Source organism: Piliocolobus tephrosceles, chromosome 10 (assembly GCF_002776525.5).
Source record: "Piliocolobus tephrosceles isolate RC106 chromosome 10, ASM277652v3, whole genome shotgun sequence".
Classification (NCBI taxonomy): domain Eukaryota; kingdom Metazoa; phylum Chordata; class Mammalia; order Primates; family Cercopithecidae; genus Piliocolobus; species Piliocolobus tephrosceles.
This window is the reverse complement of record NC_045443.1, coordinates 97,799,798-97,871,886: the sequence shown is the minus strand read 5'-3', so window position 1 is coordinate 97,871,886 and position 72,089 is coordinate 97,799,798. Positions and strand designations below refer to the sequence as shown.

General features: G+C 41.7%; 2 protein-coding genes across 3 annotated transcripts in view; one reads left to right on the top strand and one right to left on the bottom strand.

Annotated features, from left to right (window-relative positions):
- The window catches only part of DEPDC4 (DEP domain containing 4), a 10,893-nt gene extending 9,601 nt beyond the window's left edge, over nt 1-1,292 (top strand). Inside the window, 1 exon segment of the mRNA XM_023185159.1 lies at nt 1,108-1,292. Coding sequence (XP_023040927.1) covers nt 1,108-1,292 — 185 coding nt within the window.
- A 31,010-nt stretch (nt 1,293-32,302) lies between these two features.
- Nucleotides 32,303-55,238, bottom strand: ACTR6 (actin related protein 6). Of its 2 annotated transcripts, none has more exons than XM_026454615.1 (11): nt 55,060-55,238; nt 51,124-51,241; nt 50,440-50,508; nt 48,372-48,495; nt 45,913-46,048; nt 45,770-45,826; nt 43,762-43,860; nt 43,588-43,666; nt 37,314-37,485; nt 35,758-35,836; nt 32,303-32,950 (listed from the first exon to the last, which is right to left on the bottom strand). In XM_026454615.1, the coding sequence occupies exons 1-11, from the start codon at nt 55,221-55,223 to the stop codon at nt 32,821-32,823; spliced, it is 1,227 nt and encodes a 408-aa protein (XP_026310400.1). In that variant the 5' UTR covers nt 55,224-55,238; the 3' UTR covers nt 32,303-32,820. The 2 variants fall into 2 exon arrangements, with proteins under 2 accessions (XP_026310400.1, XP_026310398.1); XM_026454613.1 differs by having other exon boundaries at nt 32,304-32,950; nt 35,758-35,896.
- Between the last annotated feature and the right edge of the window lie 16,851 nt (nt 55,239-72,089).

Here is a 72,089-nt window from a genome sequence, read left to right as displayed (position 1 = left end):
GGGCACAGTGGCTCACGCCTGTAATCTCAGCACTTTGGGAGGCCAAGGCAGGCAGATCACCTGAGGTCAGGAGTTCAAGACCAGCCTGACCAACATGGAGAAACCCTGTCTTTACCAAAAACATAAAATTAGCCGTGTGTGGTGGCGCATGCCTGTAATCCCAGTTCCTCAGTAGGCTGAGGCAGGAGAAATTGCCTGAACCCAGGAGGTGGAGGCTGTGGTGTGCCATTGCACTCCAGCCTGAGCAATAAGAGCAAAACTCCATCTCAAAAATAAATAAATAAATAAAAACAGGCCGGGTGCTGTGGCTCACACCTGTAATCCCAGCGCTTTGGGAGGCCAAGGCAGGTGGATCACTTGAGGTCAGAAGTTTGAGACCAGCCTGGCCAACATGGTGAAACCCCATCTCTACTAAAAATACAAAAAATTAGTCTGGCGTGGTGGTGCACACCTGTAGTCCCAGCTACTCTGGAGGCTGAGGCAGGAGAATCACTTCAGCAGGGGAGGTAGATGTTGCAGTGAGCCGAGACTGCACCACTGCATTCCAGCCTGGGCAGAGTGACACTCTGTCTCAAAAAATAAGTAAATAAATAAAAATAAAATAAAAATAAAGGAAAAACAAAGTATTAATTATGATGATGGTTAGGGTGATGAAAAACTTAACAGGAACTTAACAGGAATGACTGGAAATCCAAGATAAAATTGGCCTAATATTGTATTTTAGTTTAAAAACAACGAACTACAATTATCTGTGTTACTCTAAATACAAAGATAAATAATTAGTAATCTTATATTCTCTCAGATGTGTAATATAAGTTATAAGCATGACCAGTAGTTTTTTATTTTTGGAATATATCTTTATGATCAGCATAACAGAAAATAAAATTAATATGGCTCATAACTCTGATGTTTAAGATCAATCTTGAAAAATTGTAATATAACAAGTGTAAATTATCTAATCATTAAATTAACCCATTATATTACTACTGAACTAGTTTTGCTTTTGTATTATTTATAAATAGAATTATTTTATAATATTGGTTGAATGTGTATGTTTTATTTGCCGATCTTGATCATTGCATTACTTTCCTTTTCAAGTTATACAAGATGTTTGGAAAGAACAAACATTATTATGTCTTCTTTAATTGATTCACCTTCCATTCTTGGACAATGTTTTGGAGCCTCCAGTTAAAACACAAAACCTTCTATTAAACAAAGAGGAAGATCTTGTTACCGCTAATACTTGCCTAGACAGAGAACTTATTCCAAGTTTATGTCTACTGAATAAGTGACCGTTTTTATTGTCAAATAATTTATAAACAGTTTTTTCACATATTTGCCCTTGCTATTTTAAAATGTGAGAAAATATTCATGTTATAAGCTGATACCATCTCTCTTTTATAAATTATCATTATGAATCCCCATTTGATCTAGCAAAGCCATTGGTCATGACCTACAAGATCACTGGAAATTAGAGTGGTTTGGTTCATATGAATTCATTTATATGTCAGTCGTCTTCTCCCTGCACCATCCAAAATTCTGTCATTTCCATTTTATTATCCTAAATAATATAGCCATCCCAGTTTCTACCAGCTTATTTATCCCTGCCCTAGAAGAATCCATAGTCTAGAAGGGGAGACATACACGAGAGAAAAAATTATAATCTGACGAGATAAGTCCTATCATAAAATCAGCCTAATTTGTAGATAAGAGATTAAGGGAACCCTGAATGAGCCTCCTTTCCCGTTTACTCCCAACTCCAAGCTATTTCTCACTTCTGAATAAAGCAGCTGATGGAAACTATAGGCATTAGACCTTGAGTACTGTTGGGATTCCAGCAGGGAGAACTGATATAGTGCTTCCTCCTATGTGAGCCAAACAAGAAAAGAAGATTAGACACCAAGGCTGAGGACCAGAAAACTTCAGATCTTGTGAAGAGATTAGTGATCAGAGACCTCTGGACCCTCTTAGTCAATTGTGGTCCTGTTTGTACATGGCAGATTTCTCTTATTCGCAATAGGCCAAGAAAGACCCAAACAAAGGGCTGAGTCTTCCTTCCCTTGAGTCAGGGGTAGTATAGGAACACCAGAAAAGAAACAGGATTTCTGCAGGTGCCTCTGCAGGGAACCCACAGGAGCCAGTCTGTCTTAAAAAGCTTCCAGGCAGAAGGGGCAGGTTATCTGTAAAAGAAAAGCAATCAAACTTTCATTAGTCTTTTCATCTGCAATATGTCTAGAAGACAATCACACATATTAGGCAAGATGTACTATTCATCTGTCAGGAGAAAAAAAAAGAAAGAAGGAAAGAAGGGCCAAAGGACCTGTAATCCTAGCAACTTGGGAGGCTAAGGTGAGAAGATCGCTTGAGGCCAGGAATTCAAGGAAGACAACATAGTGTGAGACCCTGTCTCTCTAAAAAAAAAAAAAAAAAAAAAAAAGATTTAATTAGCTAGGCATGACAGCACATGTCTGTAGTCTGAGCTGCCCAAGAAGCTGAGGTGAAAGGATCACATGAGCCCAGGAGTTGTAAGTTAGAGTGAGCTATGACTATGTCACCGCACTCTAGCTGGGTGACATAGCGAGACCCTGTGTCATATTTAAAAAAGAAGAAAGAGAGGGAAGGAGGGAGGGAGAAAGAAAGGAACAAAAGGAGAGAGGGAGGGAGGGAGGAAAGAAAGAAAGATATTTGAGGAATTCTAAGAGGATTATAAAGAATTCAGGCCAGGCTCAGTTGCCCACACCTATAATCCTAGCACTTTGGAAGCCCAAGGCAGATGGATCACTTGAGTCCAGACGTTTGAGACCAGCCTGAGCAACCACAGCAAACCCCCATCTCTATAAAAAATACAAAAATCAGTCAGGCGTGATGGTGCACGCCTATAGTCCCAGCTACTCGGGAGGCTGAAGTGAGAGGATTGCTTGAGCCTGGGAGGTGGAGGTTGCAGTGAGCTGAGATCATGCCACTGTACTCCAGCCTTGGCAACAGAGTAAGACTCTGCATCAAAAAAAAAAAAAAAAGAAAGTCAAAAAAAAGGGACATACCCTTAAGGGAAATTACAATAAATACTAACCTATCTTGGCAAGACCTGGGGATTGGGAGGGCAGCAGATATGGAAAAGGGAGAAATAAAGGCCTTCTAAAGGAGTCACTGGAGGGCAGGGGAGTGACAGGACCCTAAATTTCTTACCTTATTATGGAAACAATGTATGGTGGGGTAAATAGTACATCTAGGTTAGGGAAATATTTGATATCTTACTTTCAAATAATAATAGAACCATATGCATCTCATCGGAGCAGGAAAAGGCAGGGTAACTACTAACAAAATTAGAAATAAATAATAAAGCGTTCATTAAAAATTATTTTAACTTCTTGAAAATAAAGGTCCGTAAAGGTGTGGTGGTATTCAGTAAGGAATACAGCCGTTCCCTCTCATACAGTCCTTCACTCATCCAGCGAAACGTATTGAAATGCTTCTCCCAAAAAATAATTTCTTCTTTAGATTTATCTAGCTATAATAAGCTAGTTTTTATCATGTTTTATCAAATAATGCTTTAGTTAAATGGAAATGTTAACCGTTGCTTTATTTTGGTTTGCATTCTCCCTCTAGGATCAATAACTGGCTTAATGCAGCAATTGAATGCTTGGGGTATTTCCCTGACCAGTTAGTAGTTACAGTTAGTCAGCAGTTACTGCAAAATGGAAATGAAGAGACAAGATTGAACAGCCAGAAGATACTCTTTGATGTCATAGCAAAATACTATGCTCAAGAGAGAGATTGCCTATTAACTGATGAGTATTTTGATATTCATTCAGGAATTATTGAACGTTGAGGTAAGACAGGATGTTTATACTTTAATTTTTAGTGTAATAAAATATTTTAAAATATACAAGTTGAAATAGAAAATTGTGTATACTATATGAGTATTACATTTTAATATTTTTCTTCTATGATATCAAGGTACTTCAGGAAGTCTTGTTTTACTTCACTACCATTGCCTACCTTGTAAATTCTATTAGCAAACGTAACTAATATAGTATAGTGCATAAATCTAAGGAATACATCACAGGGACATCGCAGGGACATTCTAAGAAACATGATATAGCCGGGCACGGTGACTCACACCTGTAATCCCAGCATTTTGGGAGGCCGAGGCAGGGGTGAGTCACCTGAGGTCAGGAGTTTGAGATCAGCCTGGCCAACATGGTGAAACCCCGTCTCTACTAAAAGTACCAAAAATTAGCCAGGTGTAGTGGCGGGCGCCTGTAGTTGCAGCTACTCTGGAGGCTGAGGGAGGAGAATGGCATGAACCCGGGAGGCAGAGCTTGTAGTGAGCCGAGATCGTGCCACTGCACTCCAGCCTGGGTAACAGCAAGACTCCGTCTCAAAAAAAAACAAAGAAAAGCATATGATGTAGTATAAGGATTTAAGAACTGAGGTACCTAGAAATACTAACTTCTGAGTTATTAATCTGATGAACTTTCAGCAAAATAAAAAGTGAATGACATGTCATTTTTTAGCTATGTAAGTGGCCATATAATTTCATGTTAAAAACAAAATAATGTTCGATAATGCTGGATATAGCTACATCGCATATTACATAGAATTATATAGATAATTTCCTGTGTTTGAAATATTCCATAATAAAAAATTTTAATTGTGGAAAAGAACCTGCAAACCAATACAACATTGTAGCATTTTAATTGACTACTAAATAAATACTTACTGTACTCTCCATTTTTCATCCTATGCTTTGTTTTCTTTGTAACCCATGTAACAGAAAATGAGAAAAGGGCAGAAGCACTTGAAGCAATACAACTATATCTAAGATTGCTGTTGCCGAACATTAGAGAAGAATTACGATGGCTACTTACTTTTATGGTGTGGCGTCAGAGCCTACAAGTTGCAAAAACAGGTGAAAAATTTTGCAATAAGTTTTACCATTTTTTTGCTATTTTTTTCCTTTAAAAACCATTTATGCTAATGTTAATGTTTCTGTTTACAGTATGATAATAAAACAGTGGTCCTGAAAACTCTTGCCAAATCAGTTTTGCAGACCAAATCATTATTAAAAGTGTGGGCAGAACAACTGGTCTGGTTTCTACTGGAGTACCACTCCGAGCTCGTCAAGCTATCTCTGGCATTTTGCCTGGGCACTTTTATTACCAAGCTACTTGTGTCAAGCAAAAAAGAAAATCATTCACTCAGTAAATAATTTACTAAGTACCTATAATGTGCAAAGTTTAAAGAAATGCTGACTCCCCACACCCATAAAAGAGAAGGAAGAAGACTTAAAACCATTTTGTTGGCTGGGCACAGTGGCTCATACTTGTAATCCCAGCACTTTGGGAGGCCGAGGCAGGTGGATCACTAGAGCCTAGGAGTTCGAGACCAGCCTGGGCAACATAGCAAAACCCCATCTATACAGAAAAATAACAGACCGAGCACAGTGGCTCTTGCCTGTAATCCCAGCATTTTGGGAGGCCCAGGTGGGTGGATCACCTGAGATCAGGAGTTCGAGACCAGCCTGGCCAACATGGCAGAACCCCGTCTCTACTAAAAATACAAAAATTAGCCAGGTGTGGTGGCACGTGCCTATAATCCCAGCTACTCAGGAGACTGAAGCAGGAGAATCGCTTGAACCTGGGAGGCCAGAGGTTGCAGTAAGCCAAGACTGCGTCACTGCACTCCAGCCTGGGCAACAGAACAAGACTCTGTCTCAAAAAAAAAAAAAAAAAAAAAAAAAAAAGCAAGGCGTAGTGGCATACACCTGTGGTCCCAGCTACTAGGGAGGCTGAGGTGGGAGGGTCAGTTGAGCCCGTGAGGTTGAGGCTGCAGTGAGCCATGATCACACCATTGCACTCCAGCGTGGGTGACAGAGTGAGACCCTGTCTCAAAACAAAGCAAAACACTTAGGAGTAGCAGTAGCATTAGTAAAACATGGTCTTAATATATTTTGAAGTATTTTTGAAAGATATTTTTTTTAGCCTCACTATTATATTTTAGTACCAGATAATAGTATGAATACTTTTAATGGTGTTATTTCTCCAAAGCCTCTATAAAGAATTCTCTTTCTTCTGTTTCTTTGCTTAAAAATGTGTCCAACTGCGCACAGTGATACATGCCTTTAACCCCAGCTACTCTGGAGGCTGGGGTGGGATGACTTGAGCCCAGGAGTTTTCAACTAGCCTGGGCAACATTGCAAGGCCCCATTTTATTTTTAAAAAATTTTTTGTCTCATGTCATAATGCAACATATTGATCCAAATTTTGTGACAGTTCTGTGACCTTAACTGAACTTTTTTTTCTGTTATTTACAAGAAAAAGGTGGCACTAAGTATATACAATAGAGGCAATCCTCATTAACATTAAACATTTAAAAATGTTTCATTCCCCTGAATTTTGAATGAAACATATTTTAAAAGGTCATTTGTAAGTCAATTGTTAGGTACTCTACACCTAGTTTTTCATCCAAAGAAATAAATAACAGATGGTAGTAAGGGCCCAGGTTATGTAAATGTTTAATACTACAGTCACTAAAGTAAAATTCTCATACTGTACTTTTTCTCATATGTAGTTTACCTGCTAAAATGGGTCCCAGATTTCAACTAGCAATTTAGAAAGAACACTTCCTCTCCTCTATCCTCTTCTGTACTACGCAGCCTCTCTCTGCTTTCTTCTTTCTCACTCTACCCGCTCCTCTGCATAAATGAGTCTGCCTCTTTCCTACACGTGGTACAGATATTAGGAAGGACTTTTTTTCATCTTTCTACCTCCCCCTTCATGTTCAAACTAGCAGTGTCATAAGGAAACATACTAGTTCAGGTCAGGTGCAGTGGCTCATGCCTGTAATCCCAGCATTTTGGGAGGCCAAGGCGGGTACATCACTGGAAGTCAGGAATTCGAGACCATCCTGGCCAACATGATGAAACCCAGTCTCTACTAAAAATACAAAAACATTAGCCAGGCGTGGCGGCAGGCACCTGTAATCCCAGCTACTTGGGAGGCAGAGGCAGGAGAATCGCTCGAACCCGGAAGGCGGAGGCTGCAGAAAGCCAAGATCGCGCCACTGCACTCCAGCCTGAGCGACAGCACGAGACTCCATCTAAAAAAACAGAAACATACTGGTTCAAGTTTTGTACCAGGCCACAAATGGAGAAAAGCAACTTGACATGGGCTGGAGGAAGTGGGGGTATGAGAATCAGGAAGCAGGGAGAAGGGCCCTGATGGTTGGTTTCTAGAGATTAGAGGCTGACGTATTTCAGGGAGGCTGAGGTGGGGATATTTATGACAGGGGCTCTGGAACATGCCACGCTTGTTCCTGTTACAGGGCTTTCCCTGTTCTGTTTACCTTTGGCCACTGCTTTCACTCTAGCCTCTTTCTCTACTTTGTTTTCTTTTTTTTTTTTTTTTGAGACGGAGTATCGCTCTGTCGCCCAGGCTGGAGTGCAGTGGCCGGATCTCAGCTCATTGCAAGCTCCGCCTCCCGGGTTCACGCCATTCTCCTGCCTCAGCCTCCTGAGTAGCTGGGACTACAGGCGCCTGCCACCTCGCCCGGCTAGTTTTTCGTATTTTTTAGTAGAGACGGGGTTTCACCGTGTTAGCCAGGATGGTCTCGATCTCCTGACCTCGTGATCCGCCCGTCTCGGCCTCCCAAAGTGCTGGGATTACAGGCTTGAGCCACCGCACCCAGCCTACTTTGTTTTCACAGTGGCATTTACCACTACCTGAAATTATATGTATTATGTATTTGCCTATTTTGTTGTTGTTGTTGTTGTTAAATTGTCTTTCTCTCCTATGAGAATGTAACTTCCCATAAATTTGGGAACTTGATCTATTCATTCATCACCTGTAACAATACCTGGCACATAACAATCACTCAATTTTTATTGAGTGACAGAATGAATTAATGGGGACAGCATCATGGCTGGAAAGTGGCAGGATGAGTGGAAGCTAATGAAAAGGTAGCGTGTGAGCCAGGATGAAGGAGCTATCTAGACATGAGCTTCAGGATTGTAGGGCTAGGGCATGCCCTCTGTAACAGTATTAGTCAATGGATTATTTCTCCAGATACGTGTAGTAGTCTGGGATTACCTTTGCTATAACCAAATTAGAAAAGAAATAGATACCTATTTTGTTTGGGGATTTTTGTTGTTGTTATTAGAGACAGGATCTTGCTGTGTTGCCCAGATGGGTCTTGAACTTCTGGACTCAAGTGATCCTCCCACTTCAGCCTCCCAAAGTACTGGGATTACAGGTGTGAGCCACCATGGCTGGCCTATTTGCGTATTTTAAGATAAAAATTTTAATGTATTTTAGAGCTACTACTTACATATGGACTGTGTAATGTTATTTAAATAAATGCTATAATTAAATAAAAATAATTTTTATTGTTATAGGAGAACATTTCCCTAAGGATGGGGTAACCTAATTTTAAATGTAATACATACATGAAAGCAGAAAAGATTTTAAGAGTGCTAAAAAAATTTCAAGAATTTATAATTCAGAGGCCTTCTACCACCCACCCTTTCCACTCATCTATGATCCTCTCCTTCTACTCATTGGTCAAAAATATGGAGATGTTTTTCTTTGTATGTTGAAATGCTGGCTAGAAAAAATTATATTAAATATTTGAAACTACCTGTTTTGTGTAGACACCAGTTACTTTTATTGGATCTGGTTAGTAAGAAACTTAAGAAGCTTCTACATGGAGAAGATGCACATGCCATATCAGGTATGGATTCCAGCTTGTTCCTCTTTTATCGTTAAGTGACTGTTGTGGCCAAATGAGTTGGGAAGGCATCAAAGATGAGTATGTAATAAATGTATGTAAAGTGTTGTAAAAAGTGGTTATAGTAAGGTTATTTTTTAGTATCTCCTGGGCAAGTTCTTCTCTAGTTCTTTTTTGAAGCCCTTTATTTACCTTTTCTACTAAGAAGGCAAGAACTTTCTGTCTCTCACTGCTGCTCCCAGTTCTCACCTCCCCTTCAATTATCACCCACATGCCTGCTTCTTTGCTCCTGTGCTCTCTGTTTTGTCTTTTTCTGACTCTCAGATTCTTTGATTCTTTTTCTTGTTTTTCATCCTCTCTCCCTTGCTCGCTTCTTTTCTAGGGGAAGGATCAAATTTTATAGAGGAGTAGCCTGACTCCCAGTTGAATAGAGTCCATGATTTCATTCAGTGTCTTTAGGCTATTGGTCTTATTTTTTTTTTTTTTTTGAGACGGAGTTTTGCTGTCGTTGCCCAGGCTGGAGTGCAGTGGCACAATCTCGGCTCACTGCAACCTCCGCATTCTGGTTTCAAGCGATTCTCCTGCCTCAGCCTCCGAAGTAGCTGGGATTACAGGCTCCCGCCGCCACACCCAGCTACTTTTTTTGTGTTTTTAGTAGAGACGGGGTTTTACCATGTTGGTCAGGCTGCTCTTGAACTGCTGACTTTGTGATCCACCCACCTCGGCCTGCCGAAGTGCTGGGATTATGGGCATGAGCCACCGTGCCTGGCCCTAATTGGTCTGATTCTTTAACTTATAATTGTTTAAAACTGTAACATATTTTTAATCCAAGTTTATTAAGATTGTCGGCCGGGCGCGGTGGCTCAAGCCTGTAATCCCAGCACTTTGGGAGGCCGAGACGGGCGGATCACGAGGTCAGGAGATTGAGACCATCCTGGCTAACACGGTGAAACCCCGTCTCTACTAAAAAAAAATACAAAAAACTAGCCAGGCGAGGTGGCGGGCGCCTGTAGTCCCAGCTGCTCGGAGGCTGAGGCAGGAGAATGGCGTGAACCCGGGAGGCGGAGCTTGCAGTGAGCTGAGAACCGGCCACTGCACTCTAGCCCGGGCGACAAAGCGAGACTCCGTCTCAAAAAAAAAAAAAAAAAAAAAAAAAAAAGATTGTCATGCAGGAAACAAAATAGCTTAATAAATATATCTGTGAGTGCCCACACCAAATTGTCTGGGCACCTTTTTGCCTCAGTTTCCTCAACTACCAAATAGGAATGATAATAGTTATTTCATTGTGCAATTAAATACTCAATATTTATTCTATTAATGGGATATTAAATGTTTATTAATATATAATGCTGGTTGTAATTATGATTAATATATCTGAATTAATATGACATTAGCTGACACATATACTGAGCCCTACTATGTATCAGTAACTGTGTTGAAGATTAACATAGACTTATGCAATTATTTAATCTTCACAATAATCTACTGTGTAGGCATATTAATATTATTATTATTATTTGATTTTATAGGGTAGGTAACTGAAGCTTAGAGAGGTTATGTAACTTGGTGAACTAGAAAGATAGGTGACTCTTTTTCTTTAAAAAATGTTTCAAGGGTTGTGGCGGGGAAAAAAATGATTCAAAGGCATTATTAATTGTTGGAAAGAACATTTACAGAGGAGGGCATAAGTGTACTTGCTTGAATTACTTGGAATTTCTTAGCTAATAGATGCCATTTTATCTCATTCCCTTCTTTGAATACAGAGTATATGGCAACAAGTATGTTGCCACATGCATCCTATTTGATGTAAGTAAGTATTGATACTAATGAAGTATTCTGAAACTAGTACTTAGAATCTTTTGGATTAATTTAATCTTCTCTGTCTAATTTCAAAACAAACATTAATTGGCTGCCATTACTGTATTGTCTTTTCACATTCAACTTTTCATTACTTTTGACTTTTGAGGAAAATAGAAGGATTGTCAACATTTTACTCTTTATTTCTATTCAACAATATATGCTAGGCTGGGCGCAGTGGCTCCCGCCTGTAATACCAGCACTTTGCGAGACTGAGGTGGGTAGATCACCTGAGGTTAGGACTTCGAGACCAGTTTGGCCAACATGGTAAAACCCCGTCTCTACTAAAAATACAAAAAGTAGCCAGGTATGGTGGTGCATACCTGTAATCCATACTTCTTGGGAGACTGAGGCAGAAGAATCACTTGAACCCGGGAGGCAGAGGTTACAGTGAGCCAAGATCATGCCACTGCACTCCAGCCTAGGCGACAGAGCAAGACTCTGTCTCAAAAACAAAAACAAATACAAAAACGAATACACTAAGGGGGGATTATAAATATAAGTGTTTTGCACAATGCCATATACTACAAGTACTTGGAAAGTGAAGAGTTTTCTGATAATATTTTTCCCTAAATAACTTGCCTATTTTATCTCTTCTTGAACCTTATCTCTTACTCAGTAAAACTGTCAGAGTATATCAGTAAACAACTTTAAATTTTTAAATTGCCTCCATGCTTTGTATTGTATGCTTTTTTCTCCGTAGATGGCTTGAAATTTATTTTCTTTTGTTTTCTTTTTTTTGAGACAGAGTCTCGCTCTGTCACACAGGCTGGAGTGCAATGGTGCATCTCTGCTCACTGCAACCTCTGCCTCCTGGGTTCAGGTAATTCTCCTGACTCAGCCTCCCAAGTAGCGGGAATACAGGCAAGCGCCACCACGCCCAGCTAATTTTTGTATTTTTAGGTAGAGACAGGGTTTCCTCATGTTGGCCAGACTGGTCTCGAACTCTCAACTTCAAGTGATCCACCCACCTCGGCCTTCCAAAGTGCTGGGATTACAGGTGTGAGCCACCGTGCCTGGCCTGAGTACTTGAAATTCATGAGTATTGATTTAAAATGCTTCTGACAGCCAGGATTTGTCTATCTGATCATTCAGTTATTCACTTAACATTTTTTGAATATCTGCAGTTGTGCCAGAACTTGTATAAGCACCACAAAACACAAAGATGTGTAAGATAATGCCACTGCTTGCAATAAGCTCACATTCTAACATTCAAAATAACTTGCACATAGTAGATGTTCAATAAACATTTGTTGACTAAATTCAGTGGAAGAGTTGATAAATGAGAGACAGCCATATCAATGAATCATAAAATTCTGACAGGGATATGTTCAAGCCAGAGGAGATTATGGAAGCTTGGAGGAGGATTACCTGACCACCTAGTCTGAGGGAATCAAAGTTCGTAGAAGAGATAATGCATAACAGGAGTCTTGACGAATAGGAGCTTAAAGAATTAGAACAGTGTGAGCAAAAATAGGTAAGCACTAGAAACAGCAGTCAGGCATAAGGCAAAACAAAATGAAACAAAAATGACCAAAAGAAAAAAAAAAAAAAAAGCCAGGCATGGTGGCATATGCCTGTGGTCCTAGCTGCTTGGGAGGCAGATGTGGGAGGACTGCTTGAGCTCAGTAGGTCAAGGCTGCAGTGAGCATTGATCATGCCACTGCACTCCAGCCTGAGTGACAGAGTGAGATTCTGTCTCAGAAAACCAAAAAATTTAAAAATAAAAATAAATAAATAAAAAGAAACTGCTGCCAGGGAGACAGTAGAAATGGAAACTAGAGAGATTGATAGGTATCATCTTATGAAGGGCCATGTCATCATCTTATGAACATGTCTCTAACTTATTGGCCATGTCACTTAAATTTTTTATGTATTTCTCTTGAAACTGGGATACTGGTTTCTTGCTTCTCTTGCTTCTAGTTATTTTGGAGATCAAATAATGTGTGTAAAATAACATCATGTATGTTTTGCTAAAGTAAAAGCACTTTTGAAAGAAACTGGAACGAAGAAAGCCTAGACATAGGTAATGTACCATAAGACCAGTTTGGGTAAGGACAGTTTAGTTGGTTTTTTAACTTGCTTTTCCAGTGGTACTTTTTTTTGTTTTTTTCAGGCTTTACATTTTGCCAACCCTTGATATACAAGGAGTTTGAAAAGCGAAAGGGAAGGACAATTCAATATCTACATCAGTTGGCTCTTGAGATTAATAGTAACTCCAGCATCTCTCTGAAATGAAAAAAGAAATTAATTAAGGAATTTCAAAAACACCATCCAGAAGCTTTGAATTAACCATTTCTGGTACAAGAAACTACAATTTGTAAATACAAACATTTCTCTGGTGGTTTTCTCAAATTGCCATACTTACACTTCAAAGAAAGCATAATCTCAAAAAATTTTAAGTGTTTTATTTTTTATTTTTATTTTGTAGAGACAGGGGTCCCACTATGTTGCCCAAGCTGGTCTCAAACTCCTGGCATCAAGTCATCCTCCTGCCTTGGCCTCTTAAAGTGCTGGGATTATAGGCATGAGTCACTGTACTTGGCCATTATTTTATTTTTATAAAATATTAATTTTAATTTAATCATGCTTAAAATATGTTAAGGAAGTTTTTAACTTCAAGAAGGAATACAAGTTAGCCTTCATGTTTGCTGATTCACTTAACTATTATGCTGCTAAAATCACTTAATAAATGTGCTGCTATTATTCGGGAACTAGTACAGTTAATTTCCTTTTTTTTCCACAGGAAAGGAACTTTTCATACACGAGCTTCCTGAAGAAAGCATGCACTTTCCTTAGTATATGATTATTTTCAAGCAACCCCCTTAAGCTGCTGTAGTGTAGCTTAAATGACTATGAATCATTGAAATAGGGAAAGATGCATGAAGTAGTATTTTTTTTTTTTTTTTTTTTGAGGTGGAGTCTTGCTCTGTCCCAGGCTGGAATGCAGTGGCACCATCTTCTCAGCTCACTGCAATCTCTGCCTCCCGGGTTCAAGCAATTCTCCCTGTCTCAGCCTCCCGAGTAGCTGGGATTACAGGCGCCTGCCACTAGGCCCAGCTAATTTTTGTAGTTTTAATAGAGATGGGGTTTCACCATGTTGGTCAGGCTGGTCTTGAACTCCTGACCTCAGGTGATCTGCCCGCCTCAGCCTCCAAAGGTGCTGGGATTACAGGCATGAGCCACCATACCCGGCCGCATGAAGTAGATTTGAAAGGCCACAAATTAAAAATTCGTAAACATCAAAACTGTGATTTCTGTCTCTAATTCTTCTTCAGTCCATGTTTTATGGTTATCTTCTTTCCTTCACATTCTTTCTCTGCTCCTTCCTTTTCTTTCCTCTTCCTCTCTTTCTCTTTCCAGCTCTTTCACTTTTTTCTTGCCTGCTTCTCTCTGTCTCTTTCTTTGTTTTAAACTGGTTAGTTCACTCTATGGCATCATTCCCTAATGTAGCAGGGAGTCAATACCTATGGAAAGTTTTACACAGAAAAATTCTTTTGGGCCAAGCATAGTGGCCCATGCCTGTAGTCCCAGAACTTTGAGAGGCCAAGGAGGGGGGATTGCTTAAGGCCAGGAGTTCAAGACCAGCCTGAGTAATAGTGAAACCCTGCCCCTATCTCTACAAAAATTACCAAAAAAATTTAGCCAGGTGTGGCAGCTCACACCTATAGTCCCAGCCACTCAGGAGGCTGAGGTGGGAGGGTCTCTTGAGCCCAGGAGTTTTAGGCTGCAGTGTGCTATGATTGCGCCACTGTACTACAGCCTGGGCAATAAAGCAAGACCCTGTCTCAAAAAAAAAAAAAAAGAAGAAGGAAAAAATATTTTGTGGTAATCTTAATTTATATCATTGATCACAGGGAAAGAGAAGCATGATTAATTAAGTTTTTGAAAAAAAAAACTATATTAGACAGATGTCATCAGTTTTATCTTTTTGTATAAAACCTGTATCAGTTATCTTGAATTAGAACACTTAGTTTCTAAGTTCTCAACTAAGAAGCCAGACATAGTGGCATGTACCTGTAGTCCCAACTATTTGAGAGGCTGAAGCGGGAGGATCCCTTGAGCCCAGGATGTTTAGTTTGTTTGTATGTTTGTTTTTGTAGAGATGGGATCTCACTGTATTGCCCAGGCTAGTCTCAAACTCCTGGCCTCAATTGATCCTCCTGCCTCTGCCTCCCAAAGTGCTGGAATTGCAGTTGTGAGCCACTGTGTCTGGCTGACCACAGGAGTTAGGGGCCAGCCTGGGCAACATAGCAAGACCCCGTCTCAGGGGGAAAAAAATTCTCAGCTAAGGCTTGGCCTGGTGGCTCACGCCTGTAATTCCAGCACACTGGGATGCCAATGCAGAAGAATTGCTTGAGACCAGGAGTTCAAGGCCAGTCTGGGCAATATAGTTTGACCCTGTCTCTACAAAAAATATAAAAATTTTAATTGCTGGGCAGAGTGTGGTGTACCTTGTAGTTCTGACTACTCAGGAGACTGAAGTGGGAGGATCACGTGAGCCAGAGTTTGAGGTTTCAGTGAGCCATGAGTGTACCACTGCACTCCAGCCTGGGCAACAGAGCAAAACGCTGTCTCAAAAAAAATAATAATAATTATTGGCCAGGTGTGGTGGCTCACACCTGTAAATCCTAGCACTTTAGGAGGCCAAGACAGGTGGATAACTTGAGGTCAGGAGTTCGAGAGCAGCCTGTCCAACATGGTGAAACCCCATCTCTACCAAAAATACAAAAATTAGCCATGTGTGGTGGTGGGTGCCTGTAATCCCAGCTACTTGAAAGGCTGAGGCAGGAGAATCGCTTGAACCCAGGAGGTGGAGGTTGCAGTGAACTGAGATCACACCACTGTACTCCAGCCTCAGCAACAGGGAGAGACTGTGTCTCAAAACAAACAAACAAAAATTCTCAACTAAGAGTTTGTGAAAAGGTCTCAAAGGGCCAAAGTACAAGACACTTTCTGAAACTATAGGCAGTTTTTTGTGTGATCTGTGCTTATGGCATGTTTCTAGGAAGACAATCCATGGCTATCAGCAAATTTTCACGAGGACTGTGGCGCAAGCACAGTAAGAACCACTGGGTTCAAGAATCTGAAAGTCTTTCTTGATGTATATTTATATATTTCCCAAATTTTGCTTTTACCTTATGGATAAACTATTAAATATCCCAATGTTATATTAACATAAGAGCATTGGCTGGATGTGGTGGCTCATGCTTATAATCCCAGCACTTTGGGAAGATCCCTTGAGCCAAGGAGTTCCAAGACCAGTCTGCACAACATGGCGAAACCCCATCTCTACTAAAAATGCAAAAATTAGCCAGGCGAAATGGTGGGTACCTATAGTCACAGCTGCTCAGGAGGCTGAGGTGGGAGGATCACTTGAGCCCAGGAGCAGAGGTTGCTGTGAGCTGAGATTATGCCACGGCACACCAGCCTGGGCAAAAAAAAAAAAAGGCACTGAACTAGATGACTTCTAAGTTCTTCCTACTTAAAAAAGAAAGAAAGAAAGAAAGGCTGGACATGGTGGGTCACACCTGTAATCCCAGCACTTTGGGAGGCCAAGGCAGGTGGATCACCTGAGATCAGGAGTTCGAGACCAGCCTGGCCAACATGGTGAAACCTTGTCTCTACTAAAAATACAAAAAAATTAGCCGGGAATGGTGGTACATGCCTGTAATCCCATCTACTTGGGAGGCCGGGGCAGGAGAATTGCTTGAACCTGGGAGGCAGAGGTTGCCGAGATGGCGCCATTGTACTCCAGCCTGAGTGACAGAGCAAGACTCTGTCAAAAAAAAAAAAAAAAAGCAACCCAATTATATGATACTAGAAGATAAAACTGCCCTAATCTGCATATGGCTTTTTTTTAAGTTGGGGAGGAAGTTAATATACTTCCAGTGGAAGACCTGAGAGGGTACCTGAAGAGACACCAGGAAAATACTGGAAACATGCCACCAAGCCCTCTTCGATACAAGAGTCTCCTTATTCAGAAAGTTGCCATTTTAATGTTCAGTGTGAATTAGGTAGGGATTTGCTAGTCATCACTATGAATGGTAGATACTTTGAGAAATGCTTTAAGGTTATTACTATGTCCTTGCATCTGCTGTTCAGAAAATTATAACCTTTTATCTTCGCACTGAGCCTCAGCTTTTTAAAAATCTCTAAAATAAAAATACACATGCACAGATTTATATTTTTAAGATTGAGATATTCCTTTAGTAGTTTAAGATTGAAACAAAGAAATAAAAAATGAAATAAATTTTAAAAAAAATTTTAAGATTCCGCCAGATAATACCAAAGGTACCTTCCAACTTTTTGATGGATAACAGCCATCTCTCCATCTGTAAATAGTGGGTTCGTGAGGGAAAATGTGTGGTAACAAGAATGTGGGCTCTGCAGTCTACAATTCAATGCAGTTTCCATCAAAATACTACCATCGTTCTTTACAGCATTAGAAAAAAAAAATAAAAACCCTAGGCCAGGCGCAGTGGCTCACACCTGTAATCCCAGCACTTTGAGAGGCCAAGGGCAGGTGGATCACCTGAGGTCAACAGTTCAAGTCCAGCCTGGCCAGCATGGTGAAAACCCATCTCTACTAAAAATACAAAAATTAGCTGGGTGTGGTGGCACATGCCTGTAGTCCCAGCTACTCAGGAGGCTGAGGCAGGAGAATCGCTTGAACTCAGGAGGTGGAGGTTGTGATGAGCCAAAATCATGCCACTGCACTCCAGCCTGGATGGTGACAGAGCAAGACTCCATTTCAAAAAAAAAAAGAAAAAGAAAATCCTAAAATTCATATGGAAACAAAAAAAGAGCCTGCATAGCCAAGGCAAGACTAAGCAGAAAGAACAAATCTGGAGCCATCACATTACCTGATTTTAAACTATACTATAAGGCCATAGTCACCAAAACAGCATGGCACTAGTATAAAAATAGGCACATAGACCAATGGAACAGAATAGAGAATCCAGAAATAAACCCAAACACGTATAGCCAACTGATCTTCAACAAAGCAAACAAAAACAGAAAGTGTGGAAAGGACACCCTCTTCAACAAATGGTGCTGGGATAATTGGGAAGCCACATATAGCCACCTTACTCCCACAGAATGGCCATAATTAAAAAATAAAAAAAAAATAGATGTTGGCATGGATGTGGTGAACAAGGAACACTTCTACATTGCTGGTGGGAATGTGAACTAGTATAGCCACTATGGAAAACGGTGTGGAGATTCCTTAAAGAACTATAAGTAGAACTGTCATTTGATTCAGCAGTCCCACTACTGGGTATCTACCCAGAGGAAAGGAAGTCATTATACGAAAAAGATACTTGCACAAACATGTTTATAGCACCACAATTCACAATTGCAAAAATATGAATGAATGAAACTGGATCCTCATCTCTCACCTTATACAAAAATCAACTCAAGATGGATCAAGGACTTAAATCTAAGAACTGAAACTATGAAAATCCTAGAAGATAACATGAGAAAAACTCTTCTAGACGTTGGCTTAGGCAAAGATCTCATGACCAAGAACCCAAAAGCAAATACAACAGAAACAAAGGTAAATAGGTGGGACTTAAACGAAAGTGCTTTTGCACAGCAAAAGGAACAATATGCACAGTAAACAGAGAACCCACAAAGTGGGAGAAAATCTTTATATATCAGACAAAGGACTAATATCTAGAATCTACAAGGAACCCAAATCAGTAAGAAAAAAACAATCCCATCAAAAAGTGGGCTAAGGATTTGGATAGACAATCCTCAAAAGAAGATATACAAATAACCAACAAACATATGAAAAAATGCTCAACATCACTAGTGATTAGGGAAATGCAAATCAAAACCACAGTGCGATACCACCTTACTCCCACAGAATGGCCATAATTTAAAAATCAAAAAATAATAGATGTTAGCATGGATGTGGTGAACAAGGAACACTTCTGCATTGCTGGTGGGAATGTAAACTAGAACAGCCACTATGGAAAATGGTGTGGAGATTCCTTAAAGAACTAAAAGTAGAACTATCATTTGATTCAGCAATCCCACTACTGGGTATCTACCCAGAGGAAAAGAAGTCATTATACGAAAAAGATACTTGCACACACATGTTTATAGCACCACAGTTCACAATTGCAAAAATATGAAACCAGCCAAAATGCCCATCAATCAACAAGTGGATAAAGAAAATGTGGTATATATATATATAATGGAATACTATGCAGCCATAAAAAGGAATGAATTAATGGCATTTGCAGCAACCTGGATGGGATTGGAGACTATTATTCTACGTGAAGCAACTGAGGAATGGAAAACCAAACATCGTATGTTCTCCCTCATAAGTGGGAGCTAAGCTATGAGAATGCAAAGACCTAAGAGTGATACAGTGGGCCGGGCATGGTGTCTCACACCTGTAATCCCAACACTCTGGGAGGCTGAGGCGGGTGGATCACCTAAGGTCAGGAGTTCAAGACCAGCCTGGCCAACATGGTGAAACCCGTCTCTACTAAAAATATAAAAATTAGCCAGGCACAGTGGCGGGCACCTGTAATCCCGGCTACTTGGGAGGCTGAGATAGGAGAATTGCCTGAACCCAGGAGATGGAGGCTGCAGTGAGCCAAGATCATGCTACTGCATTCCAGCCTGGGTGACAGAGCAAGACTCCATCTTGAGGGGGGGAAGAATGATACAGTGGAGTTTGGGGACTTGGGGGTGAAAGGGTGGGAAGGGGGTAAGGGATAAAAGGCTACAAATTGGGTTCAGTGTATACTGCTGGGGGGGTGGGCGCACAAAGATCTCACAAATCACCAGTAAAAAGCTTATTAATGTAACCAAATACCACCTGTTCCCCCAAAACCTATGGAAATAAAGAACTTTAAAAAATAAAATATGAGAATTTAAAAAAAACTTAAAAAAAAAGAATATGGGCTCTGGAATCATAGACCTGGATTTACGATTTGACCTCTTTGGGTTAAAAGGTAAAATACTATCGCATGAGTATTCTAGATTAGGATAAAATATAGTTTAGAAATAGAATTACCAGAAGTCAGAGTTGTTAAGCATACTTTAAATGTCCTATTTTGTTATTATTTAAATTGAATATTTCCTACAACATTCGCTAATGGAGCTTATTTTTATCAACACATGCATACCATTACTCCATGAAACTTGTAAACAATGACACTTGTTTACAAAGAAACATTGACTTCTACTCAACAGTTTTTGGAGGTTCTGAGGCATTAATTTCTAAAGAGAAATTTCTAACTGAGCATTGCCATGCCACCTAGTGACAGCTTCATAAAGCACAGTTTTTAGGCTTAAAAAGAATTAAGTTCCCAAGGGTATCGTCATTCAATGTTAGGCTAAGCATTTTGGAGAGATTTATGTGTAAAGCATTTTTTTCTCTGTATAAATAAATCCAGCTTCAATTACTGGAAAACTTTCCTCCTGATAGAATATTCAGTAAATTTCCATGACCATTAACGGTCTGATTCATAACACTTAAGACTGTTTAAACTTCTTAGATTATTCAGTCTCTACGAGATGACAAAGATTGTTTGCTTGACCAAACTTTAGTCAGGCTCCTGAATCTTCCTCTAGTCCCATCTGTGCTCTTCCTAGTAAAATCCTATTTTAGCAAAGAACCCTGCTGTGTCAGTTTAGGAAGAAGCCCCCACCGTCAATATCTGATCATACTCAATATCCAATCAGGTTCCTCATCCTTCATTATCCCCCAGAGGTTATGTGTCATCATCCTGGCCAGTCTTCAGCTAGTATCTTGTTAGGTCAGTTCTGCCAGAATCTCCCTTACCCTTGAGGTTTTTCTCTCAGTAATTTTCCATTCATTGACCCCTGACCTGCTTCTTGGCTATAAATTCCGACTACGTGGCCATGCCGTACTCAGATTTGAGGCTAGTATCTCTCCCTGACCGCAGGATCCCATAGCAGTGGTCCCTATACCTATTTTGATGGTCCTGAATAAATTCATCTTTTAACAAGTTTCATTGAATAATTTTTTGTTGACAGGTACTATCCACATAAATAAAAGTTTGGTTTGTTTGTTTGTTTGTTTCTGGAGACAGGGTCTAACTCTGCCACCCAGGCTGAAGTGCAGTGGTGTGATCATGGCTCACCACAGCCTCAACCTCCTGGGTTCAAGCGATTCTCCCACCTCAGCCTCCTGAGTAGCTGGGACTACAGGCACATGCCACCAAGCCCAGCTAGTTTTTTTTTTTTTTTTTTTTTTTAGAGACAGGGTTTCACTATGTAGCCCAAGCTAATAAAAGATTTTCTAACTCCAAAAAAAATTTTTTTGAGACAAAATGTTTTTCTTCTTATGTAACTTTTATACATAAAGAATTCAAGACTGAAATCTGTTATTGAGATCTTTTTCCTGGAAATCTTTCCTTCCTGTATACTCTACAAGTAGATTGGAAGCGCTTCTATTTGCTAATTCCTTGCATGCTAAAAAGATTTTTGGAGCAAAAAAAACAAAAAAGTTGGGGTTGAAGCCTTATCTCTGATGCTTAGCAACCCTGTAAGCAATGATGCTACCTAATCATTCATTCATGAGTATAATCATTCAACTTTTCATCTGTGCCAGGTATGATGTAGGAGACATAAAGTGGATGTCCGTCCCACCCTTGGAAAAGTAACTCTAATACAAGGAACATGAGCATGACATTAACAATGTAGTAAATGTATAGAGGTATGAATACAGAACTCTATACAACTAATTTATTATGGTATCTGAAAGGCTTCAGGGAGAAGCAGTATTTAAACTGGGTCGTGAAATCTGAATGGGAGTTAAAATTTGTGACAGCATCTCTGGAAGAGGGACGAGGATGTTCAAAGGGACTGGGTTGCCAAGAACATTTTATACATATTTCCGTCTTTCAGGGGGATGCATGCATATGCATACATGAAAATTATATATATGTATGTATATAAGAATGGCAGATTGGGTTGGAAAGATTAGGAGTTGAGAGTAAATTTAACTTTGATATGTTTAGGGTGAGGTACTTGTGAACATCTAAATTGAAGGTGTGGTAAAGCATAAACTTCAAAATTAGACCCACCTGTGTTTGACTCACAAGTCCACTACCTAATGTGACCTTGAACAGTTTACTCATTCTTTTGAACCTAGGTTTTCTCATTTGCAAAATGGAGCTAGTATACAATTGTTGCTAGTATACAAATATATATATATATATATATATATATATACACACACACACAGATTGTCTGTCACAGGTTAGGCTATTTTAATAAGTGCTATCCTCTCACCCTCTAGGCCTGTGTTTCTCTTTTTGTGTTTGTTTTTTTTTGTTTTTCTTTGAGACGGAGTTTCGCTCTTATTGCCCAGGCTGAAGTGCAATGGCGCAATCTTGGCTCACCGCAACCTCCTGCCTCCTGGGTTCAAGAGATTCTTCTGCTTCAGACTCTCAAGTAGCTGGGATTACAGGCATGCGCCACCACGCCTGGCTAATTTTGTATTTTCAGTAGAGACGGGGTTTCTCCAAGTTGGTCAGGCTGGTCTCTAACTTCCGACCTCAGGTGATCCTCCCGCCTCAGCCTCCCAAAGTGCTGGGATTACAGGCATGAGCTACCGTGCCCAGCCTTAGGCCAATGTTTCTCAAAGTGGCTACGTGCACCAGAATTACCTGGAGTGCTTGTTACACAATGATGCCTTTCCATACCTAATGAATTAATTTACTGAGATGGAGCTTGAAACTATGAAATTTAACCATCATGTTGGAGTTGTGAGGCATATAAATTATGTTAATTAACTTGTATACAAAGACTTTTTTTTTTTTTTTGAGACAGAGTCTCGCTCTGTTGCCTAGGCTGGAGAGCAGTGGCGCGATCTTGGCTCACTGCAACCTCCACCTCCCGAGTTTAAGTGATTCTCCAGTCTCAGCCTCCCAAGTAACTGGGATGACAGGTGACCGCCACCACACCTGGCTAATTTTTGTGATTTCAAGCGATTCTCCCGCTAAGCCTCCTGAGTAGCTGGTACTACAGGCTTGAGCCACTACACCCACCTAATTTTTGTATTTTTAGTAGAGATGGAGTTTCACCATGTTGGCCAGGCTGGTCTCAAACTCTTGACCTCAGGTGATCTGCCCGCCTCGGCCTCCCAGAGTGCTGGGATTATAGGCGTGAGCAACTGCACCTGGCAAAGACTTCTAATTACACAACTGTTTACTGACTGAAGTTTCTATTAGCATTTTCCCTTAGGCTAAAAATATGAAACCACTTACCTTTTTTCAGAAAGAATATGATACTTCGAAAGTATCGATGGATATATGAGACAGTTCCCTAGTTCTTTTTTTCTTTTACTGAGGCAGGATCTCTGTCTGTCACCGAGGCTGGAGTGTAGTTGTGTGATCTTGGCTCACTGCAACCCCTGCCTCTCAGGTTCAAGTGATTCTCCTGCCTCAGCGTCCTGAGTAGCTGGTACTACAGGCATGAGCCACCACACCCGCCTAATTTTTGTACTTTTAGTAGAGACAGGGGTTCACCATTTTCCTAATTCTTAAAGTCCAAGTTCAGAGTAAAACTAGGTGCTTTAAAGATGGCTCAAGGATGCTAAATACTAACCATTAAATTAGCAACAAAAAGTTAATAAAACACTAAAATTGACAAAGATATTTTGATAAGGTTATTCCTTTGTTTTTTTTTTTTTGTTTGTTTGTTTTTTTGTTTTTTGAAACGGAGTCTCGCTCTGTCACCCAGGCTGGAGTGCAGTGGCCGGATCTCAGCTCACTGCAAGCTCCGCCTCCCAGGTTTATGCCATTCTCCTGCCTCAGCCTCCTGAGTAGCTGGGACTACAGGCGCCCGCCACCTCGCCCAGCTAGTTTTTTGTATTTTTTAGTAGAGATGGGGTTTCACCGTGTTAGCCAGGATGGTCTCGATCTCCTGACCTTGTGATCCGCCTACGCCTCCCAAAGTGCTGGGATTACAGGCTTGAGCCACCGCGCCTGGTCTATTCCTTTGTTTTATTTGTTGTGTGTTTTATTGTAAGACTGTCACTAGGGGGCCGTACTTGGTGGCTCATACCTGTAATACCAGCACTTTGGGAGTCTGAGGCAGGCAGATTGCTCGAGCCCAGGAGTTGGAGACCAGCCTGGGCAACAGGGCAAAAACCCATCTCTACAAAAAATTAGCCAGGCGTGATGGTGGACACCTGTAATCCCAGCTACCCAGAAGGCTAAGGTGGGAGGATCACTTGCTGTGAGGAGTGATCAAGCCACTGCACTCCAGCCTGGATGACAGAATGTGACCCTGTTGCGCGCGCACACACACACACACAAAATTAAAAATTTGCCGGGCACAGTGGCTCACACCTGTAATGGCAGCACTTTGGGACGCCAAGGCAGGTGGATCACTTGAGGTCAGGAATTCGAGACCAGCCTGGCTAACATGGTGAAACCCTGACTCTACTAAAAATACAAAAAAATTAGCCAGGCATGGTGGCAGGCACCTGTAATTCCAGCTACTGGGGAGGCTGAGGCAGGCAGGCAGAATTGCTTGAACCCGGGAGGCAGAGGTTCCAGTGAGCGGAGATCGCATCACTGCACTCCACTCCGGGCAACAGAGCGAGACTCAGTCTCAAAAAAAAAAAAAGATTGTCACTAGAAACTACCTTAAGTTAGTTTAGGGCTTATACTTCAGAATAAAAGGGGCATAATTAGCAATTCAACTGTTTACAAAAAATCAAAGGCCGGGTGCTGTGGCTCACACCTGTAATCCCAGCACTTTGGGAAGCTGAGGTGGGCAGATCACCTGAGGTCGGGAGTTCGAGACCAGCCAGAACAACATGGTGAAAACCTGTCTCTACTAAAAATACAAAAATTAGCCGGGCGTGGTGGCGCGTGCCTGTGATCTCAGTTACTCAGGAGGCTGAGGCAAGAGAATCACTTGAACCTAGGAGGTGGAGGTTGCAGTGAGCCAAGTTCGTGCCATTGCACTCCAGCCTGGGCAGCAAGAGCGAAACTCCGTCTCAAAAAAAAAAAAAAAAATTGAATAAATATATATTTAAATATATATTAAAAATGTGAGTGAACACAATTTGAAAAATATTTTGTGTTAATAAGATATACAAATTATAAAATTACACAATTCAGTATTTCAACTGCTAACTCTTTAGTGCTTCTATAATTATTCAAATTAATTTTCCTGATTTATTTTTTCCCTACTGTGTGTTTTTGTTTGTTTGTTTTTTAGAGACAAGGTCTTGTTCTGTCACACACACTGGAGTGCAGTGGTACGATCATAGCTCACTACAGCCTCTAACTCCTGGGCTCAAGTGCTCCTCCTACCTCTGCCTCCCAAAGTGGTGGGATTACAGGCGAGAGCCATCTTGCTGGGCCCCTACTGTTTTCTTGAATCTTTACCCTCCTTTCTTAGATTCATTGTCATCTTACTGCAGTACTGTATCATTAAGCAGTTCTTTCAGAAATGGTCTCAAGAATAGCACTTTGAGACCTTGTTTATCCAAAAGTTTGTATTTTGCCCCCAGGCTTTGAATACTGGTTTGACCAGGGACTGCGGCTCCTGTTGCTCAGCATTTAGTCTAACTTCCTTATAGCCTGTCTTCCTAAACTTTGGAGAGTAGAAAGCTAAAAACCTCATTTTCCAGCTCCTTTGTAGCCAGTGTTCTGAATATGATTTACATAAAACTTTTTGTTTTTTTAATTATTACTATTTTTTGAGACAGGGTTTCTCTCTTGTCACCCAGGCTGGAGTGCAATGGTGCAATCTTGGCTCACCTTGTCTCTAAACAACAGACAAACAAAAACACACAGTAGGGAAAAAATAAATCGGGAAAATTAATTTGAATAATTATAGAAGCACTAAAGAATTAGCAATTGAAATACTGAATTGTGTAATTTTATAATTTGTATATCTTATTTGTATATCCCCCTCTGCTGAGATTACAAGCATGCACCACCACACCTGGCTAATTTTTTGTATTTTTAGTGGCGATGGGGTTTCACCATGTGGGCCAGGCTGGTCTCGAACTCCTGACCTCAAGTGATCCACCTGCCTCAGCCTCCCAAAGTGCTGGGATTACAGCCATGAGCCACTGCGCCCAGCCTACATGAAACTGTTTATATGCCTTTGTATGAAACTTACTTGGAGGTAAATTCAGTGGACAGAGAGAGAGAAGGAGACAGACCCATTTTACTGATGTGGATTATAGTATTGGCTTCCTGCTGTAGTCAGTGGTTGAGTGGTAGCAGCAGCTTCCTGTTTTGACCAGCAACTTTGTCTTGTTAGCAGAGGTCATCTAGTTCCAGAGCCATTAGCTACAGAAGTGGCCTATAAATTCATCAAGCACCAGACCTGATCATGCAGGACCTCCTTGGAGGGCTGGTACTGCAGGGAAATGGTTCCTGGAAGCTCAAGTCTATGGTCTGCCTTTTGGCCAGTTCAGTAATTCTTTAATCCATTTAATTTTTGTAAACCAGCTTTAGTAAGTAGACTATTCTCTGCAACAGAATTCTAGTTTTAGATTGTCCCTTGTTATTGCCAAGAATGAAATGCTTTCTGAAGGTAAGGCTGCCATGATAAATCATTTTGGCAAAAGTGAAGAATAACAAAAGGATTGTGTAGTAGCCTGCCTCCAAGGTGGTCCTCAGTGATCCCTGCTTCACACCCTTTTGTAGCTCCCCTAACCCCCACACCATATTGTACCAGAGTTAATTTGTGTGACCAACAGAATATGGAAGAAGTGATGGCATGTCACTTCCAAGATGAGGATATAAAAGCCTGCAGCTTCCATCTTGCATGTGTGCTTGGGCACACACACACACTCTTTCTCTCTCTCCCTCTCCTTTTCCCTCCCCCAACCTGTCAGATCCACTTTAGGGGAAATCGTGTCTTAAACAGTCCTATGGAGGACTTACATGATGAGGAACTGCAGAATCCTCTTGCCAGCAGCCATGCGAATGAGTTTGAAGTGAATCCTCCAACCCAAGTCAAGTCTTCAGAGGTTGCATTCTCAGCTGTCACATTGATTGCAAGCTCATGGGAGATTCTGAGTTGACCCAATAAAGCTACTCTTGGATTTCTGACCCTCATAAACTATATGAGATGATAATTTAAAAAAAAAAAACATTTAAGAGACGGTATCTCACTCTTGCCCAGGTTGGAATACAGTGGTGTGATCTTAGTTCACTGCAGCCTCGAACTTCTGGGCTCAAGCAATCCTCCTGCATCAGCCTCCTGAGAAGCTGGGAGTAGCTCATAAAATTGACTCATGTCCTTAAGACCAGTCTGAATCCAGTCTTGTATATGCCACTTCCACTTGATGGCAGCACATGCTGCTGAGCACACCTAACCTACAGTGGGGAGGAGAAATTATCTCAGGGAGAAATCAGAGCAGTATTTCTGGTGGTTCAACTTACATGAAGACATGGGTGGAGATGACAGTTAATGGTTTGACTAGAGGGTCAGAGATTTGACAACTACAAGATAAGAAACCTAGGCTAGGAACAGTGGCTTAGGCCCATAATCTCGACACTTTGGGAGGCCAAGGCAGGAGGATTGCTTGAGGCTAGGAGTTCAAGGCCAGCATGGGCAACATAGTGAGATTCCCTATCTCTAAAAATAAAAATAAAAAAATTAGCCAGGCGTGGTGGTGCAAGCTTGTAGTCCCAGCTACTCTGGAGGCTGAGGTGAGAAGACCACTTGAGCCTAGGAGTTCTAGGCTGCAGTGAGCTAGGATCATGCCAGTGCACTCCAACCTAAGCAAAAGATCAAGACCCCATCTCAAAAATAAATACAAATAAATTTTAAAGAAGAAAGAAAAAAGAAACTTGGGAAGTAGAAGCTTTGGGGAAGTATGTGGACAAACTCAGAATAGGCCCCAAATGCAAGGATATTTGTTTCCTGTGTGAAAGCTTATCAAAAGCTTTCTTATCAAAAGCCGTCTTCTGTGGGTAAGGCTCTTAATATTTAAATGGACAGCGTAGCCTACACTGTGGACGTTGGTTAGCCTCTTTCCCCAGCCATCCAAGTGCTTACTCAGTTATGCTACATTCTGGGAAAATTCCCTCTGCTTCTTTCCAACTCAGATTTTCAGTCTTTTTTCTTTTTCTTATTCTTTCTTTCTTTTTTTCTTTCTTTCTTTCTTTCTTTTTCTTTCTTTCTTTCTCTCTCTCTCTCTCTCTTTCTCTCTTTCTCTCTTTCTCTCTTTCTTTCTTTCTTTCTTTTTTCAGACAGAGTCTGTCTCTGTCACCCAGGCTGGAGTACAGTGGTGTGATCTTGGCTCACTGCAACTTCCACCTCCTGGATTCAAGCAATTCTCGTGCCTCAGCCTCCCAAGTAGCTGGGACTACAGACATGCACTGCCTTGCCCAGCTAATTTTTGTATTTTTAGGATGGATGGGGTTTTACCGTGTTGCCCAGGCTGGTCTTGAACTCCTGGGTTCAAGCCATCCACCCGCCTCGGTCTCCCAAAGTGCTGGGATTACATGGGTGAGCCTCTGCACCCAGCCCAGATTTTCAGCACCCTACTAGTGTTCATTCTGCTGTTCAATCCATTTATTAAGCAAAAGTTTTTTGTCTTTTTTTTTTTTGAGACAGGGTCTCACTCTGTTACCCAGGCTGGAGTGCAGTGGCACAATCTCGGCTCCCTGCCACCTCTGCTACCTGGGTTGAAGCAATCCTCCTGTCTCAGCCTCCCAAGTAGCAGGGATTACAGGTGCGCACCACCACACCCAGCTAGTTTTTGTATTTTTGGTAGAGATGGGGTTTCACCATGTTGGCCAGGCTGGTCTCGAACTCCTGACCTCAGGTGATCTGCCTGCTTTGGCCTCCCAAAGTGCTGGGATTACAGGTGCCCAGCCCAAAAGTTATTTTTAATAACTTATTTTTAATTTTTAAGAACTATTTTTGTTATAGCAACCTGCTCATGTTGCAATAGATAACAGTGACCCCCATCAGTCCTTTAGAGGGTAATAGTTTTTGGTTTTTTCCTTTATTTTCTTCCCTTAGGGATTCATTCTTGTTAGGTTTGGGGCCTCTCTGGTGATAAGTATCCCTCAAATGCTTAATGCTTGGTTGTCTGTTCATTTTTCTTCATTTCTGAATTCCTGTTTACCCATGGGTGAATCCAAGTTCTTTTTTTGTGTGTGACGGAGTTTCGCTCTTATTGCCTGGGCTGGAGTGCAATGGCACTATCTTGGCTCACTGCAACCTCCACCTCTCGGGTTTAAGTGATTCTCCTGCCTCAGCCTCCCAAGTAGCTGGGATTACAGGCACCTGCCACCACACCCAGCTAATTTTTTGTATTTTTAGTAGAGACAGGGTTTCACCATGTTGGCCAGGCTGGTCTCGAACTCCTGATGTCAGGTGATCCACCCACCTCGGCCTCCCAAAGTGCTAGGATTACAGGCATGAGCCACCACGCCTGGCCAATGCAAGTTCTAATTTGGTGTTTTGCCTGTTGTTGTTGTCGGGGGGGCGGTGAGAGGGAAACAGGAGGGAGATGTGCTTAGTTCCCTAGGGCCCTGCCCTGTCAGCATTCTTTCTAATGAGGTCCAAGCTCTTGGCTTGAATCAGAGTTCAGTGACACAATCCACTGCTCCGTTAAAATTTTCTTCTTACTTTGATGCCCTTAGGGGATATGAAATTATTTCAGGTTCTAGTCTTTCCTTTCCAACCTTTACACTTTAACCCCTTTTCCTGCTCAGCCTCAATAACAAGACAGGAAGTAGGGCACAGATGTAGGTTTCAATCTTTTAATGGCTAACCCATGATCTCCTTCTACTCTTTTTTTTTTTTTTTTTTTAGACAGGATCTCACTATGTTGCCCAGGCTGAAACATAGTGGCTATTCACAAGTGCAGCTGTAGCACACTGCAGCCTCAAACTCCTAGGCTCAAGCAATCCTCCTACCTCAGCCTCTTGAGTAGCTGGGACTGCTGACACATGCCACCATGCCCAGGCTTCTCCTACTCTCTGTATTTGTCCTAAGATTAAAATATCTCTGGAATTGTTCTTACCTATTTGGTAGTTTTCTCCTGCCCTGATTTGGGATATGGGTTTTCTTGTTTCTCTAACAATCTAATTGTATTTGTTTTCCATATTTTGGACACTTCTCCACATCAGTAGTACTCTTTTTGTTTACTAGAATTACGGATTTAATCTTACAAAGGGTAACAGAATTTTGTCATGCACATAATAATATGGACTCTAATAAAATGAATACCCCATGCTCAATATCTAGCTTGAGAAACGCTGTATCACAAATAGCATTGAAATGTACCGTGTGTATTTCTCCCTCATGTACTTCCCTCCCCTCCCCAGTAGACGTTTAATGGGATTTGGAACAGGTAGAGAAACAGGTGAACATGATCAGTTTGCTATGTTGAGGCAATCATCACCGAATTCAAAAATTCAAAAATGTTTTTCCACAACAATATATATCTTTAAAGTGTCACTCCGGATATTACTATTTAGAGCCTATTTTATTTTATTTATATATATTTTTTAGATGGAGTCTCGCTCTGTCGCCCTGGCTTGAGTGCAGCGGCGCCATCTCCGCTCACTGCAAGCTCTGCCTCCTGGGCAGTTCAGCCATTCTCCTGCCTCAGCCTTCTGAGTAGCTGGGACTACAGGCGCCCGCCACCACGCCCGGCTAATTTTTTGTATTTTTAGTAGAGACGGAGTTTCACTGTGTTAGCCATGATGATCTCGATCTCCTGACCTTGTGATCCACCCACCTTGGCCTCCCAAAGTGCTGGGATTACAGGCGTGAGCCACCGCACCTGGCCTACAGCCAGTTTTTTATGATCAATACTGTCTCCAGATAGAGCTAATGTTAAGTGTTCTTTGAAATCAAATATGTTAAAGCAACATCCTTAGCAATAAAGTTTCAAAATTAGATAGGTGTTGAAATGGATGAAAGCTTTGATAGGGTTGATGTTCATTAATTTCAAAAATCAATTTGTAGGACCAGGTGCGGTGGCTCACGCCTGTCATCCCAGCACTTTTGGAGGCCGAGGTGAGTGTATCACGAGGTCAGGAGTTCGAGACCAGCCTGGCCAACATGGTGAAACCCCATCTCTACTAAAAATACAAAAATTAGCTGGTCATGGCGGCACGCACTTGTAGTTCCAGCTACTCAAGAGGCTGAGGCAGGAGAGTTGCTTGAATCCAGGAGGCGTAGGTTGCAGTGAGCCAAGATTGCGCCACCGCACTCCAGCCTGAGCAATGGAGTGATACTCCATCTCAATAAAAAACAACAAAAAACACCAATTTGTAGTGGTTCAAAAATGAGCACTATGAGACCTAATTTATATAAAAATTAGTTTACTGTAATAAGCATGTGAAAACACACATACACATTATTCTCAAACGTAAACATTAGGCTGGGGCATGTTTAGGAAAGGCAGCTTTGAGGAATGACCCAGTTTCTCAAAGGAAAAACACCTGGTTGGTGTTTCTGCTGTCCAGGATGAGGTCCAGACAGGTAATGCACTTTAAATGAGGACTTACCTTTTTACCTCCAGTGACATCACCTTGAACTTCTAGAACAGTTATATTGTTTGGTTGCAAGAATTTCTCTTGTACCACCAGCATCTTCTTGCTACACTCTCCACAGATTATACGCCAGTAACCACATATCACACAAACATGGTCACTTTGCAACTCTGCAATGATAACCAGTTTAGGTCTAGGAAGGAATAACCAGGCCCTAAAGGAATATAATCTATGACTGTAACTGGACAGCTTTCACCCTGACCAGCATTCATCTTTTCACTTGTTTTCCTTTGGGAGACTACTTTCTTTCACTCTAGGCCATCACAGTAGGATTGTCAATCAAAGCCCCTAGAGCCATAGGATAGGAACATAATCCTAGTTAGGGTGAAAAGAGTGCTAGAAATTTGATTCCGGAGCACAATGACATAAGATAGAAAATATAGGAGCTGAGATATTTTGATGGCAGGGCTCTAGGACTGTCCCTGTTTCTGTAACTTAAGATTCCTAAAGTTACCCTGGTTTTTATCTTTCTTAAGGCTGTGGACCCAGCTTTTCTTAGACTTTATACGCTATCCTTTGTCCTGCTGATAAATTTTGTTTTGCTGAAGATATAGCCCAAATGAGTTTCTACTGCTTGCAATCAGAAAAGCCTACCTGATCTATTCATTGATGTCACTGTCAGCTGTTACCTAAAATTGGAAAGCTGGAATCTTGACCACTTTAATGTTTATTGTGGATCATTGTTTTGGTTTAAAGAAGTTTTAAAAACAAAATGCTAACATTTGTATCAAGAGTTCTTGAACAGGCCAGGCGCAGTGGCTCACGCCTGTAACCCCATCATCTTAGGGGGCTGAGGCGGGCAGATACTTGAGCTCAGGAGTTCAAGACCAGCCTGGCCAACATGGCGAAACCCTGTCTCTACTAAAAATACAAAAATTAGCCAGGCGTGGTGGTGGTGGCACACACCTGTAATCCCAGCTACTCGGGAGGCTGAGGTAGGAGAATCACTTGAACCTGGGAAGCGGAGGTTGCAGTGAGCCAAGATCACGCCACTGCACTCTGGCCTGGGTGACAGAGCAAGGCTCTGCCTCAAAATAAATAAATAAATAAATAAATAAATAAATAAATAAATAGTTCTTGCACAACCCTGAGTTAACTTCAAATCTCTTTTCATACATCCTAAAAAAAATAGTACTTTTATGAGTGAAATAAGATATTCTGCCAACACAGTAGTGACCAAAAAAACTTTATTAGCTTAGTCTCCACCCTTTTAAATGTACTCTAGGTACAAAATAAACATTATACACATATAAGATCAGTCTTTCCAACTTTAGAATGTATAAATAAGAATGACAACTTTTAAATAAAATAGTCACAGTCACACAAAACTACCTTCTAAGGAAAACTGTCCAGTGAAGCACTTAAATTTGTGCTTTCACCTATGAAGAATTAAATTTAAAATGCATTCATTCTTTCTTCTTTTAATGAAAAATAACCTGCCCTTGGAAACAGCATAAGCATTGTTATGGTAGTCTAGCTCCAAAATGAAAATGTGGACTGAGTTACAGTTTACTGTAATAACCTACATAAAAAGCCTTTGAAAATTAGCAATCAATCAAAGTATTTATAAATTCAAGCCTCTTTCTTAGGATGAAAGGTAACACAGTTCCTTAACCTCTTTTAAAAGACACTTTGAAATTAAACATTACGGTCACAACTAGTCAAGACTTTCATTCAAAAATGTTGCTTAAATATCAAATTTCTCTTCACAGACGCTGTGTCCATTTTCTTCATAATCTTCTCTTGTTACCACCATATCTTCAAAATCATCATTCTCTGATATCAATTTTCCACCTTCCCAGGCATAAGTAATAGGGCTGAAAATAAAGGTATAAATGAACCCAGATGATTTTACAGAAAAACTGAAATGCCTGAAACATAAATTACTTACTAGGTTAGTGCAAAAGTAATTTGTGGGTTTTTTTGGCCATTAAAATGTGACAAGCTCTGCCCAACCCAACAGAAAATCATTTAAGGTACAGAAATAAGCATACATTTCATATGAGTAGAGCAACCCAAAAAGGAAAGGAACCTTGTTCACTGCTACAAAATAGTAAATGTTCCTTTTTCCCTATGTCCTGAATTTATGGACCCTCTAATTCTAAGGAAAAAACAAGAATATAAGCAAAAGATCAAAAGATGCCTAAAAAGGAAAACTGTCATACTGAGTCTAAATTCTGAATGTGGCAAAGATATGTCATCTCAGTAATTCTCATAGCAACCCATAAAATAGCTACTTTCTTTCTTTTTGAGATGGAGCCTCACTCCATCTCAACCTCACTGCCCAGGTTGGAGTGCAGTGGTGCAATCTCAGCTCACTGCAACCTCCACCTCCCAGGTTCAAGCAATTCTCCTGCTTTAGCCTCCCAAGTAGATGGGACTACAGGCACATGCCACCACACATGGCTACTTTTTTGTATTTTTAGTAGAGGTGGGGTTTTGCCATGTTGGCCAGGCTGGTCTCAAACTCCTGACCTCAGGTGATCCACACACCTCAGCCTCTCAAAGTGCTGGGATTATAGTCGTGAGCCACCACACCCAGCCTACTCCCACTTCATAGATTTGAAAAATGAGGCTCAGAGAAGTTAAGTCTGGAACTAGAATTTAGGCTGGAGCTAGGATCTAACTCAGAACTGTTTTCACAGTCTGTGCTTTTGCTGCTACACTTTTTTTTTTTTTTTGAGACGGAGTCTCGCTCTGTGGCCCAGGCTGGAGTGCAGTGGCCGGATCTCAGCTCACTGCAAGCTCTGCCTCCCGGGTTCCCGCCATTCTCCTGCCTCAGCCTCCCGAGTAGCTGGGACTACAGGAGCCCGCCACCTCGCCCGGCTAGTTTTTTGTATTGTTAGTAGAGACGGGGTCTCACCGTATTAGCCAGGATTGTCTCGATCTCCTGACCTCGTGATCCGCCCGTCTCGGCCTCCCAAAGTGCTGGCATTACAGGCTTGACCCACCGCGCCCGGCCCTTTTTGTTTTTTTTTAGAGACATGGTCACACACTGTTGCCCAGGCTGGAGTGCACTGATGCAATCCTAATTCACTGTAACCTCCAACTCCTGGACTCAAGTGATCTCCCTACCTTGGCCACCCAAACTGGTACAATTACAGGTGTGAGCCACCAAACCTAGCCAATAAATGTTTTCTTTATTGTATTTATTATATTTGCATTAAGCTTTTATAAAAATGGATTTATATGTAAGTATACACATATATTTATACAAAAGCAGTGGATGCACAAAAATTTATTCAATAAAATAGTAAGACTTAGTTCTGTGGATCCTTTGGCCTGTAACCCGTGCATGCAAGATAAAAAGCCAATATGCTTTATACTCTTAAGAACATATGAACATTAGTGGTGAGAAAAATCATTCCAATATTTTTAAATTGTTTATTCATTTATCTCATAGCTATAAAAGAAAGGGATACCAATGAGGGCCTTCTATGAACTTCTATTGATTTTGGAAAATTCTACTTTAGCTTTAAAGCAAAACTCTAGAATTAAAGAGTCAGGTATGTGGGGTCTTGTTTGCAACTCTGCCACTAACACTAGGGGTGAGTTTTTTAGACATGTATTTTGCTAAGAAGTCCTCACTCAAGGTAAGAAAACTGGGTTTTAATCTGATCATTGCTATTAACTCACTATAAGGCATCTGCCAACTCATGAACCCTTGTTTCTTTATTTACAAAATAAGAATATTGAATAGGATGATATATAAGCCCTTAGAGCTGTAAAATTCTACCTTCGTTTTTTTGTTTTTTTGCAGTGGGTCGGGGGGAGTTGTTAGTTTGTTTTTGAGACAGAGTCTCGCTCTGTCACCCAGGCTAGCATACAGTGGTGCAATCTTAGCTCACACCAACCTCCACCTCCTGGGCTCAAATGATCCTCCTTCCTCAGCCTCCTAGCTTGGACTACAGGTGCACACCAGCACATCTGGCTAATTTTTTATAGAGATGGGGCTTTACCATGTTGCCCAGGCTGTTCTCAAACTCCTGAGCTCAAGTGATCTGCCTGCCTCAGCCTCCCAAAGTGCTGGGATTACAGGCGAGAGCCACTGTGCCTGGCTCTACCTTAGTTTATTTTAACCACTAAAGTGGAAGTGATGATATGCACTTTTTCTCATATAACAGGGTACAGGGTACACATAAAACAGTTTTGGATTTTAAAAACCTCATTAGAAAAGTCATTTAAAGGGAATTTTTAAAATTCTAAAATAATTTATGAATTGATAAAACTTATCACAATGGTTCAATTATTCAATTTCTATTCCTGACAGAAACTGTCAAGAAATAATACATCTCAGATAAACCATATAGATAATAGCCTGATTGCTTTGCCTATAAAAATCTTTTACGACCAAGGCTGATTTACTACATGGGAGTAATCACCCCATATACTTAATTGAGCACCCATTGTGTATGAAACATTATGGTTGGCACTTTACATACTTCCATTTAATTTAGTGAAATGTAAGGTTTATCATTTCAATTTTTGAAAGAAGAGAAACGAATATGCAGCAGGTGAAATAAACCTGCCACCGTGGGAGAGCCAGGCTTTAAACTCAAGTCAACAGACCACCTTTTCTATATGCGGACTTCCATGTTTCATTTCTATATAAAACAACACTTACTTTTCAGGCAGCACAACAGAAACATCATAATCTGTTGGAGTAAGACATCGAACTTCTGAGTAAACCCGATCCCTAAATCCTGGGAAAAGGGAATTTCCTCCTGTCAAGACAATGTTCTTAAAAAAATGCGGCTGCATTTCTTTAAAAGAAAAATAGAAGGAAAGGAAAAAAGGCATTAGAAAATCTGTTTACTTTTCTGGAAAGATGTGGATGAGGGATCAGATAAGAAGCAATTAGATATTAGAGTTACTGGTGGGAAATCAAATAAATTTTCAGGTCCATTCTAAGATTTGTAATGAGGTTACAGTTTATACAAATAAAAACATTAAAGAGTGAAATATGACTTCATAGATCTTTAAAAGAAAAACCTAAGATGAGGGGGGTAAACTACTGGCTACTTACTGTACACTCATGTAAGCCATATAAAAATGAGTGACACTGTAGTAAAAAAAAAAAAAAAACTTGATAATTATAATTATTATTCTCTAAAATGGGGGGCAGGGGTCTTGCTGTAGGCTGAGACTGTGAGCTATCATAAGGATGAAAAGGTCTTTCATGACATTTGAACTTATAAGCCCAAATCTTCACATTATCTCACTGAGACAAACATATATGCTGTGCAATACTTACCTTTGATAGTTAAAAACACTCATAATCTATGTTTACAGAAGGGATCTAAGTATGAACACGCATTAAAGTTACATGATAGCAAATGTTAAGTATTAAAAGCCTTCAAAACACCACTGGAAAATCCATCAGGAATTAATAAGTACAGGCTGTCCCACCTAATGTTTCTGTTCAGTAAAACAGGGGCAGAGTTTCCGTATATTGACCTTGAGTCTCACTCAAGCAGTGTAGTACAAAATGTTGTACACATCGTGACTGCAACCTTATATAAAATGGGAAATATGAAAATAGCGTGAAATAATTATGTACGGATAGCATTATTATTATTATTTTTTTTTTTATGAGAGGAAAGCACATGGCCTGTGCTAGATTTTCTCCAATGCCTACTTCTTGTGAACCAGGGAGATATTAAAGTATCCTAAAACTCTAGAACATTATTTACTTAAGGCATGTTTCAGGAGAATCCAGAAATCACTATGAAACACCATATTCCAATCCCTTTAAAATTAATCCTGTATGTTACTCTAAATATAACAAAGAATAAGTCAGTCCACCAATAGCTGAAAACCATTAAATTGTTAAGTTATAAATTTTTATTCTGTACAGATCTGGGTTAAATGAAAACTTTTCTAAAATGGATATGGCAATTTAATACTCATGGAGACATATATTTCTTCAAGTTTAAATGGACCATAATGATTTCTCTTCTATCAAATTTATAATCACAAAAAAAGATAAAAGAAAAGAAAAACACTTATACTTAAAGATGAATCAAGAATTATTTAAGTGCATTATGGGATCTAGAAATCTCTGCAAATAAAACAGACTCACCAATTTCCCTGAAATTATTTAGAAAAAACAGCGTTCATAGGGCTTATGATTCTTTTTAAACAATTATAATTCTTTAGTATTTTACTCTATTTATGTACCTTCAGGTAGATTCTGAATTGAATAGACAATAGCTTCTGGAATTCCCATTTCTTGAATGCCTATATCAGAAGGATTAAAGAGTATTTCTGGAACAGCAAATCTCTCATTGGCCAAACGAAGAATTTGTTCCCCAGATTTGTATTTTCCACTCAACACCATCTCTTCCCTTGGCTTAAAGAAAAAGAAGATTAAAAGTTTAAGTTACATTAGTAATATGCAATACTAATATATTAACCATGTTCTTGGAAGTTTCAGGATTCTCAAAATTGAGAAAAATGTGGCTGCCTTTACTGTTGCCAAAATCATACAAAACACAACTAAATAATTACTGACGCCAATATGGCTGTTCCTTCAAAGATAATTTGGCAGCTTTATTCCACACACTCTAAAATACAAAGAGGGCCAGGTGCCCTGGCTCACGCCTGTAATCCCAGCACTTTAGGAGGTCAAGGCGGGTGGATCACTTGAGCCCAGGAGTTCAAGATAGCCTGGGAAACATAGCAAGACACCTGTCTCTTAAGAAAAAAAAATAAAATAAAATACAAAGAAAAAAAAGAGAACAGACAAGAGAGAACTTGATAATCTATCTATAATGGTACAATGATTCTAGTTCCTAGGGAACAAAGAACACACTCTAAATTTAAAAAATTTACTATGTCTTGTGTTTCCACTGTCTACTTTCACTCCCCTAATTTAGGTGTTTACTGGATATGTGCCTCTATTCTACTAGGATTTCCCCATTCCCTTCTGGAAAGAGCCTACATCTCCACATTTCTTTACTGTGTATTCAATCTCTATTCTAAATTAGTTTATAAATGATTTAAGCAAGTCCATGGTCCTTATCCTTGAAATTACCTTATAAGGCCTATGTATAACAAACAAACTTCAAACAACCATGACTCATGTTTTCTTGTTATTTATTTTCCGCTACCCCACCCATTCTGTGAGCTGTAGTGCTGAGGGGGCTAGAAAAAATAATCTCCTCTCACAATATTCTAAATCATTAAAAATAATGGTCCTTCTCAATTTTACAACCATCAGCTTTCCTAGCTAGATTCAGGTAAAGACACTCGTTTCATTTGACTTATTAATGCAGTTGTCCTCCCATGAAAGGATAGGTCCCAGTCCTTTATGTAAGTATAAAAATACTTAAAATATATTAAAACACTAGCAATTTATTAAAAAGTAACATACATAAATAATATTATAGATTCCTTAATATTATCAGCCATCTACTCTCTATTCAGATTTCAGCTTCCTGAGAGGTTTTTTCTGCTTCCCAAATAAAAAGATCCTTCACTATTCTCTATCACCCTATATTATCCTTCATAGCTTATATTGTTCACCATCACATATCCACGAACTAGCATAAAAAAGTACCTGGCACACAGTACTCAATAAATTTTTGAGTAACAGTATGCAAGACAACAACGTATCATTCATTAAACATATTACATACATTATCCCACTGAACTCTCATATAACCCTGTAACACGGGCATATTTTCCTTTTAAAGTAATGATGCAATTGGGCTCTGCAAGAGCATATTACTTGTTCAAGGTCGTTCATATCATAACCCAAAGCACATACAAAATGTTCCTTCCACGATACTACCACTCATAACCTGGATATAAATGGTTAGATTTTGATCATTTGGGAATTTCATGCTCAAAACATTATTCTATAATAAAAAATATCCTGAAAATTACACAATATTCACAAATACTCCAGGAAGAACAGAAAACTATAAATCACTTTTAACCCAGAAAACTATAAATCACTTTTAACCCAAAATACAGTTATGTGTAACAAAGAGAAGAATACTATGCCTCACAGAAGTATTCTTCCTTCTCAAGCAGAATGGAAAATATTTTCTATGAATTTACAAATTCATTAAATTCCAGCCATTTACTGACTTGAGTTTAAGGGATATAAGTCATTCTGTCAACATTCAAAATAACCTGAGATAGTTGCAGACTTAGAGAATTTCAGTTGACAAACATTAGAGGTTATCTAGTTCATAGACCTGATTGAGAGAAGAGGATCATGGGACTTATTCTGGATTAAATGACTAACTAGGGGAGAGAGCCAGTGTAGATATCCTTGTTAAATGTTAGCACTAAAGCCATTAACCATTAACATGTAATCTGGAGGCTGGGCACACTGGTTCACACCTATAATCCCAGCACTTTGGAGGCCAAAGTGGGAAGATCACTTGAGCCCAGGAGTTGAGGCTAGCCTGGGCAACACAGATGAGCGTGGTAGCTCGTCTCTACAAGTAACTTTTTAAAAACTTAGGCATGGTGGCAAACATCTGTGGTTCCAGCTACTTGGGAGGCTAAGGTGGGAGGATCACTTGAGTCTGAGAGGCCAAAGCTGCAGTGAGCCGTGATCACACTCCAGCCTGGGCTATAGAACAAGACCCCGTCTCAAAACAAACAAACAAAAAATGTAATCTGGTACTACAAGTAGTTTCTGTTTTATTACAGTATAATTACAAAAGAGTATAATTACAAAAAGACTTTATTTTAGACATAGACAAATGAAATTTTTAAGTGTCAATGGGAGCTGCTACTTTAGGTCATGTGTCAATGTAGGTCATGATTACTACACAGCCCTCATAAAGTTAGTTCCAGTACAATTAAAGAAATGATCAGTGTAAGTTATGCTGGCTCTGCAGAAAGTGCTAATCAACGTTGAGGACAATTTTCTCAATTTAGGTCAGTCAAATTCATTATACATTAGCAGGCTTCCTCTTTCTGATAGGAAAGAAAACTGGAATTTCTATTGGTTGTTATCTGTAAGGATATTACAGGCCTATTTTTATTGCTATTGTTACTACCATTAGTGCTAGAAAATCAAGTATGTAACTTCCCCCAACTACTTAAAAATTTTCTGGAAACTATCAAAGTTCAAGTGTTAACAAAATCCTAGGAATAAAGGCTCTCAAATGTTTATTTTAATCAAGTATTAAAATCAAAACAACATACAAAATCCCAATATGTAAAATATAACTATTTCTAAATCTTTAAAAAATTAAGATGATTTAACATAGACTCTGAATAAGCTATACATTTTAACAAAATTGACAAAGATTAAACCATTCTTTCTATAATAAACATTTGCTGTAACACCGTATCATCTGCCAAAAGCCCAGTTCCAACTGACTGTGTCCACTCATCTGATATTAAAATACACATTAGATATGAGAATCAGCAACAGTGTATCCTGAGTAAATTAAGTGCAGTCCATAACCAGATTCTGTTCACAAGGTCAAAGGCCAATAAGAAACCTTATATGGCTTCTGCCTTTTCTAAAGATGAGTAAACTCATGGTCAACTAGGAGAATAACCACACCTCTACTGGCTTATTGCATAAGGTACTCACTTGAGAAAACACGGCTTATGATTTGGCAAGGAAGAAGCCGGCAGAATTTAGAAGAAAATGTCCAATAAATAAATAGGTTGTCATTTGCAGGGAAGGAGAGTTGTTCTAAAAAGAAGGATTTCCTAGTTGACTAATCATCTGGAAGAGGTTTTAAGTTTTCAAACTTATGAAGTAAGTAATTCTAGGAAGAGGAACTGAGAACATGGATACAGGTTGTGTTTTGTTTTGAAGTGCCCCAAGAGATTCCAATGACCAGTCAGGTTTGAGACTGGAAGCCACTGAGACTTTACTCAGATCCATCTCTCTAAAAATCAGGATTACTTTACCCCTGTTAACCCTACAGAGTACCATAAATTTTCTACAAGGTATCAGCTATAAAATATGACGATGATCAAATGTTCCTAGTAAGAAAGAGGTTTGGTATTTAAATGTTTGGGGCAGTTTTCCTCATCTTGTAAAGAAGAAAAAAAACACACCTTCCGTATCCTAGCTAGGACTTGGGCTTCCAGTTTCTCTCTACCTGATGCATGCCCAGGCAACCTTTTAGCATCATGTATCTTAATTCCCATTTCTGAAAGCCAGCCTAGGTCCTTTCAAAAGGATCTGTTTCATTTTTTGTTTTTTGTTTCTTCCGTTTTTAAAGTGACAGGGTCTGGCTCTGTTGCCCAGTTCTGGAGTGCAGTGAAATGATCATAGTTCATTGTAAAATCGAATTCATGGGCACAAGCAATGCTCCTACCTCAGCCTCCTGAGTAGCTAGAACTACAGGTGTGTGACGCCATGCCCAGCTGATTTTAATTAATTAATTAATTAATTTTTTTCCATAGAGACAGGGTCTCACTTTGTTGCTGAGACTGGTCTGAAACTCCTGGCCTCAAACAATCCTCCCACTTCAGCCTCTCAAAATGCTGGGATTATAGGTAGGTGTGTGCCACCATAACCAGTCACAAGGATCTGTTTCTAAGAACATAAAAGAATGATTTCAGTTTTTATAGGGCCCCCCAAGTGGTCTCTGAACTCTGATTTATATTTCACCTCAATAATCTGGCCAAAACAAACTCATTTTTGTTTTCAGGCATACTAAGTATAAATACCTGCATAAAACCCATGTATTCACCAACCAGCTTAATGTAACTTTACAGATAAGCTGACACTCCCCTAATTTGGTGTTTTATCATTCACATACATAGTTTTTTATACTTTTACTTTATATTTAAGTATACCTTAATAACATATTATTATTCTCACCAAAAAAAGAGAACATACATTATTCTGCATAGAATAAAAGTATACATAGCTTTCTAAAATGTGCTTTTCTATGAAAATCAGATTTCTGAGATTTATTCATGCTGTTTATGTAAGCTCTACTTGATTTCACTACTGCTTATTATTTTATTATATGAACATATTCAAAAATTATTCTCCTTCCATTAGTGGATATTTAGGCAGGACTCAATTTTTCACTATTTTAAAGTGCACTGCAATGAATATTATAAATATCTCCTTGTGCAAATGTGCTTATGTTTCTGACCAAAGATTTTAAACTTCCCAACAGTCCTCATCAAGTTGGTAACCAGAAACGCAAACTTCACATTTACCTAAACACAGAAGTCATTTTATCTGAGCTGATCAAAGATAAATAGAAATTATTTTGACATCCATGATAAACTGCTTCTCAACACTTTGAAACTCCGTTGGATTTTGCCCTTTTCTAATCTAATCATACGAGACCAAACAGAAGTAAAATTTGGCCCTGGGTCAGCTATGTCAATAATTTTCACAATAAGAAAATAACCAATTTCTAACTCAATTTAAAATAATAAAGTAAACAAAAATGGGTTAGCCATAATATACATAATGATACTGTTTATCTCCAGATTTGCCCTATGTGCTATCTTTTGGCTGATAGCTCTTTTTCTAAATAAATTTACTAAGAAATTTATCAATCAAATTTCACTTTTGCCTGGTGAAATGGCCAGCAGGAAGGTAGTAATCAACAACTCTCTAAGGGCCAGGAGCTGTGGCTCATGCCTGTAATCCCAACACCTAGAAGCCAAGGCAGGAGGATCATTTGAGTCTAGGAGTTTGAGGTCAGCCTGGGCAACACTGTAGGACCCCATCTCTACAAAAAATACAAACATGAGCCAGGCGTGGTGGCACATGCCTGCAGTTGCAGCAACTCTGGAGGCTGAGAGAAGAGGATCACTTGGGTCTGGGAGGTCAAGGTTATAGTGAGTGCTGTGATCACACCATTGCACTCTAGCCTGGGTCACAGAGTGACATGCTGTCTCAAAACAAAAAACAAAAAACAGACAAAAGAGAAGCAACTCTCTAAGGCCCTGCCAATCCCAGCTGGATGTGAAATTATTATTATTATTACTATTTTTTTTTGTTTGTTTTTGAGACAGAGTCTAGCTGTGTCACCTAGTCTGGAGCGCAGTGGTGTGATCTCAGCTCACTGCAACCTCTGCCTCCTGGGTTCAAGTGATTCTCCTGCTTTAGCCTCCCAAGTAGCTGGGACTACAGGCACCCACCACGACACCCAGCTAATTTTTAAAATATTTTTAGTAGAGACCGGGTTTCACTATGTTGGTCAGGCTGGTCTTGAACTCCTGACCTTGTGATCCACCTGCCTCAGCCTCCCAAAGTGCTGGGATTACAGGTGTGAGCCACTGCGCCTGGCCTAAATGAAATTCTTTTCAAATCTAACTGAGGTGATCACTTGAAATATCACTGATTTTTTTTTTTTTTTTTAATTTTATAATAAGAGACAGGGGCTTGATTTGTTGCCCAGGCCAGTCTCTTAACTCCCATCTTGGCCTCCCCAAGTGCTGGGATTATAGACATGGTCATAGCAACCATCCATTGATGGTTTTTAAAAATTACCTTACAAAAGCCCTTTTTAATTGTACTGAAGTCAGGCAAGACATAGTCTATCATTACTGTATTTTCTTCTCCTTTCAACCTGGAAAACAAAATTGAGATTTATGAAATATTCTAATTATGTGTAACATCCCCCAACAATCTACTTTCCAATTCTTAGATTGTCATTATACATACTTTGCAATATCCATGTCTCTATAAAAATCCTGAGACACATAGCATACATCTTCTTTCACTTGATTAATCACATGTGTTTCATCCATAACATGGAGCTGCCTAACAGAAATAAAAGTTGTAAAATTTGAAACAGAAACAATTAAATATAATTTACAATTATCTGAAATTTTTTTCTGGCATTAAATTTTCAGGTAACTGATTTTTTGAAATTTTAAATTCTTGAATGTGTAAAATAATTTTAACTTTATGGAATACTGTCACTTCCATTAATTTCCACACTATTCCTCTGGGGGTAGGTATTAGTCAGTTTATAGGTAAGGAAATGGAAAACAAAGATATTAAGTGGAGTTTACCTAACTAAAGAGCAAACATCCCCCCACAAACCATTCTGAATAGAATCTTGCTACAATGCCTTAACTCTATGCACTTTCTTTTCTGATTATATTAAGCATCGTTGAGTCAGCACACAGTACCAAGCACATACAAGCTGTTTAATAATAAATATTTGACTGAGGGTGAAGCTTAAACATTGGCTTACTATAGAAATAAAGATGTTTAACAATAAACAAAAACTTTTCCACCTTCCAAAGTGCTGGGATTACAGATGTGAGCAACTATACCTGGCCATAATTATTTTTAATGAAAAAATTGCTAAATGTATGGCATGACTGGGTGTGGCCATCCCAGTATTCATTCTCCCCCCAGTATCTTTAAAACATATATGTGTATACTTTAAGTTGACATGTAATAATTGTACATATTTCTCAGGTACACAGTGATGGTTTGCTGGGAGCTGTGGCTACACCTGTAATCCCAGCACTTTGGAAGGCTGAGGCAGGAAGACAGCTTAAACCCACGAGTTTCAGACCAGCCTGGGCAACACAGTGAGAACCTGTTTACAAAAATTAGCCAGGTGTGGTAGCACATGCCTGTGGTCCCAGCTACTTGGGAGGCTGAGGCAGGATAATTTCTTGAGCCTAGGAGTTGAGGATGCAGTGAACCATGAACACACCACTGCACTCCAGCCTGGGTGACAAAGACAGACCCTGTCTCAAAATCAAAAAGAAACCCACACAGTGCATCAGATCAGGATAACTAGAATATCCATCATCTTAAACACTTATCCATTTTTTTGTGTTGGTAACACTCAATATCCTCCTTCTAGTTATCTGAGACTGTAACATTCTTGCCAAGCTCAGGGGCGCGAAGTGCAGGTCAGTAATCCCAGCTACTAAGGGAGGCTGAGATGGGAGATCTCCTGAGCCCAGGAGTTTGAGACCAGCCTGGGCAACATTGTGAGAACTTGCCTCAAGTAACAATAATAGTAATAATAAAATTGTAAAAAGAAAACAAACGAAAAGCAACTAACATTCTTCAAATAACAAACATATAGCGATGGAAAGCCAATCAGTGGTTGCCAGGAGTCAGTGACACAGTGGGGGAGCAAATATAAAGGAGTAGGGCACTTAGGGGAGCAAAGGGATACTGATGGTATGATACCATCCAAAGTTAATGTAACAAGAAATTGAGATTTAAGAAATCTACTTACGTGTTAAACACAATAAAATTAAAAATAGCAGCATAAGTTAATGTACAACATTTACGATTTTTTTTTCTTTCTTTCTTTTTTTTTTTTTTGGGAGAGAGAGAATCTCACTCTGTCACTCAGGCTGGAGTGAAGTGGTGCGATTTTTGCTCACTGCAACCTCCACCTCCTGGTTCAAGTGATTCTCATGCCCCAGCCTCCCAAGTAGCTGGGATTACGGGTGCGCACCACCACACCTGGCTAATATTTGTATTTTTAGTAGAGGTGGGGTTTTGCCATGTTGCCCAGGCTGGTCTTGAACCCCTGGCCTCAAGTGATGCACCCGCCTTGGCCTCCCAATGTGCTGGAATTACAGGCATGAGTCACCATGCCTGGCCTTAAAAGTTAGGAATAATCTTAAATTACTTTAAAAAGTTCCTCCCCAGAGCCCCATCCTCCCAAAGAATCAAAGCTAAGCATCACCTGTAAGATATGATCTCCTTTAGATGATTGGTTAAGAGTTTTCCTCCCACATTTATCCTGAAAAAGGAGAACTCAAATTTAATTATTGCACATATCATTCTATTTAATCTTTAGAAACAACATGAAAATTAAATGCAACTCACCGAATAATTGCTTCTTTTTTCTTTTTACTTCTACAATAAGGAACTATATGTGTAAAGGAATATCCACTATCAACAATGATACAGCATAATTCGGAAGGATTATCTCGGAAATACCTATGTGCACTGAGAGCCCCAGCTATTTAAGAAAAGATAAAGAAAAAAGTGAACAAAAATATAACACTACCTTAAAGCAATTAAAAAGGAAGAAAACAAAGACAAGCAGCAAGACAAAAATGTTCCCTTTAATTACAAGAAAAATGTTAATTTATAATTCTATTCAGAACTGTCAAAAGATCTTTATAGTGTTTATACTTTAAAACACCACACTTACATGGTAAACATAATAAAAATTTGGCATCCATTTTTAAAGGTAAATATTCACTCCGTAGTTTAAAATAATTACTACAACAGCAGCTCATTTTTACTGATCATTTATTACATGCCAGACTGTATTCTAAAATCTGTATAACGAGTGTGTGTGTTAATACTCAAAACAATTCCATTTTACAGATGAGGAACCTGAAGCTCAGAGAAGTTAAGTAACGTGCTCAAAGTCACACAGTTAGGAAGTACCAGAGCCAGGATTCAAACCTAGGCTGTGTGTCTGTACAGCAGGGTTCTCAACCTCAGAACTATTGACATTGGGGGTTGGATAACTCCTTGTTGTACAGGGCTTTCCTATGTGTTGTAGGATGTTTAACAGCATCTTGGCCTCTACCCATGAGATGCCAGTAGCACCTTCCCAGTGGTAACGATCATGGTTCACTGCAACCTCCACCTCCTGGGCTCAAGTGATCCTCTTTCCTCAGCCTCTCCAGTAGCTGGGACTATACACATGCACCACCACGCCTGGTTAATTTTTTAATTTTTTTTTTGTAGAGATGGAGTCTCACTATGTTGACCAGGCTGATTTCAAACTCCTAGCCTTAAGTGGTCCTGCTACCTTGGCCTCCCAAAGTTCTGGAATTATAGGCATGAGCCACTGCACCTGGTTGAGATTGTGCCCTTAACCACTGCACATACTGCTGCTTATATGGACTTAAATTCTGAAAATTAAATATTTAAATACTTTCATTGTACCCAACCATGTCACATAATCTAAGCCTGTAATAAACTTGCTTCTAGATGATATTTACAGATTGTTCTCCCTCACACTGGCAGCCTGAACTACTAACATTATTTCAAACAATAAGAATTGGGCCTGGAGCCATGGCTTATGCCTATAATCCCAGCACTCTGGGAGGCTGAGGCAGGAAGATCTCTTGAGTCCAGGAGTTCAAGACCAGCCTGGGCAACAAAATGAGAACCTGTCTCTACAAAAAATAAATAAATCAGCCAGATGTGGCAGCACACACCAGTGGTGCCAGCTACTTGGGAAGCTAAGGCGGGAGGATACCTTGAGCCCAGGAGGTAGAGGCTGCAGTGAGCCATGTTTGTGCCAACACGCTCTAGCCTGGGCAACAGAGCCAGACCCTGACTTAACAAAAACAAACAAACAATAATAATTGCAAACACATAAATGACAGAAAAGATAACTACCTCAAAATCTTTCAGAAATGAGAAATATGTGGCTAGTAACTTCTTTAGGAAGAAATATTAGTAAAAAGATAAAATGAGAGATGTCTGACTATATAATCTCTGAGGGTTCATTTAGTTTTAAAATTCCAAGACTTGCCAGGCGCAGTGCCTCATGCCTGTAATCCCAGCACTTTGGGAGGGCAAGGCGGGTGGATCACTTGAGATCAGGAGTTCAAGACCAGCCTGACCAACATGGTGAAACTCCATCTCTACTAAAAATACAAAATTAGCCAGGCATGGTGGCGCACACCTGTAATCCCAGCTACTTGGGAGGCTGAGTCAGGAGAATCGCTTGAACCCAGGAGTCGGAGGGTGCAGTGAGCAGAGATCGCTCCACTGCACACCAGCCTGGGCAACAAGACCAAAACCCCATCTCAAAAAAATAAAAATAAAATCCAAGTCTTATTTCCTTCAAATCTAAAAAATGCCACATAGTATTCTGGAACTTTAAGAGTTTATTTACTCAGTTCATATCCATATTCACATTTCACATAACTCAATTTCTTTTTTTTTTTGAGACAGGATCTCACTCTGTCACCCAGGCTGGCACGATCACAGCTCACTGCGGCTTCAACCTCCCAGGCTCAAATGATCCTCCTGCCTCAGCTTCCTAAGTAGCTGGGACTACAGGTGTGTGTCACTACGCCCAACTAATTTTTCTATTTTTTTTTGTAGAGACAGGGTTTTACCATGTTGCCCAGGCTGATCTCAACTCCTAAACTCAAGTGATCTACCCACCTCAGCCTCCCCAAATGATGGGATTACAGGTGTTAGCCACTGTGCCAGCCAAGAATGCCACTTAATATTTTGGGACTTTATGAATATTACCCTATTCATATATATAGTCATATAACTCAATTTCAGTGAAAACTTGAACTCACCATTTACTCTTAATACTGCTTGGAACTGGTATTCTTCAAATAGAATTTCATTCATTGATTCTTGAATTGAAGTGAAGTTAAAGTACGGTTCAGTGATAATAATATTAGTATCTAAAAAATCAACCTATAGGAGAAAATATTCCAAAATGTTTTATAATTTGTAGTGATAATTAACACTTGTTTTACATATACAAATTTATTTAATCCTCATAATAATCATGATAAGTCTTATTACTATCTCCATTTAATAGATGAGCAAACTGAGGCACAGAAAAGTTAAATAAGTGACCAAGGTTCATAGAGCTATTTAATGACATAAGTAAGATTTGAATCCAGGGAGTCTACTTATAGAATCCATGTACTTAACTATTATGCAGTTTTACTTCTCTTAGAGGTAGCACTAATAAAATGTTACCAGCCTGGCACAGTGGCTCATACCTGTAATCCCAGCACTTTGGGAGGCTGATGTGGGAGGATTGCTTGAGGCTAGGAATTTGAGACCAGCCTGGGCAACATAGCAAGACCCCATCTCTACTTAAAAAAAAATAATAATAATAAATAAAAATTAACGAGGCATGGCAGTACATGCCTGTAGACCCGGCTACTTAGAAGGATGAGGTAGGAGAATTGCTTCAGCCTGGGAAATTGAGGCTGCAGTGAGCCATGATTGTGCAACAGAGCAAGACTCTGCCTCTAAAAAATGAAAGAAAATAAAATGTTACCATAAAATTGTTTAAAGACAATTATGGAAACATTAATGAATGATACAACAAATATTGGGGCTGTTATGTTTCTAAATAAAACGAAAACAAGGTCAGGCACGATGGCTCAGCTTATAATCCCAGCACTTTGGGAGTCCGAGGCAGGCAGATCACCTGAGGTAAGGAGTTCCAGACCAGCCTGGCCAACATGGTGAAACCCCATCTCTACTAAAAATACAGGAAAAAAAAAAAAAAAAAAGAGCCGGGTGCGGTGGCACGTGCCTGTTGTTCCAGCCACTCAGGAGGCCAAGGCAGGAGAATCACTTGAAGCTGGGAGGCGGAGGTTGTAGTGAGCCAAGATTGTGCCACTGCACTCTAGTCTGGGTGACAGAGCAAGACTCTACCTCAAAAAAAAAAAAAAAAAAAGAAAAACACAGGACAGGACAAGACAAAGACAAAACAAGAGAAAATGGGGCTGGGTGCGGTGGCCCACGCCTGGGCAGATTGCTAGAGCCCAGCAGTTTGAGATCAGCCTGGGCATCTCTATTAAAAAGAAAAGAAAATCATATTAAAAAATACTTGCAGATGTTTTATTTATGTATTTTATTTATTTATTGAGACATAGTCTCACTCAGGCTGGAATGCAATAGCGCAATCTCGGCTCACTGCAACCTCCACCTTCCAGGTTCAAGCAGTTCTCCTGCCTCAGCCTCCGGAGTAGCTGGGACTACAAGTGTGTGCCACCACGCCTGGCTAATTTTTGTATTTTTAGTAGAGACGGGGTTTCACCATGTTGGCCAGGCTGGTCTCAAACTCCCAACCTCAAGTGATCCACCCGCCTCATCCTCCCAAAGTACTGGGATTACAGGCGTGAGCCACCACGCTTGGCCTGTAGATGTTTAAAATAAAAAAATAATAAAACAAAAAACACGAAAAGGGCAAGATGCTTAAGATATTCAAGTTTACGTAATTCTTTCACACACATTCTTAAGAAGTATTAAAACTTGAACATTTTCTCTGTATACCTATAATCACATTACAGACATTAAAAACAACCAAATCTTCTTGTAATATTCACATATTTAGATACGTAAGCAAAGACGTTTTATTGTGAAAATTAAGATGATACAGTGAATTGATCTAATAATAGAAATCTGAAGTAAAATTCTGAGTTTCATACAGACTATCTTTACTCAATCTGTACTTCAACATGGAAATTTTATGCACTTGCATTTATTATTTTAAAAGTGACTTAAATATGTACTGAGAATATATTCATAAGTTTATAAATCTTAAAATGTAAGTTATAATTTTTCATTACAATTAAACATGGAAATAGAATTTGAATACATACTCTAATTTGTTACCTGATACATTTCTTTTCCAAAAAGGTAATCCCAAACTTGTCTTTGAACATCCCAATTCACCAAGTAGCCCTAAAAAATATTTTTGTAAATTTAAGTATCAAGACTATTTGAATAATTTTTAAAAATCAGATTATAAATATTTGAATAATATTTAAAAATCAGATTCTAAATCACTGATTTCTATCTCTGGTTACCATTTCCAGTGTAATGCTGTTTGAATTTTTTTAATTAAAATTTTTTTATTATACTTTAAGTTTTGGGATACATGTGCAGAACGTGCAGGTTTGCTACATAGGTATACTGCTGTATGAATTTCAAATCGATTAAGTTAGTATGTTTTTCTCCTTCAAAAAGTTAAAAAAAAAAAAACTCACAAATAAGCAATAACTAAAATGTCAGAGGTTCAAAAGACACACCAATATATATATATAGTTGCCTCCCTATACTTATTTTCTTACACTAATGTGTGCATGCCACTTAAGAGTTAATGTAAGTAAAAATCAGTACTCACAATAAGTAACTAAATCATGGTCATTTATTTTTACCCAAACAATTAAATTTTAATTTGGGTTTAATTAGGTTGTAGTTAAAGTTTAAGTTACACACAGCCTTCTACATACAATTAAAATTATCTTTAAATTTAGGTCTACAATGCTAGAAATGAAACATAATTAATTGGATTACCTTTTGAAAAGGAAGGATGTAAAAGAGACCAGAAGGGTCTTTGATTTCATCTATCTGGTTGGCAGTAAAAGTTTTAAGACGTGCTGTTTTTGACCGGAACTGACAATTAGGAATAACCCTAGAAACAAGGAAACAAATAATTATCCTGTAAATATTTAGCTCCTAAAAACATTTTTATTTAACCACTACTCTTGATGCCAAAAGATTAGTGTATCGTAAGATTGGTATATCCAGTGTTTCTCATTCTGTCTTAAAATAATACAAGAGGCTGGGAGTGGGGGCTCATGCCTATAATCCCAGCACTTTGGGAGCAAGATGATCACTTGAGACCAGGAGTTAAGACCAGCCTAGACAACACAGCCAGAACCTGTCTCTACAAAAAATAAAAAATAAGGCCGGGCGTGATGGCTCATGTCTGTAATCCCAGCACTTTGGGAGGCAAAGGCGGGCAGATCACTTGAGGTCAGGAGTTCGGGACCAGCCTGGCCAAGAGGGTGAAACCCCGTTTCTACTAAAAAAAATACAAAAATTAGCCAGGCATGCTGGCGCATGCCTATAGTAACAGCCACTAGGGAGGCTGAGGCATGAGAATCACTTGAAGCTGGGAGGCAGAGGTTGCAGTGGTCCGAGATCGCACCCCTGCACTCCAGCTTTGGTGACGGGGCAAGACTCAGTCTCAAAAATAATAATAAAATAAAATAAAAAAAGAAAAATACAAATCAGGCAGTCATGGTGATGAGCATCTATATTGCTATCTTCTAGAGGAAGGCTGAGGCAGGAGGACTGCTTGAACGCAGGAGTTTGCAGCTGAAATGAACTGTGATCCCACTACTGCATTCCAGCCTGGGTGGACAGAGCAAGGCCCCGTCTCTATTTCACAATAATAATAACATTAAAATGCGCCCCCCCCCCCCCAATTTTTTTTTAAAGTTCAGTACGTAACAAGTTCTATATGGATCCTTTCTCTAATAATCCTCAAGAAATCCTTACAGGTCAGTATTGCTTCTGCCACTGCAGAGATGAGAGCCAGTATTTTGGTAAAGGTCTTAGTCTTTCTGGCTTTAACACAGAAAGTCTTAACACCATTTGGATTAAAGATTCACAAGTTAGACCAGGCATGGTGGCTCATGCCTGTAATCCCAGCTACTAGGAAGGCCGAGGCAGGAGAATGGCGTGAACCCGGGAGGCAGAGCTTGCAGTGAGCCAAGATCATACCATTGCACTCCAGCCAGAGTGAGACTCTGTCTCAAAAAAAAAGAAAAAAGAAAAAAGATTCACAAGTTAAAAATTATGGCCATAAAAATTAAGTTTTCGGCTGGGCACGGTGGCTCACGAATGTAATCCCAGCACTTTGGAAGGCTGAGGCGGGCAGATCATGAGATCAGGAGTTCAAGACCAGCCTGGCCAACATGGTGAAACCCCATCTCTACTAAAAGATATAAAAACTAGCTGGGCATAGTGGTTTGTGCCTGTAATCCCAGTTACTGGGGAGGCTGAGGCAGGAGAACCGCTTGAACCCAGGAGGCGGAGATTGCAGTGAGCAGAGATTACGCCACTGCACTCCAGCCTGGGCAACAGAGCAAGACTGTATCAAAAAAAAAAAAAAAAAAAGGAAGAAAAAATTAAGTTTCCATGAAGCCAAAGACCTTCAATCAGCAAGATGCTATAGGGCAGGGGTCCCCAACTGCAGGGTTTGTGGTCCGGTACCTGTCTGTGGTCTGTTGGGAACCAAGCCTTCATAGCAAGAGGTAAGCACCAGGGTGGGGAAGGAGGATGGGGCCATGAGCATTAACATCTAAATTTCATCTCCTGTCAGATCATCCATAGCATTAGATTCTCATAGGAGGACGAACCCTATTTTGAACTGTGCATGCAAGGGATCTAGTTTGCACACTTTTTTTGTGAGAATCTAATACCTGAGAACAGTTTCATTTCAAAACTATCACCCAAACCCATACCCCCAACCACATGTTAAAATTGTCTTCCATGAAACCAGTCCCTGGTGCCAAAAAGACTGGAGACTGCTGCTGCTACGGGGTACAGAAGTAGCAACTATTTTTTTTTGAGACTAGTCTCCCTCTGTCGCCCCAGGCTGGAGTGCAGTGGTGCGATCTCAGCTCACTGCAAGCTTCGCCTTCTGGGCTCAGGTCATTCTCCTGCCTCAGCCTCCCAAGTAGCTGGGACTACAGGCGCCTGCCACCACACCTGGCTAATTTTTGTATTTTTAGTAGAGACAGGGTTTCATCGTGTTAGCCAGGACGGTTTCGATCTCCTGACCTCGTGATCCACCCGCCTCGGCCTCTTGCTGTTTGCCATGAGCTTACAATCTGGTTTGGAAGACAAACTACAGCCATTATCAATTATACACATACAACACGACACTGGGATAATACTGTAAAAAATGTTTTATATCTGCTTATTTTACTTAAAATACTGTCGACATTTTCTCTACATGTTTAAATATTCTTTGAAGACATAATTTTAAGAAGCTGAATTTGTTATCAATCTCATGGTTGTATTTTGATGTATTTAGCCAATATGCTATTCCTGATTATTTAGCTTACTTCCCATTTTTTGGCTGCCTGTATATGATGTCTATGAATAATACAAAGCACTTCTAATTAATTCTCTAAGTAATAATAGAATTACTGTGTCGTGGACGGGTGTGGTGGCTCACGCCTGTAATCCCAGCACTTTAGGAGACTGACGCAAGCAGATTACAAGGTCAGGAATTCAGACCAGCCTGGCCAATATGGTGAAACCCCCGTCTCTACTAAAAATACAAAACTTAGCTGGGCATGGTGGCGCACGCCTATAGTCCCAGCTACTTGGGAGGCTGAGGCATGAGAATGGCTTGAACCTGGGAGGCAGAGGTTGCAGCAAGCCAAGATGGTGCCACTGCACTCCAGCCTGGACGACAGAGCCAGACTCCCTCTCCAAAAAAAAAAAAAAAGAATTGCTGTGTCGGCTGGGTGTGGTGGCTCACACCCGTAATACCAGAACTTTGGGAGGCCAACGCAGGTAGATTGCTTGAGCCCAGGGACTCGAGACCAGCCTGGCAAACATGGTGAAACCCGGTCTCTACTAAAAATACAAACAATTCGCTGGGCGCACGCCTATAATCCCAGCTACTCCGGAAGCTGAGGCGGGAGGATCACTTGAATTCAGGCTGCAGTGAGCTGAGATCGCACCACTGCACTCCAGCCTCGGCGACAATGATATTGCCAAAATGTTTTCCAGAAAGGCTGTAACAATTTACATTCCTACTCAGTCTGATTTCCCTCTTTTTCAAAAGAAATGAAAAAGAAGGAAAGGAGGAAGGAAAGATTTTTTTTAATGCTCTGTTAATTTGATAAGGAAAGGCGTTACTTTAAGTTTACTTATTTATTCAAACACGTATTTTATGACTATACATGTTATGAATGCCATTGTATTAACAGTACTTCTGTTTAACTGACCTTACCAACTAGGTCGGCCAGTAGGCCAAAGTCTTCAAAGCCTCTAGATCCTAAGACTGTGATTTTTAGACTTTTAGGGGGTCATAGAACCCTTTGAGAATCTAATGAAACCTATAATCTTGTACCCAGGAAAATTCACATACACCCAAACACGCTGCCCCCAGTTTCCAAAGGCTGAAGAACTTTACGGACCCTTCTGTTAGGAACGCATCTCTACAAGTCTATTTTCCTTGGCTATTTCCTCTTAAGAAATAAAAGAGACATCCCACTTCCGGGGCCTCGCAGCCCAAAACTAAAACCAAAATCAATTTCAATTCAAAGCATCACAACCACCCACCCAGCTCCAACCAGGGAATCCCTCTGGCTAAGTCAGGGCCGCGCGGGGGCGTTTGCAGTTCATTGAGGTCCGGAGATGAAACGCAGCACATGAAACCACTAGGCGTATATATCTTGTCCCTCGGAGAAAGAAAGCACTTACGACACATTTTCATGGCTGTAACCGATTTTGGCGTTGTAAGCTCCGTTATCCAGCACTAACGTCGTCATTTCACCACCAACCACACCGCAGCCACCGTTGTTTTCCCTTTCCGACCCCTCTGCTAGAGCTTTTTCCGGTACTCTATGGTTTGTTGGGCGGAGCATTAGGACGCGCCTCTGGTCACCCTAGCAACGGTGAACGCCGGAAGTCGGAGATGCTAAGCAGCACAGACTTAGGGAGTGTCCGCTGTGCTTCCAAACTTAACCTGTTTATGTGGTGGCGAGATTTGACTGCTAAGTGCTTTCTCGCTCATTTTGTATTTGTTTTTAACTGCGCAGATTGATTTGCGCAAGTTTTTTCTAATCCTGTAGAGAACCGGCTGCGTGATGTGTGTGTGTGCATGTGTGTGTATATGTGTGTGTCTTCTGATAGCATTCTTCAGACGGTGACATTCTTTGAAGAAAAAAGTGCAAAACCATACGCAGCAAGAAGGTCTATCGACTGCCTTGCTCTTGGACTCAAATTCATACTGTCCTCTTCCCCATCCCACTTGCTCTTCAGGACGAACTGAGTCTTTCTCATCCAAAAATGGCTTTTGGACCGGACGCGGTGGCTCACGCCTGTAATCCCAGCACTTTAGGAGACCGAGGCAAGCAGATCACTTGAGGTCAGGAGCTCGAGACCAGCCTGACCAACACGGCGAAACCCCGTCTCTATTAAAAATACAAAAAGTAGCCGGGCGAGGTGGCGGGTGCCTGTAATCCCAAGTACTCCAGAGGCTGAGGCAGGAGAATTGCTTGAACCGGGGAGGGGGAGGTTTGAGCCGAGATGGCTCCACTACATTCCAGCCTGGGCGACAGAGCGAGACTCCTGCAGGGCGGGGACTTGGCAGGTGCGGGAGGCAGGACCTGGCCTCCGGGGCGCCGCGGGGGCAACGGCCAGCGGGCGGGGGCAACGGCCAGCGGGCGAGGACAACTGCCAGCGGGCTTGGAGGGGCCGGGAGGCGACTACAAGTACCAGGCCACTTTGAGCGCCTGCGGGAGGAGCGGGGCGGCGGGGAGGGGGCGCCTCCGGGGCAGGGAGGGCAGCAGTGGCAGCGCGAAGGCGCGGGGGCCCGGACACCTACGGTTGGCGCGCAGGCAGCCATACCAGGGCCGGAGCCCGGCCAGAGGAGGGCAGCGACGGCAAGGGGGAGGCCGAAGAGTCCGGGGCGGGTCCCGCGCGGGAACCAGCGCGACTGCGCGGCTACCGCAGCCGCCAGTTCGTGCTGGACGCGCGCCGCTGCTGCCTCTGCTACTTCAAGAACCCCCACGACCCGCTGCCCCTCGGCCACCTGGACGTAGCGGAAGCCTGCTTCAGCTACCAGGGCGTGGACGAGGCGGTGGAGCAGCCTGCGCAGTTCCAGGTGCACAGCGCGGGAGTCGCCAAGGTGCTTGAGGTAGGACCCCGCGCCCTGCAACCGCCTGGGGGCTTCTGTCGGCGCCTCCTGCCTCGCCTGCGGGCCGGCCCCATCCACCCTCCTTTCTCCAAGGCCTCCTCGCACCCTGCCCACGTCGGCCTGCCTTTCCCCACTTCCCCACATCCCGTCCTTGTTCCTATCTTCTCCCCTCCACCTGGGTTTAGGCCAGTGTGGCTGGGGCTACCCAGCCCCGTCTCCTTCTTCAGACACTTTGACGCATTATCTCCCTCTGCGCCTTCCCTCTGGCCCCTCTCTAGTGTCCTCTCACCCCCAGCATCCCGTGGAGGTCCAGTGCAGCCCTCCCAAGCATTCATAACCGTAGGTTTCTGCCCCCGGGGCCTCCTTTAGAACTCTGCTAGGACCTTGATACATCAGTTAACCGCTCTGCGCTTCAGCCTCCTCTAAAATGGGGTAGCAGTAGTATCTATATCATGGGGTGTTGAGATTAAACTAATTATACTCTAAACTGCTCGGTAAATATTAGTACATTTATTTTATTTTTATTTATTTGTTCTTTTTGCGATAGGATCTCGCTCTGTTGTCCAGACTGGAGTGCAGTAGTGTGATCTCAGCTAACTGCAGCCTCGATGCCTGAGCTCAAGTGATCCTCCCACCTCAGCCTTCCAAGTGGCTGGGACCACAGGTGCCGGCCTATGCCTGGCTAATTAAAAAAAAAAAAATTGTGTGTGTGGAGATGGGGGGGGGGTCTCGCTATGTTGCTCAGGCTAGTTTCGAACTCCTGAACTCAAACCATCCTCCCCACCCGGCTTCCCGGGATTCCAGACGTGAGCCACAGTGCATTTAGCACTATAGACAAAAAGACTCAGAAATGGCAGGGCCCTTAGAGATATTCCACTACATTTCCCCCGAGTGTGTAGGGCTGCTCCAGCTAAGGTCACACAGTCAGTAAGTGGCAGAGCCTGTTTTCTTGCTCCTTGTTTTGTCCAGAAGAGGTGGGAGGAGGTCACTTCAGCCAGTTAGGCCTTGCTCCTTTGAGGTTCTTTTAATCCTCCAGCGAAGAGACATAATGGGAAAAATAATGTAGAAGCGAGAGAGTAGAGTCAGGAGTCCTGGTGCTGAGAGGCCTCCCCTTTCCTTGGGAGTCCTTAGCGGGCTAGACTCTGTCACCTCCTAGGGGTCCACCTGCTTCGAGCACCTGGAGGGATCTGGGCCCAGGTCTGGAGCCCAGTATCCTTTCTCCAGGCTGTGCTCCCTGCCTGGTTCCGGTGAACCTCTACCTTCACTCTCATTCCTCTTCTGCATGGCAGGCTTGGCTTTCTCTAGGGCAGCAGGTTTGGGCTGGGATGTATGAAAGCACTCTCAAAGCTGGCCACGCGGAGAGCAGAGTAGGCAGGCTCTTGGCCTTGTGAGCATAGGACTGTTCCTCCGACCCCCAGAGCTGCTAACAGCTGGAACTGCCCCGGGAGATGTTCTCAGAGCTTTGTCGACTCAGCTTTTGCCAATTCAAGCAGGATCTGATTCTCATGTTCTCTCGGGCTCCTCTGTCCTGTCTGTAAGTGGGTGCAAACAGCCTATTTCCCTGAAGGAAGCCAACTAGGTTTGCAGTCCTACTCAGGCTTACTTCGTGCCTGTATAAACTTGGGAATGACCCCAGAGGAGGACCTTTGCCAAAGGTAGAGGCTCTTCCTCAGTGTATACACGGACTGTCCCCATGTCAGGTGAATTTCCTATGGGATGTGTGTTAACAAAGAAAATAGAGTGTCATGTTTCAGATTTTTCTCAGATGACTGTAGAGCCCTATATCAATTTTTTCGTTAAAAAGAAAATCTGAATCTACATAAATGGGGTTACAAGGCATATTGTCAGGAGCATGGCTTTAGACTTGGATGGGCTTGAACTTGAAGCAGGAGTCTGCTGCTCACACGTATTGGACAAGTTACACCATGTCCCAGTTCCTCTTTGGTTTAATGGGAATCTTACCTTCCTTATTAGTGGTTGCGAGGATTTCTGGAGAATGTTATGGAAATGGCTGGCACATTTTCCATAGTGGTATGGAAAATAGTAGGCACTACATGGCATATGAAACATCAAGTGATGTCTTTGGCCAAATATGTAGTATATTCATATAATGGAATATTCTGTGGTAGTAAACAGAGGAACTAGAGTTATAGGTGTCAATGTGGATTATTCTCACAAACATAAAATAGAGGAAGAAATAAGTTACAGACTGATTCTGTTCAGAATGATACCATTTATGGAGAGGTTAAGAAGATCATGTAAAATAGTGCTACAGATCATATTATATACTGTGTCAGGAGGGGAAGAGATGCAAGGGGGTGATGAGCTCTGTTTTCTACGTGGTGGAAGAGGGGGGATGTGATTGGGAATGGCTGCCTTCGGGCTGGTGCCTTGTGGCTTCCACTGTTGTTTTGCAGTGTTTTATTTCTTGGACTGGGTGGTAGGTGCATCAGTGTTGGTTGTATTCTGCTATCCATCTCTCTTTTTTTTTGGGACAGAGTTTTGCTCTTGTTGCCTAGAATGGAGTGCAATGGCATGATCTCAGCTTACTGCAATCTCCGCCTCCCGGGTTCAAACGATTCTCCTGCCTCGACCTCCCAAGTAGCTGGGATTACAGGCATGCGCCATCACGCCTGGCTAATGTATCTTTAATAGACACGGGGTTTCACCATAGTGATCAGGCTGATCTCAAACTCCTGACCTTTGGTGATCCACCCGCCTCAGCCTCCCAAAGTGCTTGGATTACAGGCATGAGCCACTGTGCCTGGCCGCTATCCACCTTTTTGTAGGTTCAGGATATTTCTTTTTTTTAAGAAAAGGAAATATTTTCCTTTGGGTTACTGACAATGGAGGAATATTTGACATGTAAAATTAAATTGGTCACAGAATAAGATAGTACCTGAGGCCTCGAGTGTTGGCTATATACAACAGTGGAAATGGAAACACAGGCAAGGCTTTCCAAAAGAAGGGAGGAGGGTTTTAGAGTAGGGGTGTTTTTTGTTTGTTTGTTTGTTTGTTTGGAGACATTGTTTTGCTCTTGTTGCCCAGAGCTGGAGTGCGATGGCATGATCTCAGTTCACCGCAACCTCCGTCTCCCAGGTTCAAGCAATTCTCCTGCCTCAGCCTCCTGAGTAGCTGGGATTACAGGCATGCGCCACCACGCCCAGCTAATTTTTGTATATTTAGTAGAAACGGGGTTTCTCCATGTTGGTCAGGCTGGTCTCAAACTCCCAACCTCAGGTGATCCGCGTGCCTTGGCCTCCCAAAGTGCTGGGATTACAGGCATGAGCTATTGCGCCTGGCCAGGGATCTGTTTTAAGAAAGATAAATTTCATTGTACCATTACTTCTTTTGAGCTCTAGGAGTAAAAACTTTATGGTGGTAAATGTGGAAATTACCAATTTACCTTCCTTTTCGTCTTTCAGATCCAAGAACTGATTCCCATAAGCCTTAATGTTTTGCTTTAGAGCTGCCCAGCCATAGAGGAGACCCTGATTTCTAAGGATTTTTAAGTTAGGATTTTAAGTTACAATTTAGCCCTGGTCAGACTTCAGCTAGTTGTGTATAATTTTACAAATACCATTTCTTTTCACATAGGGTTAAAAAGTAAAGAAAAATCAGCAATTTTCTTATTCTATTGTTATACATTTTTCTTATTTTGAAGCATCTTTGAGCCTTCTCTGGAGAAGCTGTGGTTTTGTTGGGCTTTTCCAAAATATTTTACTATGTGAGTCTTAATGAAAGCTGATACAAGAATTTCTTGGTAAACTCCTCTATTCCGAAACGTAGGGATCTGATCTGGTGTCTTCTTTTACAGATGAGGTGATAGAGGCTAGAAAGGGTATGTAATTTTGCTGATGTCATGAAGCTAGACTCAGACCCTCCAGGAATAGTGAAGGTCCAAAATGTGGAGTATCTAATTGTATTTTCTGGTCTGACAAGTCTACTTTTTTAAAATCTGGATATTAATTGTTTTGGATCAGATAAGGTATAGTAGTCTTTCCTTTTACTGTATTTGATAGCTGTCCTTTTTGGACAGTGAGTATCACCAGGAACATTTTACTGCCCAGTTCTTTACCAGGATGCATAGTACCTTTTACTGGACATACCTGGAAACTGTTGTAAGGGCCTAGAAAAGGCTGACACTTCCTGTGTGTGTCTCTCTCTGTGTGTAAGGGTACTGGAGGCTTCTTGTGGAGCTTTACTGGAATCTGAGGCAGTTAGGGGAAGGACAGCATGTGGTTGACTGAGGGTGAAGTTTAAACTGCCTTGCTCTTCCAGATCTCTGCAGTCTTTGGAGCAAGAGAGTGTCATCAGTCAGCCAGCAAATGATTTCTTCCTTCTGCTCCCTTCTTGTAGGTGCTTGGTGCTCAAATGGACGTGTGTGTTGGTTTCTGAGCCACATGTAACTGAATAGTTATGTACACCTATTCTTAACCCATTTTTGTGGGAATGCACGTTCCCTGTTGTTGAAATTGCTGTTAATGACAAACATTTATTGACTTGTTAATCAGAGTGTGTTCAGTACAAAATAGATGTGGTGAACCAGCCTTCTTTGCTGTTTGGTTCTCCTAAACTGTTCTACCCTGCGGCATCTGCTCAGTCTTGAAGCATTGTTTAACTCTTTAAGTTATGGGGACTTAACTTTTCAAGGCTTTCCAATTAGTAAGTTCCTTCAAGGCAAGTCCAGTATTGTGCTTGTGATACCACAATGGCATTCCATCTTCCACTGCCTCTCACACAGTCGTCATTGCAGGGGAGTCCCCATCCTATTTCCTACCCACCAGAGGGTGAGCTCCCTAAGGACTGTTTGTATCCTTAGTTCACTCAACAGTATCTGGCACAAAGGAGGCTTGCTATAGACTAGTGTCTGTGTTCGTATTCCTGAAAAAATTCATATGTTGAAGCTCCAACTCCCAGTGTGATGATATTTAGAGGTGGGGCCTTTGGGAGGTAATTAGGTCATGAGGGTGGAGCCTTCATGAATAGTATTAGTGCCCTTATAAAAGTGACCCTGGAGAGATGATCTCCCTCTCCACCTATGCGGATACAGCAAAAAGGCCTTCCTTTGCAAACCAGGAAGAGGGCTCTTGCCAGGAACCAAATTGACCAGCACCTTGATTTTGGACATTCTAGTCTTCAGAACTGAGGAGTAAATTTGTGTTGGTTAAGCCACTCAGTCTGTGGTATTTTTGTTATAGTGGCCTAAACTGATTAAGGTATGCTGCCCAGGTAGACACTTGTTAAATGAATGAATAGAAAATGCTTACCCAGTAAGCACTGGTTTTGGTGACCCTTTAGAACTGATTGGCCAGAACTCCCAAATGTGCAGATGTATTACATGCCATTCTTGCCTCATGTCATAGAGGTGGTGGCCATTCAGTAAATACCCACTGAATAAAACAGATACTAGGAATCCAAAAGGGGGTTATGACTCACCCTTCCCCAGAGGAGAGAGTTTACTTACAGTCAGTTCTGTATGTTCAGGTCTCTTGTATTTCATGCCCACAGTCAGGACTTCGAGGACACTGTTACAGCAGGAGCAAACTATTTATATAAACGGCCACATACTATTTTGGTTTTGCACACTCTGCCATCTCTGTCACTATTCTGCTGTAGTAGTACAGAAACAACCATAGAATGAGTGTAGCTGCATTCTGATTTTTAGTTATGTACCCTGAAATTTGGATCTCATGTAATTTTCACATTTCACAAAATATTCTTTTAATTGTTTTCAACCATTTAAAAATGGTAGCTGGGCACAGTTGCTGACTCCTATAACCCCAGCACTTTGGGAGGCCAAAGTGGGAGGACCACTTGAGCCTAAGAGTTCAAGACCAACCTGGGCAACAAAGTGAGACCCCATCTCTGCAAAAATTTAAAACCTGGCCAGATGTGGTGGCAAATGTCTGTAGTCCCAGCTACTTGGGAGGCTGAGGCAGGAGGATTATTTGATCCCAAGAGGTAGAGATTGCAGTGAGCTGTGTTTGTACTACTGTACTCCAGCCTGGGTGACAGGCTGTTTTTTGTTTCAAAAAAACAAAATAGCAAAACAAAAATGTTAAAACGATTCTTGGCTTGTAGATTATACAGAAATAGGCAGAGGCTGGAAATGACGCCAGGCTGTAGTTCACTGACTTGCATTCTAGGAAGGCCTTGGGAGCTTCCCACTCACTCACTCACTGTGTGTGTTTAGGCACTGGGGACATGACTGGACAAGACAGTGCCTGTCCTTGTGGAACTGTCAGTATCCAGGGGACAGATATTAATAAAATATAGCAAACACCAACCAGTGCTAGGAAGTTTGAAAGGAAAGAGATGCAGTACATGTATAGTTGAGGATCTTGATCTGGTTTAGGGGTTGGGGAGGGCTAGGAAAGACTTTTCTGAAGAAGCGACATTCGAGCTGAGACACAAAGGATGAATTGGTGTTGACTGGGGGGCGTAGAGAGGGGGAGTACAGTGTTCTAGGGAGAGGAAGTAGCATAAGCAGAGGCCTTTAGGTGGGGGTGCTAGTTGCATGTGGGACTCAAGGAATGCCTGGTGGCAGTTAGGGGTGAAGGGGACATAGCCTTTGGAAGAGGCAGGCCTTGGGCCAGGGCAGGATTTTGGTCTTTGTCCTGAGCTATAGAGTCAGTGAAGAGTTTTAAGCAGAGTTTGACAAATAGTTCTTTTTTCTTTCTTCTTCTTCTCCCAAATTGATCATCTTTGTTTATTTGGGCTGCTGTGATAAAATACCATAGACGAGGTAGCTTATGAAAAACATAAATTTATTTCTCATAGTCCTGGAGGCTGGGAAGTCCAAGATGAAGGCACCAGCAGATTTGGTGTCTGATGGGGGCTCACTCTCTGTTTTAGAGATGATGCCTTCTAGTGGTGTTCTCACAGCAGAAGCGACAGACAAGTTCCCTCTGGGGCCTCCATCGATGTATATATGTATGTATGTATCTAGCTACCTAGCTAGCTAAGTGTATTTTTCTCCTGAAATCCCTTTTACCACTCTGGCCTCTTTTATAAGGACCCTGATCTCGTTCTAGAGGGCTCTGCCCTCATGACTTAATCACTTCCCACAAGGCTTCACTCTTAATACAATTATCTTGGGGACTGGGTCTCAACATAGGACTTTTGCAGAGACACAGACATTCAGACGGTGGCACTGATGGTTTGGTCATGCCTAGTATTTTTATTTAATTAGGTGGGAGGATTATCTTGTTTGTGTATGAAGGGTTGAAGTATTTATATGTTATGTACTGGCAAACAGATTTAAAAGTTGATAAAGCAAAACTGAACCTATTTGGAGCTGTTGCTCCTTAGTTGTTTCTGAGTCGGGGGTGCTGTGATGGATGAAGCTCGCTTTGGCAGGTGTGTGTGGCTGGGGCCAGCCCCGCCCTGGTGGACTTCCTTTCCTGAAGCATTCCTAATGGCCCCTAGCATTGACTTCTCTCCTGCTGCACTTGCTTTGCTCGTATGCACTTTGCCAGTTTCCTTCCCCCATGGAGATAATGAATTCTTGAGAAATGGAAGGAGGGTTTGGGTGCATTCCAGGTGGAGGTGTACCAGCTCCCACCTCACTGAGGCATCTGATGAGGGTAGACAGGTCTCCTTGGTCAGACGCTTTTACCTTTGAGTCTCTGGGGTGCAGACTTCCCACCTCCAGTCAGAACAAAATACAAACAGTAACACCTCCTTCCTCTAAAGAAAGAAAAGGACCCTGCCATTGTATCTCAGATTGGGAGAGAAAGGCATTTTCATTAGCAATTTTTGGTTCTGGTATTTATGTAGTGGGGTCTTAATGACATTTGATTGGGTGTATAGTATCAGGCCAGCCCTCAGGTGGGTTTCCTTTGCTTTCACAGAGTGAATACATTGTGGAAATGGTAAACTAGGTAGTTGTGACTAGTTAGTGGCTTCTAACTAGTGTTCTGTGAAATACTGTGCCTGGAGTGCTCAGTTCAGTAAACATCCTGAGCACTTTTATGTGTGACACCATGTGAGGGACAAGAAGCTGAGAGGATCCCTAGGGAGACTGTGGCTTTCATGATTGTCCAGCAGGCAGTAGCTCACCAGCCAGCACAGGAGACCCTCAGTCGGCTGGAGATTCAGGATGGTTTTGTTCCCTGATCTAGACTTTGAGCATCTGCTGTTGTGTACTACTACAGCATCACTTCCCAGGAGATTTTGTCAGTGTAGTTCACTACTGTGCCTTTCATGCTTAGAGGATGCTAGATGCTTGTTGCCTAATGCATGCTTTAAGCCCTCATGTCCTCTTGGAGTGTGTGTGTCTGTGTGTCTGTGTGCGCGTGCATGTGTGTGTATGTAAGTAAGCCTCTCTCCCTCTGGATTGGTGACAGTGTTGTTAAGGTTATAAATCAGAAATGCCTAGCTCACTGCCTGACTCTTTGTAAGTACTCAGTAAATGGTGGCTACACAACCCAGGCCTGCTGGCATTGTTGCCACTGTCGCCACTCTGACTCTTTTGAGCCAATAGGTGAGGTGGGTCTCCACTCCCTTGAGTCAGGTGGACAGGGTGCCTTTCTCAAGGACAGGTGCGAGGGCTGAGCTGGCCAGGAAGGTGTGCTTATCCTTCCAGGCCTGCCTCCCATAGGTCTTCTGTGGGCCCTGCAATTGGCTCGCTCTGACTCTTAGTTTTTGCTTCCCTCTTGACCCATTCAGGCCTGGTAGAAAGAGTTATCTGTGAGCATGGCGGGGGGTCCCGATAATCTATTATGGTTTTAGTGTCTAGGACTGTAAAGTCATGACAGTGACTCATCTCTTTAGCCCCCATTTGCAGCAGAGGGCCCAGCCCAGCCCAAAGCAGGCACCCAGATGTTTGGTGAATTGGGGGAAGTTGTTCCTGTCCAGGAGCCATAATGTAGTATTTGTAATTTTCCTCGTTCGAAGGCATGGCTCTGTCTGCCAAGAAAGACAAGGCATGTAGTCACCATGCTGCTGCCTCACTTTGACGTTTTTAAAGCCAGATCTTCTGGAGAAGGAAGCAGGAAGGAAGGCGACTTGCTTTTGGGCCCATAGAGTTTCAGTAGTTGCGGGAAGTTGGCTGGGCTGTATGTGTGTTGCTGCACTGGTGCCTGGTCTTCTTTGATAGCTCTCAGGAGCATGAGGTTGTGCTTAGCAGTTATGTCCCATCAGTCCTCTTGGTCTCGATCAGTTCACATGCTCCCAGGGGCCCACGTATCAGAAGGGCTGCTGTTGCATGACACTGTCCATGGAAATCACTGCGGTCATGAGAGGAGCAGTGGCTTCGGCCTGTAGACTCCGAGACCTTTCACCATGACTCAGCATGGGAAGCTGAAGCTCAGAGAACTTCAACCTGTCTCATCCAGGGCCACCAAGGGAACAATTGGGCCATGTCTTCTGTTGTATTTCGAGTTGGAGGCTGAGGAGAGGTACCTGTCTGCCTTCTCTGCTGGTCCTGGGTCTACCTGTTGCAGGGACCTAATTCTAAGGGACCTAAACCAATTCAATCTACTGCCTCAGCCTTTCAGAGGCTTCTCATTACTTTAGGCCAAAGGCTGTGCTGCTGAACATGGCCTTCAGGGTCCCATGGGGCCTGACCCCTGTCATTTCCTCTGTTGCAGACCCACTTGACTTCTTTCACTTCTTCAGATGTATCATCTTCCCATCAGGCCCTGCCTCAGTTCCTTTGCAGGGAGGGCTCTCTCTTCTCTGGTTACTTCTGTTCATTCTTCAGAGAAGTCTTCCCTGTTCCTCCCACTCCTCACTGCCGTGCTTCTCCTTCACAGCCCTTACCGCTGCCTGTAGTTACTGTATTTCTTTGTGTACTCATCTGTGGTCCAGCTCCCTTGCAAGACTGGGAGCTCCATGGGGCAGGGACCCTGTCTGTCTTGTCTCTGGTTTACCCCAGTGCCTTATGCAGCCTGGCAGATGGTGGGTGTCCAGCATCGACTTGAGGAAGAGTGATGAGGGAAGGCTCCAAACCCTTCCAGGAGCAGAGTTGCTCTACTGCTCCTGCTCCTGCTCCTGGTGTTTGGGGCTCATCGTCCTCTGCCCTGCACACCCATGGCAGGGGGGTCTGCCCACACCCACCTGCCTTTGTGCCACACTCCCTTCCCTAGCAAGACGATGGTTCCTCTCAGCACTGTCTTTTTGTTTGGCCTCCTGATGAGAGGTGAAGCCAGCTGGACTTCTTGGGTCAAGTGGGGACTTGGAGAACTTTTCTGTCTAGCTAGAGGATTGTAAACGCACCAATCAGCGCTCTGTGTCTAGCTACAGGATTGTAAATGCACCAATCAGCACTCTGTAAAAACGCACCAATCAGTGCTCTGTGTCCAGCTAAGGGATTGTAAATGCATCAATCAGCACTCTGCAAAATGGATCAATCAGCAGGACGTGGGTGGGGACGAATAAGGGAATAAAAGCTGGCCACCCCAGCCAGCAGTGGCAACCTGCTCGGGTCCCCTTCCATGCTGTGGAAGCTTTGTTCTTTCACTCTTCACAATAAATCTTGCTGTTGCTCACTGTTTGGGTCCATGCCACCTTTAAGAGCTGTAACACGCACTGCAAAGGTTCGTGGCTTCCTTCTTGAAGTCAGTGAGACTAAGAACCCAGTGAAAGGAATCAATTCCGGACACACTGGGAAAGACATTACCTTCGGACACAGTGTTGTTCACTTTTTTGACTGGGATCAGACAGCAGATAATACACGTTTGTATGTAAATGTATACTGTCAGTGTGTACATAAAACCAAAAGAAAAATGTCACTACTACGTATAGTAAAGCTAAGTACTATTTTCTCTTTTAATACTAAAAAAAATGCTTGTCCCCTCAAAATTGATTTCATATCTTCTTAATTTGATATCCTGGCCACCAGTGGGTTACCACTCAAGTTTAGAGAAGCCCATTCTGCAGGACTGCCTGGCTGTGCAGCTGGTGCTGCCTCCCTCCCTGCTGCATCTTCCTCTCCCTGCCACTGTGGGATGGGGCTGAGGTTGTTCCCTTGGGTAAGAGGCTGTCCCTCCCTGCCTTCAGCAGTTTGAAGGATTCTCAGGAAGACAGGCAGACAAGGCCTGTGAGTCCTCTGCCTCAGGTTCCATAGGGTGCAGTTCAAGGCTGCACCCAGCATGTCACAGCCTCCCTGGGTGCACCAGGAAGAAACCACTTATTCTTTGTGGTGTGGGTTTTGGAAGAGGCTAGTGATGGTTTTGCTGTGAAGATGAGTTTTGACTTAAAGGGCTTGAGAGATGGAGAGGGACTGGCCAAAGGGAAATGCAAGTTCAAAGACACCTGTGCAGAGGCAAGGACGTCAGAACAGGGTGTGTCTCACAAGTGGTGTGGGTTCTCCTGCCAGGTGCATAGGGTGCTTAAGGGAGTGAGGATAGAAGAGGAGCTGAGGAGGCCAGGGAGTCCAGGGTGAAGGAGTAGGGGTGTCTGCCCTTTGGGCAGTAGGGAACCAGTGGAGCTGTACCTGTCTGAAAGTTCTACAGCAAGAGTATTGTTTCTTAGATGTTTGGTTTATTCGAGGCCGTGCATGTTTTATTAGGTGTTTGCTCCAACGTGTTAGAATTGGAAGGATGATGTACTCATCTGTCCAGGTAAATGTCTAGAGGATTTTGGAAAGGATCTTTCTGATGACACCCTCCCAGATCCTCAGGATCAAAAGACATCATATCAGAAGTAAATATATTCTAACTTTGGACATTAATGCTCCAAACTTGAATGCCAACTGAAGCCTAGACCACAGCAGAAAGCAGCCTCTCAAAGTCCTTGGTTTGAAGGGCAATAGCTTATTAGAGAGTGGTTGTATTAACTTGTTCTGACTGCTATAACAAGTTACCATAAACTTGATGGCTTAAAACAACACATATTTATTCTCTGATAGTTTGGGAGGCCAGAAGTTCAAAATCAGCTTCACTAGGCCTAAGTTCAAGTGTCGACAGGACTGGTTTCTTTGGAGGCTCCAAGGCAGAGTCGGTTCCCGGCCTCTTCCAGCTTCTGGTGGCTGCTGGCATTCCTTGGCCTATGGCTGGCTTGCTGTAATCTCTGCTTCCCTGGCCACATCGCCGTCTCCTCTTCTGCAGTTTAATCTAGGCCCACTCCTGATATAACAGCGTTAATCTATTCATGAGGACTGAGCCTTCATGGGCTGATCACCTCTTAATACCATCACAATGACAATTACATTTCAACATGAGCTTTGGAGGGGATGTTCAAATGTCTGTAGCAAGTGACCTCTGGCTTGCAGGCCTGCCACCTGACAGGTTCCCTATTTGGCCTGCCTTCTTAGTTGTGTCTTTGTATTTCATTGTAAAAGGCATGCATGTATATAAAAAGAAAAATCAGCCATTGCTAAGGGTTGCACAATTAAAAGTGAAAGTCCTTCTAAGTCCACTTCCCAGAAGTCACCACTAGAACTGAAACTGGTTATGTATGCGCCCTGAAATTTGCTCAATGTATACGTGATCTACACAGAGGGATCATACAGTATCCACTGTTTTAGTGTATAGCTATTTCAGTGACTTAGAATTCCACTCACTCTTCCCTCAAACATGGTTTCTCTATATTTACCATGTCATGAGGCCCACTTGCACCAAAGCTGTGCTCTTACCTGCAGGTGAGTTAGGAGGGGTTAGCAATGGTGGGGAGTGTAGGGCCACTTGCCATGCCCCTTTGAGATGGGACATTTTATTAGGTACTGATCTGGAATGTCTTAACTTGTTAGTCTTTATTAGAGCTCTTGTTCTAACAGAGTTCAGTTATATGAATGTGCCCTAATTTAACCAGTTTCCTAGCCATGGACATCTGCTTGTTTCTACTTTTTTGTCATTTCAAATAGCATTTTTCTGGTATCCTTGTGTGTGTATATATATATCTGTGTCCTTGTGAGAGTATATTTGAGGAATTAATTTGTGGAGGAGGAAATACTGAGTCAACTTTATTGGGATGGCTACAGAGGAAACGCCCTCAACCGCCTCCTCCCTGCACCCCCAACCTTTGTTTCCCTCAACAGGGCTTGTAGTCTGGAGGAAGGAAAGGAGCTAGCAGCAGTGGTAGCCTGCCTCCCTCCTATGCACAAAGTCCCGGCAAGTGCAAACCCTCTGCTTCGGCCGTGTCATCCCACTGCTGAAGAGGTTGTGGTGTTGCCTAAAACGTGGCTGTGCAGGCAGTTTGTGGAGGGGTTAACTCGGAAGAGATTTGATGCAACATTTCCCAACAATTCTGTCAACTTGTAAATTCTAGCTGGTTATCAGAATGTAAACGCATGTTAAAAAAATGCATGTCAAAAAAATGATAACTGTTTTAGTTAGGACATTTTTAAACTGTTCCGACTTCCATCTGAAATATGTAAGCTTAGAAAGTGGTTTTCTTAATGATGACACAGATCGCTGGTATTTGTTTAAAAAAAGCTCAGGCTGAACGCAGCCCCTACCAAGGTGCTCTTTTGCTGCTTGGTGGCACTTTCCATTTCAGAGCAGCTGAGTGTTTATAGGTGGGCACCTGGCACAATGCTTGGGAGAACACAGAAGGCCTCTCAAAGATCTGTCAAATGAGATTGGGATCTTTAACCAGCAGTTACTGCCATAGAACAGACTCTAACACCAGCTTCAAAACACCCTCCATTTAAATCAGCTGTGAACTCCGCAGTACAGTGCACAGGCAGGACACATGCTTACCACCGAGGCCTCTGTGGGCCAGAGCAGACAGGGTGAGTGTGTCTGAAAAGTCTGCACCCTAATGACCTCCCTGTTGCACAGTCCCAGAATTGGGTTTCACCACATAACAGCAAAAACAGGAATTGGCTATATAGTGTTTCAGCTTTAGGAGGCTTTCACTTTGAGCCTGATTCCATTTCTCTGTTACCCAGGGCTTGGCAAATGGCACCACACCCCGAGCAAGGCTGTCCCTCAGCTGCAGGTTAGAGCACAGCTTTGTGTGAGTCGGCTTGTGACAGGCTGGAAACACAGAACCATGGTGGGAGGAAGGAGTGTGTGTGGCAGTTCTAAGTCATTGAAATTGCTGTTCTTTCTTCCCAGGCCACGTGGGGTGTCCCTGCTCTTACTCCTCTTTCCTGCATTCATCCTTTAGGAACCAGAGCTAAGGAGCACAGTTTGATGGCTAGGGCAAATGGCAAGGAGAATTGAATTCCTAAAATTGATGGTGGTAGTAGTCGCATACCACCTAAGAGAAGACTGTTGTGAGATCCTTGCCATAGGCAGAGCCACTGAAACACCATGGTACACTGAGTCCAGCGGTGTGTCAAAAAAAAAAAAAAAAAAAAAAAAAAAACGAGGAAAAGTATAGCAAGCATTTGTGAGAGTTTTCTTCCTGAGCAGCTGTTTTGAAATAGCTTTCTCTAAACTTTTATAATTTTTAAATAATTTTTATAAAATCAGACTTTATACAGTATCTTGCTCATTGGGTTACATGGGAATTGACTAGCATCCTTTTATGCAGTTTTCTATGAAGATGTGTGGCACAATGCCAGGCTCTGGAAGAGACTTAGGAAATAAATAGCACGTGCAAGATGCTTTACGTTGTTGACCAGCTCCCTCTTGGTCCTAAGTAAATAAGCTATGAGAAAGTGAATATGAGTTCTAAACAGTGACTCTTTGTTAAAGCTGTTAGCAAAAGGTTATACATTCACATGTTGTAACAGTGTGATGAGAACATAAGTGTGTTACATAATGTCTCTGAATTCTTCTGAATGTTTAAAGTACAAGTAAAAAGGAAAAACGATATGCTTTAAAAAACACATTGAGGGGCGGGGTGCGGTGGCTCATGCCTATAATCCCAGCACTTTGGGAGGCCAAGGCAGGAGGATCATGAGGTCAGGAGTTTGAGACCAGCCTGGCCAACATGGCGAAACCCTGTCTCTACTAGAAATAAAAAAATTAGCTGGGCGTGGTGGCAGGCACCTGTAATCCCAGCTACTGGGGAGGCTGAGGCTGGAGAATCGCTTGGACCTAGGAGGTGGAGGTTGCAGTGAGCCAAGATCGCACCATTGCACTCCAACCTGGGCAACAAGCCTGAAACTCCATCTCAAAAAGAAAAAAAAATTGAGAAATGACTATTTTACATGAGAATATCATCTGCCTGATTCAAACTAGAGATGAAACCACCTTTTCCCTCCTTACCTTTAATCTTCCTCAGAAAACACCACATTATACATTTCTTCCTCTTCCGTATTTATTTGCATGTTTATTGTAATAACGTAATTGAGGTATAATTTACCTCCAGTAAGTTCACTTATTTTAGGTGAATAGGGTGATGAATTTTAGAAATTATACAGAGTGATGTAAACACCTCCATAATCAAGGTAAGTAGAACATTTCCATCACCTTTAAAAATGCCTTCACGCTCTTTTGCAGTTGATCCCTTCCCTTAATCCCTGGCCCTGGGCAACCTCTGATCTGCTTTCTGTCACTATAGCTTTGTGTCACTACAAAAAATTTTATATAAATGGAATCCTACTCTATGTAGTCTCCTGTGTGTCTTCTTTCACTTAACCTTTTGGAGACTTATTTATATTGTTTGGTGTTTTCGTATTTCATCTCTTTTATTGCTGAGTAGTATTCAGTATGTATGGCTCTATGAAGTAAGAGAATATAAGCACATG

Excerpts from the sequence above, each read along its gene's own strand:
- ACTR6 (XM_026454613.1), bottom strand. The coding sequence starts at position 55,223 with ATGCTCCGCCCAACAAACCATAGAGTACCGGAAAAAGCTCTAGCAGAG. Across the intron at positions 50,509-51,123 it reads ACATCCTTCCTTTTCAAAAG|GGCTACTTGGTGAATTGGGA; the intron begins GTAATCCAATTA and ends AATATTTTTTAG. Across the intron at positions 45,827-45,912 it reads AAAAAAGAAGCAATTATTCG|GATAAATGTGGGAGGAAAAC; the intron begins GTGAGTTGCATT and ends CTCCTTTTTCAG.